This window comes from Gordionus sp. m RMFG-2023, chromosome 1, assembly GCF_954871325.1.
Source record: "Gordionus sp. m RMFG-2023 chromosome 1, tfGorSpeb1-WG-v2, whole genome shotgun sequence".
Taxonomy (NCBI): Eukaryota; Metazoa; Nematomorpha; class Gordioida; order Chordodea; family Parachordodidae; genus Gordionus; species Gordionus sp. m RMFG-2023.
In genome coordinates this window covers 88,731,802-88,803,890 of record NC_088775.1, presented here as the reverse complement: position 1 = coordinate 88,803,890, position 72,089 = coordinate 88,731,802, and the positions used below count along the sequence as shown (strand labels likewise).

The window sequence follows — 72,089 nt, the reverse complement described above, 5'->3', positions numbered from 1 at the left end:
TTAATTTAAAATTTTTTGTTTAATGATTTACCCAAACATATAGGTATACGAGGCACCTCCAATGCTAGGCACTATCTTGAGACTTGGATTTTGACTTTTAAAGTCCTTCAACTTCTGAAAATCGGCTAATTTATAAATACGCATAAACATTTTATATAATTTTAAATAAAAAAATATTCATCAATAGGTCATAAATCTCTTCTTTTATTCCTATTTTAATTATCAAAATTTAAGTTGGAATTAGATGTTGCAGCAGTTACCAGTTATATATTTATAAAATTTTAACAGGTCTAAGTTATATAATTCAAAGTTTAATAGGTTTAAATACAATGACTTTTATGGATAAGATTTGAAAGGATTAAAACTTGAAAGAAAGAAAGAAAGAAAGAAAGAAAGAAAGAAAGAAAGAAAGAAAGAAAGAAAGAAAGAAAGAAAGATGAACAAAATTATATTAAAAAATATTTTTTACAGGCGCTATAACTCACGCTACCATCTTGATTGATACCGACAAAAGCGTAGAGTAAATGGGTGATTGAATTCGCATCTACCGTTGACAAATCTAGAGGCCAGTTTGGCACGTATCCTATTATCACACCACCTAAAAAAATAATTTAATAAATATATAATTAATAATTATATTATTTCAACATTTCTAAAATTATTTTTACTTTCTATAAATGTCGGTATCGTTATTAAGCATACGAGAGCCGTCAATGAGAGAAAAGTTTTCAAAGGTTGAAAAAACATTATGTTTTAAATATTATAAGAAATGTAAAAAAATTACTATTTTTTTTAAGGAAAGTTTAGAGAAATAATATATAAAACCTTTACTCTTTTTTTTCTTGGGTTTTTATAGAAATTATTTAAACGAATATAAAATGTTAAAAATATCTCCACTTTTTTTTTTATTATAGTCATTAATAGAACACATTTGCAAATTATTTATTCAGTTGTATTCTTTTGATAAAAAATTTTTTTACCTTGATTTTGATAATAAATATTTTAAAAATAGATACCAAATTTATTTCTTCTCTCAATTTTTATGTTCAATAATATAAAAAAAAATTTACACTTTTTAGGTTATTAGAAGGTATATCGATAAAATTATTTTAAATTCCCCCCAAAAGAGTATTTTCCTATCTTTTATAGGAATAAATCCTTTTATTCTAATAGAAGTCCGTCATTTCCTCTTCCTATTTCCTGATGTAGGCCCAAATTCCTGGCTCCTCATTCGTTCTTTTCCTAACGAGCGCCAACCTCCCTCTCCCTTCACCCTCTTCCCTTCAATTTATTTGTTCAGGTTTTATCTACAAAATAAGTAAAATAACTAGTAATATAATATTAAAAATAACTTTATCAAATAAAATTGAACACTCTTTTAATTTTATTATAAAAATTGATAATATGATTTTTTATAAATTTATTTATAAATATATTTTTAAAAAGTTTTGACAATTTTTATTAAATTTTTTTGTTTTAAACATCCAAAAATAGAAAAATTGCATATTAAAAAAAAAGACATCTGGAATAAAAAAAAAATCGATTAAATATATACATGTCGCAGAATTGATAGACGGGTGCCATTTTTCAGAGTTGTCCACATACAATCAGGGTTGGGCAAATACCCCCCCCCCCAAAAAAAAAATAATAAAATAAAATAAAATAATGTAATTAGAATACAAATACAATTCCGGAAAAAAAGTATTTGAATATGTTAGCGTCAATGCGTTTTTTTCCGGTAATGTGTTGTATTTCCAACTTTGAATCATTTTTTTAAAGCGCATTTTAAATCATTTTTTTAAAGCGCATTTTTAGAAATTTATATAAATTTTACCGAAAATGTTTTCCGTCTTATTTGGAATACCTACCCTATGAATTTCAGACAAATTTTTTCCAAAAATTTTTAAACTTAATAAAATTTATATCGAATTTTTTTTTTATTTTTTTTTTAAATATAAATTATAACTCAAAGCTTATCCTTAGAATTATCTACAATTCCTAAGATACGTATTCTAAACATGCTGGATTACATTTTCGGTAAAATCAAAATTTAAAATATAAAAAATACGCGCTCAAAAAACGATATAAAGTTGAAAAAATCTAACACAACAATGCCGGAAAAAACAAATATAATAGAAATAATTTTTGAAAATTTGTAACTGGATTTTTATACAGTACCACTTATTAAAAAAACAAAATAATTTTTAAAATAACTTAAATTATATTTATGATTATTAACCATTTTTAAAAAAAATTCTAAAATTATTACCTAAATATCAATCATATCACAAATGTTCAGATCATATCTTATCTGCAAGTGATACAAACAATGTAAACAGTGACATGGGACTTTGAGTAAGTCTGTGGAGCGGAACCGAAGAGTGTATTCCGGGGTCCTGGAACGTTCCTAAAAATATAATTTTTTTAAATATTTATCTACACTAATAGTGGGCACAAATTGAACGTTCAAATAAAATAACTTAAACGTAGCTATGTTTAAATTGAAGCGTTAACTTTTATTTTTTTTTCCAATATGAAACGTCTAAATTCTAAGCAAAAAAAATAGGCTAACCCTATATTTATTTAGCAAATCTCTTTGTAATATCATAATTCCGTAAGCTAAAAATATTATGGTATCATTTTATATAATTATTTTACTTTTTGGATGATGTTGTATCCATGCTATAGCTCTAAAATTTTAAAACGTTTTTTTTAAAAAAAAACGCAAGATATTTTTATTTATTTTTTAATAAATAATTTAAAATGCAAAACGGAAATGTTTACAATTTAAAACGAATGCATTTGAAATTCATTTATTTGCGTTTTTTCACTGCGTTGTGCGCGCTATAACGCCGCAAAGAACCGATATGAAATGATAATCCTTTAGAAAATATATTATTTCCCTCGATAAAAATAATTGATCATTTTTTAAATGGTTAAATAAAGATTAATTTAAAGGAAACAGAACTTATTTTTTGACCGGGAAGGCAAAAATGTTTCAAATTCCTGATTACAAACAATATATTAATTGCAGCTGCATTTAGAGATCCGCAATGCCTAGCCCGGTTGGATCGGGTTGGGTAACGTCTAAGTTTTTGTTATTTGAACTGGGCGGGCAAGATAATTATTGGGCCCTGGCCGGGCAGAGAGAATAGATAGAAAAAAAATATGTTTTTCTTAAGCTTAATTTTTGTTAAAACATTATCTTTTATTTTATTTACAATATTAATGATAAAGTATGGCCTGGATACTATGATCATTCATCATAAATGCGTTTTTTCCTTTTCTTATCTTTCACTGTTTAATGCCATAATAAGAAAAATCATGAAACCCGAATCCTCACTCTTATTGGTTATTTTTCCATAGGATATATTTCCGTATTTTAAAAAATCCGCCACTCCTAGCAACTTTAGTAAAAAAAATAGAAAACGGGCCTGATTAGGTCGGACCTGGAGATAACCAAATCCCAACCAATCCAGGTCTGGAAATCTTGAGACTTCTAAGCAGCATATCATATAAATTATATTGTAATTGCTAATATCTATTGCACAGTTTTATAGAATATCATAAAACATCATACATAATAGTGGGCACAGATTGAACGTTTCAGCGAAGCCTTTCAAAACCATTCGTTTGAATTAGAAAATTTTCGTTTTGCATTTTAAATTATTTATTAAATAAAACAAAATATCTTGCGTTTTTTTGAAACGTTTTTAAATTTTGAAATGATACCATGAATAAATATATTAAAAGATACAATAATATTTTCAGCTTATGGAATTATGATAAATTCAAATAAAATCGTATATAAATATATATAAAAACCATTGGCATACGATAATACCTAGACTGACAATGCATTCATTAAAAATGTTCATCAATGAAAAACAGCTGGGGACGCCATTTTTGTTACCCATATCATTATTAAAAATTTTAAACGAGAGACCAATTTATTCCTATTTCCGACGCAAACTTTATTAAAGAATTGCCTTATCATCGAGATAATAAGGAAGGAAGCAAGTTATCAATTTAATAAACATGAGAATAATTACTGTATGGGTAACCAAAATGGAGGGTCCAGCTGATTTGTATTCAACGACGAATTCAAATGCATTATTATGAATGAAACGTCAGTCTAGATATTATTATATGTCATTGGTTCAAACATAATCATATAAAATATCATTCTATCCATAATTTGGCCTATTATTCAAATTTTTCCAAAGTAATGATATTTTTAACCGAAGAAGAATAGGCGAAATAGATTAATATATATTTTAAAAAAAAAAATTCAAGATAATTTTAAAATTATTTATCGAGCAGTGCTCATCTTTAAATAAATTATATTTCTAACTATAATTGTTGAAGCTTCTTTTTAAAAAAAAATTTAATAAATTAATATATACATATATAACCATATTCCAATAACTATTATATAATATTATATAAAAACTCGTTCAATATAAACGTAGGTGGGACTACATGTTCCCAAAAAGCATGAATAATTCTATTTTTTTAAATTGCAATTTGAGTATTTTTGTTTTAAAATATCATACCCTTTGGGTTCTGATGTAAGGGCTTTCTATATATTTTTTTAAAAATTTTAAAGTTCCGTTTGACATATGTTCCAAGGGAAGAGATTACAATTGGTAAAAATAGGATATAATTTGTTAATTTCGAATATTTAATTGTTTTTTTTTCTCGACTATATCAACCGGGTTAGAATTTACATTTTTTGGAAAGGAAGAGCGCCATGTGAAGTATGTGAAGTCCCAAATTGAGGATTTACCTAAAGACCTAGGTATAGAAGTTAATTTATCTCCTGGCCTTAATGGTAAATTATCAGCCTCCAGAATGTTTGGTATTCGCATAAGAGAACTATAATGAAATTAATTGCTGCTAGTCTTGCATGGACTGCCTTGACTATATATACAATTAAGACCATGTCATTTAATGCATGTATGTGATTAAACTATATTACATTCAATTCCATGTCCTAATGGCAACTTTATTCACGTGATAAGAGGTTACTTAGGTTACGACTTAGTAATGCTATGACTCCAACTATTCATAACCACTAGTACAGTCAGCATTTTATAATTTGAATATATTCCATAAAAGGATTTGATGTGAGTACTAAAAGTTAGATAAGTGATTGATGTATTAAAACTGGTGAACCTTATATTCATTTTCTTTAAGGATTTTAAAACCCCTGGACTTCAAGCGCATTTGAATTTAAAAAGTACATTTCAGATTTAGTTTCATTTAGAATAAGATCCATGTTTTCAGTTCTATATAAACTATCTCAGTTAAAATATTTTCAGATAAAACATTTTATAAAATTTTTTAAAAAAAACGACTTTTGCAACATGAGGGCTTCATTCCTAAGGCATGTGGTGAAAATATTTCACTATATCCTGTCCCTCTATTTTTCAAAAATATAAGGGCTCTTTTAAACCTTCCATCTAAAATTATTAAATAGCCATATAGAGGATGTGGACGTTATTGGGGTTACGGATTCTCTGGTAAGAATATCTTATATGGTATTTAAAAGTGGTGCTAGTTCTATATCATCCTTTTTCATAAAAAATTTATATCTCCCAGTTTCACTTTAGTTAAATTACTCATTTTAAAAATATAACGGGTTAAACAGATATGACTGTTAATTTTCGTTCGGGTCACAAATCGAATATTTAAATCAATAAAATTGTTTTGAAATTCAATTTAAAATATATAATATAAAATAAAAAAAATAAAATATTTGTATATTAGTCTGAAATTGTTATAAATACAAAATATCCTTTTTTTTTAATAAATTTTAGTGTTCGAAATAATAAATACTTAAAATATTTTCAAAAATATTCAAAATAAATACTAAAATATAAATTCCAAAAAGTATTTGCTTTATTGCAAATACATGTATTCGCGTTATTGCCCAAACCTTGCACATTATCATTTTAATATACTTTTGATATTACTCTCAATCTATGAGAGGGACCCGGAGTGAACTGTTAAACCATTATAAACCGTTATAAATATCTGAACCACAACCGTAACCGAACCGATATAATTATTTTTTGAAGGAGTAAAAAGAACCTTTATAAAAAACAGTTTTTATATTTTAGAAATGGAAATAATTTGAATATCCAGAATTATATAAACTTGCTCTTGGCGGTTCTCGCAATACAAGTTTCTTTAAAAAGGGCCTTTTCGGGCTATAATTTGCGTTATCGTCAAAACAAAAAAGAATCCATTTATATTAGAAAATATAATACTTATACGTTCAAATAATATATTTAAAAATCTGAATCTTATATATTTTTTTAATATATAATTCATAGATGCTTATAATAAAAATAAATTAGAAGGTGTTGCTTCAATAAAAACAAAAATTTCTAACCGTAATGAACCTTTATAATTAGCTGAACCGAACCGAACCTTTTAAAATTTTTTACATACTGAACCGTTATAAATATCGGTTCGGGTCCCTGGTGAGAAGGCAAGGACACCTTACATGTTTGTTATTATATTTTGCTTTTTTTTTGTTTCCTTTTAAAAAAAATGTGTGTAGTATCTTTTTATTAATTATAATCACTTGGAATTAAAACTAGAGTCGGTTAACTTTACTTTAGTCACGAGTTGGTGCGAATCTACATAAAAGTGGAAGATAAAAATTTTTACGTGCTACGCGATAAAAGTCTATATCCTCATCTAATGTTGGAGCTGCAAGTATTCTTCAGAATAATTTTAAAGAAAATGGGGAAAGTTTTTGTATTAAGTGTACACTTTGGAGGGGCGGGCAAGCTACGCATGTGTAAAATTTATAAAACTATTATTTGAACGTGTTTATAGGCTGATTTTTAATGGATAATTTGAAATTTAGAGGATAATAAAAAGGAATTTATATAAGTTATATAGGCTTAATTTTATTTTAATTTTGTTCCATTGCATCTTATAAGTTTATCTTTGTTACGTGTTTACAACCATCACATAACAGTATACAATGCTTTCCATATCAATATCTAAAAAAATTTATGTGGTATTTAGATATGATCCCCTCCACATACAGGAAATCCCTTAATTACAAAAAATACCATGTATTATATTTTTACAGCTTTAATGTACCACTTGGAAAGATAATCCTATCTGGTAATTTTATTTATTTTACAATTTAAGATGACGTTCGCTAATCTTATTTCGATATTATAGTAATATGTAATAAATTCCCAAAATAAAAGGGATAGAAATAAATGAGTTGTAATTTTAAGTTTGCTTCCTGAGGAGCTCTCAGATGCTAAAATATTCTATGGTAGTTGGTGATCGTGGTTAAACTTTTATTTTTTCTTTTGAAAATATATACATCATACTTGCAAGTTGCATGTATACTACGCATTAATAATATGTAATTTTTGAATGATGATAATAATACTAAGTTAACACGTTTTAATAATCTTTACAGAGCCTTTAATCTAAATGTTTCTATTTTGTTAAAATTAAAAACTTCTCGATGTTTATTATTAAGTGGATATTTTTAAACGTATATATAGATAAAAATTAATGAATATGGCTAGTATTAAAAGAGTTATTTATTTTATTTAAACAAAACGTATTTATTTATAAGAAATGTACACATAATAAAACTAAAAATAAAATATTATATAAATCTGTTATCAGATTTGATTTCTTCATTATAAATATAAAAATACAAAAGATGTAAAAATAAAGTTAAGAAGAACATTTCAAATATATATTTTCTATATGAAAATAAAGAAAAAATTAATATAAAAATAAAGAATTAAAAGTTAATATTCAAATAAATATTTCTGTTATCCAGCAATAATTTATGTACTATTTAAACTATTTTGCTCTTGTTGCCTAATCTTTATGTAAAAATTTGGCTTATTTATATGACTCAAATATATGTTTTTTAAAAATTAACATTAACAGAACATTGAATGATAATTATCAAATATATATTTCTATATGAAAATAAAGAAAAAATTAATATGAAAATAAAGAAAAATTAATATGAAAATAAAGAAAAAATTAATATGAAAATAAAGAAAAAATTAATATAAAAATAAAGGATAAGTTAATATTCAAATAAATATTTCAGTTATCCAACAATAACTTATATATTATTTAAACTCTCTTGCTCTTGGCCTTATCTTTATGTAAAAATTTGGCTATTTAGTATTTATATCACTCAAATATATGTTTATGGAAAAAATTAGCATTAACAGAACATTGAATGATAATTATTGCTTGTTTTCACTTTTAATATATTAATAGATTTACTCTGGTATTTATTTTTATTTTTATAAAAAATTAAATTTCTCAATATTTTATAAATTAAAATAAATATTGTATCATAAATAAAATTCTTTATTTTTTTTTACCAACGATTTAATCTGACCTTTCAAATATTAACATATTATAAATAAACATCCAATTTGATCAAATTTTTTTTATTGAAAAACATATATTAAATTTATATATATGTAATATTAGGGCTATCAAATTTTTATGTGGATCTGTTTAGAATCTTCTTTTTTTGCATTCACATAGGGAAGAACATAATTTTTGTCTAATCCTAGCTTTAAATTTTTATATTTATTTGATAATTGATCAGTCAAAAAGTTTTTTTATAAATCACTAAAAAAAATCATGTTATCAAAAGGAAATAGAAAATAATCAGTAGTTAGAACAATAAAACGACTTCCATTGGTATTATTTTTTTTTGAAATAAATGATACTAATATAATAATAAAAATCCCCTAGACCCGTTTTTTTTAATCTAAAAATACATATGAGTATTTTTGATAATTTATCTTATATATTAAAAATGTATATAAAATTAAATAATGCCTTGAAGTGATAATGTTGAGAGATTATTTAGTAAGGCGAAACTTGTACTTTCTAATCATCGCTTTATACTTAGGAGGGATGATAGTTGAAGAGAATCATGATAAACGTGCAAGTATGTAAAAATTTATTTTATTATTATTAACTTTATTATATCCCTTTCTTTTTCTTTTTAGGTATATATATATTTTCTAAAAATATAAATTAGAATATATATAAAAACAAAAAGTAAGGTTATTAAAAATATAAGTTGAATTACAAAAATAAAAAGTTAAATTGAAAAGATAAATTTGAATTCATATGAATTAAAAATAAAAGGTTAGATTTGAATTATAAAAAGTAATACAAGTTGAATTACAAAAATAAAAAGTTAAATTTGAATTCACAATTTGAATTCACAACAATAGTATATAAATTATTTTATTTTTCATAAATTTTTTTATAATCAAAAAATAACTATATTTAAATATTTAATAAATGATGATTTTTTGTATTATAATCCCTTATATGCAAAAAATAAAGTTTTTATAAAAAGTAGCTTAAGCAGTAACTAAAGCTACTTTTAAAAAATAGTAGCTAAATAGCTCGCTACTTTTTTTTTGATGGGTAGCAATATCGGTAGCGCTACTTTTTTTTAAAAAAATTAGGGTTTAACTACCCAAATATTTTTTTCGGAAAAATTAATATTGTAAAAAATAAGTATAATTTTTACGTATAGCATAATAAAAGTAAACAAGTGAAATAAAATGAGATATTATTTATTCAATATTGTCAAGTTTTTAATTTTATTGACGTTTGCCATTTAGTGCTAGCATGTTACCCGATCTTCCCTACTATATTCATTGTAATTGTAATTTTTCCTCCAATTTTAAAACTTTAATCTTCATTGTAATCTTTACCTTTATAAGGTAATTATATATTTGATTAGAGATCTGTAAAAGTAGGCCCGACCCGTACCCGGTTTAGCCCGAACGGGTATCGGGTCGGGCCTATTTTAAAAAAACGGGATTGGGCTGGGTCGGGCCTCGAAATTATTTTTAAATATATCTAAATTTATCAATTATAATGTTGAATTTTTAATGTAAAATAAAAATATTCGATTTTATTTTTAGAAACTAGATGCCATATAAGATATATCTTTTATTTTATATAATTATAAAAAAATAATTTCTATATTTAAAAAACATTTTTTAAAAAAAATTGTTTTCGGGCCGGGCTTGAAAAATTAAGCCGATGTTGATCGCTAAATCATACATAATCCTAATTCGCCTCGTTTGGATTTCATTATTTTACCTGGTTTAAATGGAACATATTGTTAAAAAACATATCTTCCATTAAAATTTTGGTTTTTTTTCAAAATGAAATAAAGTAGAATATAATATTTGATTAAATTTTTTTAAAATTATTATATTTTATATGTTTAGTTTAAATTTCTAAAATATCATTTTAATAGTATATAGATGTCAAAAGAATAAAATGCAAGCAGGGTCTTTAAAGATCCTTTTGATAAATTGAGATTAAATTTCCTGTAATTTTCAGAAGGTAATATTTTAGATCTGTTTAGTATAAAATTCGAAGCTTAAGCTAATATATATTAATAAAAAATAAAATATTAAAATGAAGATTAGCCAGTCATACAAAAAAAGAAATTTACAATTTTTAAGTAATTTGTTATTAAATATATAATTTCCACAAAATTTTTGGATATTTGATAGCCTTTTTAAAATTTAAAAAAAATTGATGTCCTTTTAAGAATAAATTAAAACCAAATCAAGGTCTCTATACTTATAGTTATTGTTAATCATTTAAGTAGTTTATTTTATTTTAAAATTATTTATCAAAAAATTAATATTTTGCTTATTAAATTTTACAAAATATATATATAACAACATACAACACAAAAACAAGTTAATATTTTGAAGTTTTTTATCTCACATTATAATATGCTTTAAATGTTGTACTTACATGTAAGTAATTATAAATTATATTCTAATTTTTATATAATCAATAATATATAAGGTTTAATTAAAATTTATAATTTATATTATTAAATGAGTTGGAGATATTTTCTCTAATCAAATAAAAGCATAATTAACAAGCTTATATTAAACATAAATATAGGTATTGATCGCATGTGTAATTATCCTTCAGTTTTCTGTCACAAATTACAGTAATTATTTTTTTTTAAAATTAGCAATATATTTGATATCTAAACACTATTCATTTAGCCAAAGGTGAAGAAATAGAGACAATAAGCACAACATACTTAGAAACCCCAAACAATGGTACAAATGTTTCATTTACCTAATACAAAGCTATTATTGATATAGAAAATTCACCAAAAATTAAATTTGGTCAACCATAATTTTTGAAATCTAAGAGAGAGAATTGAACATTTAGACATTATTTAGCATAATAAATTCTTATAATTTAGAATTTAAAAAAAATTATAAAATAATATACCATTATCATGATTAAAACGTGAAAAGTCTTATATTTGAAACTTATTTCTATTTAGCATAGAAACAGATTATGAACCAACACCTTATTTTTGTTTGTTTTATAAATATACATTAAATAAAAGAAAGAAAGAAAAATAAAAAGAAATAAAGAAAGAAAGAAAGGAAATGAAAGAACAAAAGAATTATTTAATATTTTTTTCCATAAGGTTGCTTATACCCTTTGTAAGTAATTTTTAATAACCTCTTACAATTTTAGATTGTTAGAGGAAGCTATACAGACAGCTAAGCAGACTATTTTTTTTAAAATACATTATTAGTGCTCATACTTTAAAAATGAAGACATGAGATTTAAAGTACACGCTAATAATATATGTACAAAAATTATATATTTTTTAAAAAATTTGTAAATATAGTTGTCATTGGACCAACCACTACGCCCAGAATCACATCAATATGCAATAGTAGGTGTCACCGCTTCAAAGGAATATAAACTATCCTATTCTTTTTTAAAAAAATCTATTTTCCATAATTTTTATTACATCCATTTCATAAGTCTATTAGGTTTATCAAATTTCAAGCATCTTCGTTTTTTTTTCCATTCTATCTTCTCTCTATAAAACTAAAATTCATTATAATGACTTGAATAAATTAAAATAAAATGTTGTATTAGCAGATATTTCAAATTTTTATCTTTGTATGCATTGTAATATGTATAATTTTTTTTTTATATTTCGGGAAAATTTTTCCATTTTAATAACTATAGTTTGAAATATATTAAAATATTTATGGCATTCAGCCATGAATTAACAGGAATTTGAAGTATTTGGGTTCAGATAAAAACAAAAGCTAGTCTCGTATATTAAAATTGACGTATTTAATCCTTCAGAATTAAAACTGAAATACTAATACTATCATAAAAAAAATCCCCAAACGTTGAGAAATCAGTTCTCAACTCTCAAAAAAGAAAAATATCAAATGTTCTGAATTATTTCTTATTTGGTTCGATTGGAGTAGAATTGTGTTCGATTAGACCAGAATAGACTATGTTGGTAGGTAATTAGATAATGATTTTATTGGTAGTAAAATTTTAAAGTAAAATAATATTTCTTTTAAATATAAAAGTCCAAAATGTAAATATTATTAATATTTATTATTGAAGTATATATAATTTTGTTTCCTTTTGTTAATATCAAAGTAAATTATTGTATGTAAATTGAAATTAAACCTCTCTCGTTTAAATAAAAATTTAATCATCCAATTAACAAAATAAAAAATAATATTAAATAAACAATTTAAATGTAACATTATAAAATAACTATCTTGCAACAATTAATCAAAAATTTTATGGAAGATTAAAGAAAAATGAAAATATTTATAAATAAGGTTTCAAATTTTTGACCAATCCATTTAAACATTTTTTAATATTTTTAGGAATAATAGGAGACCCCCTGACAAAAACTCTGCAAACGCCACCCTCCCCCATCTACTTATTTTCACTGAAATCGTAATATACCACAGTGATGTATACTTATTTTCTTCAAAATAAAGTCCCAAAATATTAAATTTTTTTCTATATTTCTTCTTCAGTATAATCATAAAAATCGATACTTAAATCGGGGATTAATCATTTTAAAAAAAAATGTTTTCGTTTTTTGGCGGTGGGGTTATTATTTGATACTTAAAATAAGTTACTAAGGGAGTTTTCCGGGAATTATTTCCCACTTTATATTTTTAATATAAGTTTATTCCAACTTACAATCCGGAGGGTAAGCAGTAAATGTTTTACCATTTATTTTGCAAAGTGTATTAGTATTATTTTCACAATTCTTGGGAATAGTGTGGATAGAACAAGAATCAGGTATATCATTTTGTATTAGTGGTAAACATGGTCGTAGAATACTGGTTAGAATAAGAATCAGGAATGTCAGTTGTAGCAGTTTTATTAGAGGTAGGGATGGATGTGGAAGCCTGGGTAGAATAGTATTCGAGTGTATCAATTGCATTAGTAATAAGCATGGATGTCAAATAGTTCAGATGAATCAGTTGTATTAGTAGTAAGCATGAGTTTGGATTGGGTAGAATAAGATTCAGATGTATTAATGGTAAGCATGGTGGAAAATGGGGTAAAGTTCTATCAGTTCCATTTGTATCAGTTAGGTGTGTCATTTCCATTTATATTAGGTTGAAGTTAGTTGCATGTATTCAAGTTTCTTCTACTAGTTATTCATTCCTCGTATTTCCATTACTTGTGCTTCCATAATTTCTACTTGTGTAAATTTAAGGTATTTAAGATGATTATGTATTATTAGTAAATATATTAGAACGTAGATATATTTTCTTTAGGTACATGAGTTGTACATTCACAGAGAGGTGGTGGTGAGGTGAGTATGCTAGAGATGTAGTTTAGGCATAGTTGTATTACGATACTTATAATCATGAGAATCATATTGTCAACACTATTATTTTCTTCTAATTCAATCATAATATGGTGTATACCATGAATCAAAATATTGCCTTCATCTTGTAATCGCCTTAATATTATTTCCTCAATTTCATTTTCTCCATTAACCATTGTATCTATAATCGAAGTAAATAATATATCAAAAATTTGAAATTACATTACATTATGTTCTGTAATATTATCAAATTTTTTTTTCCCCAAATTTCCAAGACATTATTAGAACAGAATAGTCTTTAGACATCATATCAAATTAGTATTTGTTAAATGGCCCTATTTTGGTCGATTTTTAAAAACGGCTTGATTTAAATTTTAGCCAAAATAATATTATGTAAGCCTAGAGAGATACCTACAAATGCTATAAGTAAATGAGTTGTCTACTATACAAAACAACTCCATTTTATAATATACCCAAATATTATACCACCTAATAATTTATGATAACCAGGGATCCAGAGTGAACCCGAATGATAGGCTAAACCGTTATAAACCTTCATAAATATCTGATCCGTAACTGTAACACCGATATAATAATTTTTTGAAGGAGTAAAAAAAAAAACCTTTATAAAAAAAATGAGTTAAACTGGTTGAAAATAAAATAAATCACATTTTTTTTTACATCCTTTTCCTTGGGGTGTATCAGATATTTTACTATGCGTCGTTAATGATCAAAATATTTGTATAATATCCATAAAAAGTATGTATTATTTTTTTTTTACTATACCTTATGGTCCACAATCTTTTAACTCTTTATATTAGGCCTATTCAAAAACGTATGCGAATCGAATAGTGCATTATTCAACGAATCGAATAATTTACTATTTGAATTCGTACGAATAATAAAATCTACTATTTGTATTCGATTCGAATTATTCGAATAATTGAAATGAATTTTCTTAATAAAATAAATCATACTCAAATACATTGACAAATTTTTTTATTGCAAATTTGATTTCAAACAGAAAAAATTATAATAATCCGATGACAAATAAATATAATCAAGTTATAAACAAAATTAAAATATTATATTATTCATTTAATTTATAATTTTAAGCCAATTTTTAAGGCAAAGGGTTTATCTTATATTTTCTTCTTTATACGACATGCGGTTTTTTGACAACAAATTAGTGCCAACTGAGAAAAGTCTTTCACACGCAGTTGATGTTCCTTGTATAGATAAATAATCTCTTGCCATTTTTGAGAGTATGGGGATCCTATGTGCATTTGTCTTCCACCACATTAATGGATCAGTATCACTCTTTGATCTTGGCTCAGGTAAAAATCGATTTCACATAGTTGAACATAATTTTGTTTAAAAACAATGTCAAGCCTGTTTTGTTGACTTTCATTCTTATTTTGGCAGTTGTAATTATCAGCAGCTTATAAAATAAAATGATATGTATTTAAATGGGGGTAAATTAAATACCTGTATATCTGCTGTAAATCTCTTTAAATTTGTTTGTTAACCTGGATATATCAATATCATAATCAAGAGATAATAATTTAAAATATTTTGAGCCTGGGATCCAATATTGTAGCTATTATTGCATCATCTGCAGTTAAATTGTAATAGCCCAACAATTTATCACATGCCACTTTGAAATCATTGTTAGAGGTTTTATGGAAACAAGGTTTCTCATTTTTTAAGTGTTCAAGAATAAGAACATAATAGGGTATAACCAAATTATAAGTAGGCCCACAAACCATATTTGTAGTCTCATACAAAGGCAATAAGATAGATTTAATTTTTACAAGATCGTCCCATTCCTCCTATATGTTATGTTAATAAAGTATTATTTACCTATTTATAAATTTTAGTTTACCTCTGATAATTGTTTTTCTTGAAGAATTATAATATTAGTTATAACTTCATTAACTAATTTTTTTATAGCAGGCTTTAACAATAAGCTCCTTTCAATCATTTGGCAGGTGCTATTCAACCTTATTTCACAATCCAATTTGGGTTTTAAAAAATTTATAGGAGGATGTAGTGAAATACATATATTTTTTAATAAATTTAATTTCTTAGGAGAATTACGCATCATCCTAATAATGTTTCGTAGTAAAATTGATGGATTTAAAATTTTTAAAATTTCTTTGGATATTAAATTAATAACATGAGCAAAGCATCGAATGTGCCCTATTTTTATTGATGGATATTTTAAAGAAAATGTATCAATAAATGTTTTATTATTAGTAGCATTATCTAGAGTTATATAAAAAATTTTATTCTCCAAATTATAATTTTTAATTATTTTAATAAAGGCTTTAAATATGTTTTCACCTGAATGTTGTTCATTTATTGGAGCAACATCCAAAATTATGTTATTTATTTTAAAATTATCATCAATAAAATGGGCTGTTAACCCTAAAAAGGGAACCTGAGTTGGGCTAGTCCAAATATCAGATGAAAAATTAATCTGACTTTTATTTTTGGATATTATATCCTTTACCAACTGTTCTTTTTCTGCAAATGTATTATACATATGCAATTTAAGAGTATTGGAGCATATTGATTTTATAGAAGAATCAAGATCATTTATAAAATTTTTAAAATCAGGTGAATTAACAATTTTAAAAGATAAATTATTATTAATAAATAATTTTAGTAAGTTATCTTTATAATTAATTTTTTTAGATAAAGAAAAAGGTGATATAGGCTTTAAAAAAGTGTCAATTTTATTACTGTTTTTACAGAGATGTGAATGAAACCTATTATAATGATTAATAAGAGGCGTTGTTGTTTTGCCTTTGCATTTAATAATGCTCTTGCAATGATTGCAAGCAGCCTTTTCACCATTGAGTTGATATTGATCCCATATAATCGCTCTTTTTTGTGAAGAAATTTTGTCAACATCAACCATAACTATTTCATTAGAATCATTCTCCTCTAACATATTTAGGCTAGCTAACAATATTTTATTATAAAGATATAATATATTTTTATATACCTTTGGTTTGTTTGTATATATGTTTATATACTTTTTGTTTGTGTAATTTTTAATATAATTAATTTTGAAAAAATACGGGAAATTAAAATTAAAATTTTTGCTAGTCTATTTAGAAACACATCACCTGTCAGATTGGCAGGTTATCAAATAGAAATGACAAATGTTAGATTTATTTTTTAAAAAGCAATTTATTAAATATTACGAATAATTCGTTTTATTCGAATAATTCGTTTTATTCGAATCGAATAAATGATTATTCGTATTCGGATAAAACAATTCGAATTATTCGAATCGAATCGAATATTCGAATTTTTTTTGAATAGGCCTACTTCATATAGAGCAATCCTATTTGCTGTATTCAATATGCAAAATATTTAAATGACCAATTTTTGATATAATTGTATTTATTTAATTAAATCTAAAAAATTCATTAGCTTTATTATATAGAGAATCAAAAAAAATTGAATATCCAGAATTATATATACCTATCTCTTCTTATAGTACTTGCGATTCCCACAACACAAGCTTATGTTGAAAGGTTCTTTTCGGGGCGATAATCTGTGTTATTCGCAACAAACAAATGAATCAACTTATATTAGAAAATGTAATACTTATACGTTCAAATAAATATATTTTAAAATATTCTTATATATTATTCAAGATATCTATAATAAAAATAAATTTTCATCTATTTTATAAATAAACATTATATTAACTTAAAGTAGTACTGTAAACATTTCTCAAAAATCGAACGCGTTCGCGTTCAACGTTCATGTTCAAAAAAAAGGAACGCGTTCACGTTCATAAAACCGTTCAAAATTTTATGATAATTTTTTTTTTAAATTTAATTTAATATAAATAAACTTATATTTTTTAATACAATATATTTTAGCCATGTTAAAAAATAATATAGTTTCATTTTGATAATATAATTATAAATAAAATATAATAATATAATATAATATAGCGAATAAAAAAATATTTTTATTTATAAAAAAATTTTTATTATTAAATTTTAATAACAATTGTTTTCAAAATATTTATCTGATAGACAGGAACACTTGGCAGTTAATACGACATTAGCCTAAAAACACGCTCTAGGGCAGATGAGGGGATTGCGGTATTATACCTAATAAACAGGTCTTTTAACGTGTAGAATTAATTAAAAACATATTGTTTTGTTATTTGCAAAAAATTGAGATAAGTTATCCTCTTCCAATCCATTCTACTCTCGACAAAAAAAAGGATATCTCGAAATTAACAGTTCTCTAGGGTTTTCAAAGCATTTTTTTTAATAACGCTATAAGTTTATTTTTAATATGTTCGTTCTGTGGAAGTTTTATCCATGGCCATTGAAGTTTGAATGCTATATGTATAATTGCAGAAAGAACATATTGATCCCTATATATTTGTTCAAATCTTTAAAAAAATAAAATATATGTAATAATTGAGAGTGATATGTTTAATACCTTTTATTAATCCCATTTAATACGGCGTCTATCAATGATTGACCATATTTGAGGCCACTAATTTTTTTAATTTTAAAATAGCTATCACTATTGTTGGGGTCAAATATCCCAAATGCATTATTTCTTCAAATTTAATGATTTAACATAGTTATATCATATAAAATCAAATAATTAATATTAAAATCATATGTCGTTTTAAATTGTAACCTGAAGATGTTGATAATATAATACTTTTTGGCAACATTTTACACTTGGTAAGCATTGGATTAGTTCCTTCAATATAGGATGTTAATGTAAAACATTTATCATATTTGGCCATAGTAAGGATGATTCATCTGATTTTGGATTTTCAGAATCAGATGATGAGGATTAAATAATAATATTCATGCTTATGCTAATCTATTAAATTAAAATATAAACAATAATAATATTCAAATTAATAAACTATGTGTTAAAAAAATTGAAATGTGAGAAGGAAATACACAGCCGATTAAAAAATATAAATAATACATTTTTAAAAAAAATTCGGAAATATTAAATTTTTCAAATAAATAAAAATAAAAATAAAAATATTTTTAAAATTGAACGAACGTTAAATTCGAACGCGTTCGTCGTAAAAAAGGGAACGCGTTCACGTTCAAAGTTCGTCAAAAATAAAAGGAACGCCGTTCATCATTTTTTTCAAAAAAACGAACTTCGTTCACGAACGCGTTCGTTTACAACACTAACTTAAAGTGATGGCAAAATTTTTTAATAAATAATATTCATAATTAAAATCATTATATACGAACTGTTGCTTCAATAAAAATAATTTTTTAAAAAATATTTCTACACAAGTAATGAAGCTTTATAAACCTTTATTTTCATAGGAGGGCCTAAGGGTGTCTCTCCTACTAGCCTACCCTCACCCTGAAGACTTCATACATGGTGATTATTAAAGTATACATTTGATATTTTTAATTTTATTTTAAAATGCATTTTCCTGAAAAATTTCCATTATTTTAATAAATTTTAAAACTTTTACTTTTTTTTTATTTTCAAATTATTGTTTTAATAATGACAACAATATATTTATTATTGGAGGGAGAGAGGGGGGAGATGGCTGTGTTATGTGTGGTCTCCTCGATGAATCGATTGTTTACTTATATGATGGTGTTTCAATGTGGTAATACTTTATGTTAACTAAACCTCTACAACCCAATACAATTTCTATGATTTCTAGATACCATACTAACACACTCTGACCTCTTTTTGATTGATAGAGCTGGGATTAAAAATCGTAAGCGCAGAGTTGCCATAGACTAACTATTAAATAATTTTTCCACAACTTTATTAAACTAACTGTAACTTTCATATGTATCGTCATATGTTTATTTATTCAAATATAATCTAATAGAAAAATAAATTTATCAAAATATTATATCCATAATCTTTAAAAATTATTAACAAAAGAAATTCGAACTCGTAAGACTTGTTAAATATATATATGTTAGCGTCAATGTGTTTTTTTCCGGCAATGTGTTATTTTTATAACTTTGAATCATTTTTTGAGCGCGTTTTATTTAAATTTAAAAACATGATTTTACCGGAATTGTATGCAGTCAGGTTTAGAATTCCTACCCTAGACAATTTTTCTATGAACTTTTAAACTTAATATAATTTATATTAGATTTTTCATACATTTTATTTATATAAATTACAAATGGCTCAATGGTTAAAAACAAAATTGTCTACAAATCATAAGATAGGTATTCCAAACATGATGGCATACATTTCCGGTAAAATCAACTCGCTCTAAAATAATCTAAAGCTAAAAAAAATAACATATTGCCGGAAAAAAATACATTGACTCTAACATATATAAATTTAATAATAGAAGAAGATAATGTTTAAAACTAACCGGGTAACCATTAACCTTATTTATACATATTAAAATATAATGATATTTTGTTTGGGATAATATTAGATCTTTAAAAAAAAGCTCTTGCCGGATAAAGCACATGGATGCTAACATATATATATATTAAAAAATGGGTTTTATTGAATCTCAAAACAAATTTGATAGTTGTTTGGCAAATATGTTGACTTGGCAGGGTTGAACATTAATCGATAATTTGGATCAATAATATTAATAATCTGAGATGTCAAAATAAAATCACGTTAAAATATAAATTATTTGGCGTTTGCCAATTATTATTATTATTATATAAAATACTGATGAATGTTTTATAGATTTTAACACTACTAACCAACTTATTGAATTTGTTTAAGGCGTAGAAAGAGGTAGCTTTAAGAGTTCATACTAGTATTCTTTTCTTCCTAATAAATCAATGCAGAATTAGTTTTAAATTGATTAGTCTTTGTCAGCTTGGTTGTGTTATATAGAAGAAACCAATTTTATAGTTAATTTACAATTCCAATAAAAAGGGAGACATTTGACAGAAAGGGATATAAAAAAATTATTTTAAATAAGATTGAGAAAGCTTGAGTAATAATTATCTGGATAAAAAATTGAGTTTGACGTTTTTTTGAAAATCGACCCAAATCGATAACAACACTACTATTAACAAAATAATAAAAAAATAATTTAAGTTTAAACATTTGAAGAGATATATGATTCACTATTTATTTTCAAATGAAGTCAACTAGATTTTAAAAGTCAAAAATTGGTTCAGTAACAACGAGGTCTTAATTATTTCAGATAATTATTTTATTAAATCTATAAAAAAAATCCACATCTTTTATTATTTGATTAGATAAGCATGAGTTTTTCTAACTTGTTTACTTGGAGATATGACACAATCCTGGCCTGTTTTGGTAACAATTATGTAGTATATTTTTGTCATCTCCTCAATGCTGGCAAATTTTACTCACTCTTTTTACTATGAAACCGTTATCGGAAACTTGATGGAGATGTAAATTCCATAAAAGTGTTCGAATATAATATTTATGACATTGGCTTTTCAGAAACAACAAATAGGTTTAGCACAGATGCAGTCTCCTTGTCCAAAGAAATCTAAAAATATACTGGTATACGTACTTCTAAATAAAATATTGATTGATCGTTATATCAAAAAGTTCAAACCAGCTTACATATCTTTTAGAGTTCGGTCCAAATTTGAGTGACAAAAATCTTTCTCTAAGTAATGCTAGTTAATATGGATCCCTGAGGTTCCTATGAAAGAAAAAAAATGAACCTCTGATTCCGAGAAAAAAAATTATATATAATTTATCAACGTGTAAAATTAAATGTGATAATATCATTATCCCAACTCTTCAAAGCCCAACAACTGAAAAGAGTGCTGATTTGAAGTCCCAATTAAAAGGCTTCAGTGAGCATATATTGTTTAAAATGTATATGCGATCTATGGTTGATCAAATTAGCTAATGGATTGACAAGAATTTTCTTTTAAAGCTTCTTCACTGCCCGACAAAGTGGACTTTCGATAAATTTTTTAGATAATTTGGAAAGATTAAAAAATATTTTTATTTGATTTTAATTTTCCTCGTCTATTAAAGGTATAACTGTTTGAAAAAAAATTATAACTTACGATGAATAGCGGTCCCTATCCTCTATATCATATAATCAGATGAAAAATTTTAAGAAGAGGAAATCATATTTATAACCAATTAGTTACATACGAATAATTTTGAATATATAAGATTACGAAAAAAATTTTTTTGAATAGAAATACCTTGTTTATCCTTATTAAATTTTTTTTGAATAATAATGTATAATTAATAATTAAGAAAAATGTCAGTTTTGAAATATAGGGAGAATCTGACATTAAATATACTCGCACCTTATAAATAAATATAAGAAATAAAAGGAATAATACTTATAAAACACAATTAGTTGAGCTTGATTTGAGCCGAATTTTATAAAACAGCTAACTCAATATTTTAGCCAGAAAAATATTGCCTAAGCCATGAAATTTCGCTTATGTTCAAACCTTTGTGCCAACTATGAACAAGATCTTCAGGCTTGCTTAATATTTTTCTGGATATAACAAATCGAGCCGTTTAACAACAATAAACACAATTAAAATTTCTAGGTTAAAAAATACACTGTATGACTGATTAGTAGTTATATGTAATAAAAGGGTTAAAACCTTTTAGTTATAAAAAAAAAATATTTAACCGAAACGCCGAATTTCTAAATTTATAATTTGGGAATTCATAGAAATACGAGATCCCCTTCTTCATAAACTCCCGTCATAAAGTCAAATTCATCAATGATATAATATCGGTTAACCGTTTTCGATGATAAATTTACAGGTAGATAATATATAAACTAAATTATAGTTCATATTAATATTTAGCTTGTTATCGTTTCAAAAATTGAATATTTTGAAAACTCCATTGAGCCAATTTTTAGGACGAGTTTACCAATGACGGATCACATTTATCAAAAATATCTACAAATAACTCTACGATACTATTTAAGCTTATTGATACTATTTAAGTATATATACATTATTAAAATCTGTTAATTCTTATATGTTTATGATCGATAAAGACACAAATCATATATTTTGGTATTATGAGGACAAAAAAAAATAACGTTTTGCGTTATAAAACGCATCGTCAAATAAGTGAACCAAGGTAATGAATAAAAAAAATACTTAAAGCATTCCAATTCTACCATCGTAAAACCTCTGAGTTCCCCTTAGGTTATTTGGTCAATTTTACCCCATGTATACCGACATAGCTCACTCGAAGTATTCCTTGGTACAAAATATATTTTATGATAACGTTTCAATTAAACTTAAAAAAACCTTCAAAAATGTTTTTGAGCAAAAATATTTAGAAATTTTTTTTGAATCTTACCTAAAAATGCCAAAATCTTTTAAAATATATTTTTTTTTAAATAATTTTTGTTTAAATTTTTTTTTTGATACTCTGCTTTTTATCTTGTATAGTATTGCCTTCGCAGTGGCTATTCAATTTTACCTGAAGAATGCTATAAAGGCAACTGTACGTCCCGTTATTTTACAAGCCATATTAATGGGTAAGCGGCTTAAATTTCATATCTTAGTCCGGGGTATGGTATTTCATAAAAATTCATATTAATCGTCGCGATTGGAACGCTCCTGGTTGGCTTTTGTTCAAGCGGAGATAAATTGAACCTTTAAAGTCCCAAATTATTATTCATGCTTCAGACATCCTCGGAATGAAAATAAAACCAAATAGTTGTCATGATTTCTCCGGATGTCATTTTTATCGCAAAATGAACTTTATTGTTCAATAAAATAGGATTTTCTATAAGTAATTTCTAATTTCAGCATATTTTAAATTTGAATGATACAAAATAGTTAATGCGGTCATAAAATCCGAATTTTAATAATGAGCATGGTCAGTGGCTTGATACATTTTTGAGCAATATGGTATTTAAATATTATTGTTATTAAATTCACCTCTTATTGTCTGTTTCTTTTCACAATTGTTGGGTAATTAGATTTTTTTTAGCTCTTTAAGTCAATTATTAGCCAGCTAAAAAAAACACGATTAAACAAAGTTTTTAGCCGAAAATAATCACTTTGACCTCGGGGTTTTCCTTAAAACTATAGCAGCTCAAATTTGAAAGAAACTAATATGAATTAAAACGCCTTAATGTTAGCGGATTTTATCCGACACGCGCCTGTAGGTTGAGCCAAATTAACCGACATTAAGCTATTACCCACTATTTTTTTTTGTTAAAAATACCAATCAATAAATTTTAAGAAATCGGATGTTTGTCACGTTCAAACTATAAAATATGAGCCAAAAAAAAATGAATCTAATATAGTTTTATTTCCTTAATATAATTTACATCGATTGAAAAATATTTTTTTAAAAAAATGTATATATAATATCACAATTTGATTGTAAAAAAATTACACGATTATTTATATATTACATTCGGCTTATTGCCAATAATTAGGAAAATAGACATTACTTATCATAATTACATAATTAATTAAATCTCAAGACATGATTGTTCTGGATTTTATAAATGCCATCCCATGTATTCGTCCGTGTTTAAGTAACGTAATCGTATCGGAAAAACTTTGACTACAAATAGCGCAAATGTTAGAATCGTCGTTGGAATAATAGAGGGTGTCTAAATTGCTGGCGCCAGATTCCGATTTTGGGTAATGCGTGATTTTGTGAGCCACGAGTAAATGAGTTCTAAGAGAACTTAAAGATGTAAACCCTACGTTGGGACAAATTTCGCAGGTCCAACCAACTTCCTCGACGAAATCCTCGCTTTCGGGTCCCGCAACTGCCTCAATTTTTTCGGCGTTTATGCTTTGCAGGTGAACGATGTAAGGTAGTAGGGAGTTAAAATGAACGGAACAATGGCAGCAGCTATTATTTTTTATTGACATTACATAATTAATATCGTGAATTGATATAACTTGTTTAACTATTAAAAAAAAATTAGTGGCCAAATTCTATGTTTTAGGAGTGGCCAGCTGTTAAAAATAGCATTTTCTTGTTCAGAATAAAAAAAATAGGGATATTCGATAGCGTGCATCAAAAAAGTGTCCCTAACCATTTTACCATGAAGAGGATGTTATTAAAAACTATTTAGGTTTAAAATAACAGCTAAGCTACGGCTTTAAAGATTGTCTTTCATTAACCTAATTGACATGTCTTTAGGAATATAGATTTAAAAATAAGCCTTCAGTTATGAATGTCACGAAAATATAATGTTATATTTTTGGAAAAATGTTACAATTTTCAAAAAATATATAAGTTAAAAGGTATAAAATAAAATATTCATATAGATTTTCAATAAAAGTTCATGATTTCGTTATTAGGCGACTTTCAGTCAAAACCTTTTTTTCAAAGCAGTTTCCGAGGCAAGTTTTTTTTTCTTAAATGGTGTCGGAGATTACGGAACCATCATTTTTTTAAAAAAAATAACTAGTTAAATCATTATCCTGCCTGGAGATTAAAAAAATTTGCTGTAAACATGCCTAGGAAAACGCTTTGAAAAAATGTTGCCTGAAAAAGGCCGCAGCTAATATTACTCGATTCGTCCTTGATGCGATTTAATTAAGTGCTCGTCGAAATCTTTTTGGGAGCCCATGCGTGTGTTAGGGCAAACCGGACAAAAATGTGGCATTATATCGACATGTTTTAGTGCGTGGAGCACTGATTCTAGTTTTGTAACCGCGCGATTTCCACAGATATCGCAATCGTAAGTTGTTTCTAAGCTATCTAAAGGTGATTGAGAACAGGGTGTTTCAGGAATCGGTAAAGCTTTAAGAACTACGCGAATATCGGAGAGGCTTAGGGTTTTGAGATCGAAATTGTGAGAAATTTGCCTATTAAAAACGTCAGTATTATTTATAACATTGAGCACATCATTATTCTTATTATTATCGTGGCATCGACCTGCGAATATGTGGCAATCCAACAAGCCTATATCGTCAAAGCGGGCCCGGCAGGATTTACATTCTAACCCCAAAATTGGGAAGCTCTTTAAAGGGTGAGGTTTAGAATTGACTACGCCCTTCTCTTCAAAGTATAGTCCATGCATCAGTTTGGCATGGAGAGCTAATTCAAAAGGCGATTTGAATAGGGTTGAGCGTCCCAGGACAGCTATATTTTGTATGAGTTCTTTTTTGGATAGATTCCGTGATAGTTGGGACATTTTTTCAGAGGTAAAACGGCGATTGGCTTTGGTACAGAAAGGGCACCGATACACGATTCGTTTGAAAGGCCTAGAAGCCTCGCATTCGTTAAGTGTATGGTACAACCAAAAATCGTTGGATGATATCGAAACGGTATGATGACAATACCAACAAGATGACTCCTTCGATTTTTTCTTGCCTTTCGCTCGGCCCGATAAAAACCCGTGAAATTTGACCAAGTGCTCATGAAGGGATTTGATGTGGCCTCTGGAAGAATCTTCATCTAATAAGTCATTATTATCCCCCTGACAAAATGGGCATGAATAGTGTAGACGCCTGCAAAACCCGACCCAACATACAATAGTGCCAGACGATCGTGAAACCTTACCATCTTTTAGACTGGCGATCAAATGGTCGTGCAAATCCTGAAGTTTGGTAAAACCTGTACTACATTCGGGGCAGCTTATAGGAGATTTGTAATAATGCAAACGAGAATGCGAATCAAGAGAAGAAGCGCTCTTGAAAGGGGCCGTGCAGTATATACATAAAAACGGATGTTTATCGACTTCCGACAAAGGCGGGCTTATGATAGGTGATATAGAAGCTGTTGATGACGAATCAGGTTCTATATCTGTAACGATTTTAAGAGGTGATATAGATATAGGGTTAAGACTGCTAGGGGTATCAATCGTAACTATTTTATGTGGTAATAAGATGGAAGAGCCGATATTGCTAGAGATGTCATTGGTATTAATGTTATGTGGTGATATGGCGGAGGGATTGAGACTGTTAGAGATATCAATTGTATTGATTTTACGCGACAGATTAGATGAAAGGATGAGATTACTAGAGGTGTCATTCGTAATGATTTTATGAGGCGATATGAATGAAGGGTTGAGATTACTAGAGATATCTTTGACAGTAATTGACGGCAATATGGCTGAAGAATTGAGACTGATAGAAATGTCACTAACAGTGATTTCGTGCGGCAATATGGCTGAAAGTTTGAGATTACTAAGATCAGAAATATCAGATTCTTCATTAAGATTTTCTCCAGTATTAACGCATGTGTCTTCTTCAACTAAAAAGTCTTTTAGAATACTGAAGGTATGCGGGCTAAGCTTGAATAAATCCGACCGCATTTCGTTGTTTTTAATCATCGATTCAGTATGCTCTTTACTACTTTGCCAGAGTGAATCCCAAGTTTGCTCCTTTGTAGAATCCGTATTGTATCCGACAGTATCCCAATTTCGCCAATGATTGGATTTGCGAATGCGAACATGGTTAATCAAAGTAAACCAAATCTCTCCTTTTTCGATACAACAATGACTCTTTAGAAAGAGAATAAGACTACAGTGATTTTCGAACATAAATTCAGTAGCTTTGTTGGTATTTTTAATGGGAGTCTTATCACTCTTCAAGGTGAGATATATGCAATCCGTTTTGGCTTGCAAATGATTGGCGAGATTTTCCGGAAATGAAAAATTTATCCCACAAGAAGGGCATTTATTGGCAGCGAAACTTGTATTGATCTTGACCGAACTATCATTATGGACCAAGGCTAAAACTAACTTACGATGGTATAAAGCGTAGGAGGGGGCGTCTAATATCAAGAATTCATGATTATTTGTAGTTATCGGAACATCGTTGAGTATTTTTATCTTGGGATTTTTGTGATTAATCAATGATACCAGAACGTTGCTACTTTTAGGAATATTACATGAATTTCCCGAATCAATTGCTTTGGAAGTTTGTGATGAATTCATATTGAGCGTAGTGGTATCGTTGATGATATTGGACGCGGTATTTTTGTATTCATTAGCCAGATTAGTTATAGATAAGATCGGGGATAATTGAACCATGCTGGACAATGAAATAATACTAGGTAACGGGGTAGATGGGATGGAGGTACAAATGAGGTTTCCATTTAATGCAATATTTGAATTTTTGATTGGTGAATTAGCCGTAAAAAAAGAAAAAATATTATTATTTGTGACATATGTCGAAGACTGGTTAATTGGGAAAATGTTGTTGTCCTTATATATATATCGTTTATAATTGGATAAAGATAACGAGTTTGCAATTTGAGGAGGCTTATTTGATATAGGTATAATTGGGGGATAATGAATTTTGTTTATAAATTGTGAGGGACTTATGTTAGAATTAATATTTTCAAAATGTTCAAATATATTGGCATGTTGATGCTTCGAATTGGGCTGATCGAGAATGATATTTAATGGGGGGTTATTTAATGAAGTATTCACCCCAGTCAAATTTGGCATATATTGCAGTATATTTGTCATTTCATCAAATTCGTTTACAAGGGTATCCCTAAAATTTGCGAGATCATAAGCTGCCAACAATTCATCTATATTGGAATTCATTGGCCAGTTTAAAATAGGTATTCTCAGTGCTACATTTTATTTGCACGGATAGATTTTTCATTGAAACATTGATTTTTAAACATCAAATTTGGAATAAAAATTGAATTTCTAATCTGTAAATTTGATGCCTGACTGTCTAGAATAAATTTCATTAAATATTATGTTTATATTTAATAATTAAATGACATAAATTATTTTTATAAAGCTGTTAGAAAGGGGGAAAAAAAAGATAAAAATTCTTACATAAATTTAATAAAAATTAAGATGCATTTTACAATTTTATGTAAAATACTTTTTTTAGCTTAATAGTAATTAAATACATAAAGTTAAAATGAATTTATATTATCTTATGAATTCTACTAATAAGTAATATAAATTAAAATGGACTTTCAATTTATATTGTAGAAATCTTATGAAAACTTAATAAGTCATATAAAGTTAAAATTTATGTTAGTTATTTATATCAAAATATTATAAGATATCCTCATCAATATTAAATTACAATATAACATTTAAATTATTCAAATCCTCTAAATTCTTAATAAGATAGAAATATCTCAGTATAATGTTTAAATTGAATATTATATTTATCATATATAATAGAAATCTTGTCAATTCTTATCATTCTCAATATAAAGTTAAAACAAATAAAAGCTAAACTTAAATGGTGTATTTTTCAATAAATACATTAAATAAAGTTATGTTATAAATAATCATTAAACATGATGAAGAATATACTGCTTCCTATTTCAAGATAATTAGAGGCTTTATAATTACTAATTTTAGTAAAAGCTTTAAATATTTCTGGGGTGATTGAATGCTATATTATGAAATAGTATAGATCATATTAGCTAGAATAAATATAACTAAATAAAAATTATGATATATACATTGTGAATGAATAACAAGATATAGCCAAACATAACACTTAATAAGAACAAGATATTATAAATTCTGCGATTTGGATCATAATATAAGTTTTTATTATTTTAAAATAATGATAAAATTAAAAATATACACATTTGATTTTAAAATCGTATTTTATTATATAATTTCAATTTTAATAATTAAATAAACGTGAAACCTGATCGTTAAACGAATTATATATTGTTTGATTTTGAATAGTTATATTAAAAAAATATTAATTACCATGGAATGATAAACAGATTTTGATTTAAGTTAAAAAGGTAAATTTATTCAACTTGGTTTATGATTATAAGATTTTGGAGTAATCGTGAAAGCCTTAAAAAAAATCTCATAAAATATCACCTTAATAATACATTTAAAATATATTATTCATTTTTAATAGACTGATATTAAACGAATGCAATTTATTTTAGTTTGCATAGAAAATAGAAATAATTTTCATCTAATAGTTAAATATTCTAATTTTAAAATTGTATCACCCCCTCCCCCCTTCCCTCCAAAAAATAATAATTTTTGATTTATCTGTGGAGCAATTCGTCGCCATATTCTTTTTGGGTAAAGATGAAGACCTTAAACCTAGTTAGGAGTTTAATATAATTTTGGGATAATAATGTAAATCTCTGCTTTAAATTTCTCCCACGAAGAAAACTGCTGCTTGTTAATAAAGATGGGTATTATTACCTTATGGAGTCCTTTCATACCAAAGTATTTATCATCCATTGCTAGAAGTTATGAGACTTCATTAAACGTTACCCTCCCCCTCTCCCCTCAAAATATATTTACAGCCTCAAACTTGGACCAAATATATTTATACTATATTAAAAAAAAGCTAAAAAAATCATTGGCTTCAAATTAAACTCCCCTCCCCCCCATCTCATATGAAGATTTCAAATGGGTCTGTGAAACATTTACCTGTCAGGTGTTTATATATTATATATATTAAATTATTATTATATATATATATATTAAATCGGGCATGTTTAAAACATTGGTTAATGTTAAATATATAATAATTTGCTAAACAACGACCAATTCTTAAAATGCAGTAAGAGCTATTTTTAATATAGAATCATGTAATCGCTTCCGATTTACTATAATATTATACCCCATAATACACAGCCATTTAAATCGCTTCTTTCTTAAAAAAAATTAATCCTTGGATTCTTTAACAGAATCTTACTGAGATCTTATTTGTATATATTATAACTATGAAAAAATTTAATGAAATAGTTAATAAGTGCATACATATATACAAAGTAAACTACGGGGAATTGTTAAAATGCAATCAGGTCGATATATACTGCTGTCATTATTTAGCAATTTGCTAAACAATCGCCATCTTTTATTAAAGTTACTATTGCCTATTTAAGTATATATCCATTAATGGAATCTTGCGATCGCTTCCCAGCTGCTACATATCATACCCCCAAAGAAACCAATCCATTCAAAATAGAAATAGTGTTGTTAAAAACCCAATTTAGGTTCAATTTAAACATTTGCCCGATTAAGACTCTAGCCAAAATAATATTCTGTGAGCCTCGAGATTTGGAAAATAGAGGTCCAACATATATGAGAAAAATCTCCAGCCTACATAATATTATTTTAGCTAACATCTTAATGATGTTTAAAAATCTCCTAAAAATCAGGATCAATACCAAAGCAACTGAGCCATTGAGGCTATAAATATTTATGTACATTAATATAATGATCAATAAGATAATTAATCTACGTGCAAACCATAAAATGGCAATTCAGCTATCACCGATGTATTTACACTTCAAATTAATGAATCCCCAATCAAGTAGTATAATATATATATATATATAATACTTCATTGAATGTTAAATAATATTTTAACAAAACATAATGAAACACTATAACATTCGACGCTATACGCCATTACCTTATTGAATCAATTATGTAATGTAACATGATTGAATAATATGATAATATTGTTGATAGTATTTGAGTGAGAGGTATTAAAAATTCAAATTTTAAGTCTTGTAATATTTTATAGAGTAATGAAATATTTTTTTTAAATGCGACAACACCAATCTTTGATATATAATCATTTCTAACTCACATCACTGTTTCCTTCAATCCTATCCTAGCTTTACTTTTGTATGAGAATAATGAACCTTATTATTTTTATGTGTAGTAAATTTCCTTACTATTAAGGCGTATGACAACAAATAAGACCAAAGGATTCAATGCCGTAGACAGAGGACGGGAGGGGGGGGGGGTATGACTGAATCCCTCTATGATATTAAATAGTGCGGGCAAATTTTTCTTAAAAAAAACTACGAATAAAATCAAATTCTTGCATAATTATAATTTGTTATAAAATATTTTCGAAAAAAAAACAAGACTCCTCCCAAAGTTGTTATAATTCATATGGGATATGCTAAACCTTTTCTATTTATAAGTGTAAAAAAATGAGTATATTGCTTTACTTAACTTCTTATTATGTTATATAACATTTCTCTGAAAATGCCGCAAGTCTATTATAGGATAAAAGTTGATTTTTGATAACAGTTATAATATAAAAAAATTTTTTGTGTATTTTGTTTATTTAATTTTTATTATATTATAATTGTTATAGCGCTTGTTCAATCTTGCATCTTTGAAATCAATTTTAGATTTTTTTTTTGTATTTTGTTAATTAACATTTTATTTATACTATTAAAATGGATTAAAGTATTAACCAGAAATGTATACATGTAAAGCATTACATATTGTCTTTAGAACTGAGGCTTTCAAAAGTTTTGTAAATCTTCATGCCTAGGATGCGTCTTAATATTAAAGACAGATTCATATCAAAATATTGAAAAATATAAATCTATTCAAAATATAATAAGATTATAGCTATTTTTCTTTTATATCTATTATAAAACGAAAAAAACAAATAATGTCTATAAAGATCATAATCATAAGATTCAAAAATGTTTTGAATCGGGGGAAAAACCTTATAATGTTAGAAATGCAATTTAAAATTTAAAAGACTTCTCTACAGCGGTTATAAATCTAGTTTCCCTAAAATTGGCCTTTTTGATTAATAAAACTGATTGATGAATTAGTAAATATTAATTAGGCATTAGATATTGGCGTACCCAGATTTTCAGTGTTTATGTGATTTTAGTTCTGGCATGATGCTCGGCAATTTTTCCTTATTTTTATAACTAATGAGTTTTTTCTTTAAACTATCTACCAAACGGATTGAAGCTCTAAAATGCTAGAAGTTACGCTAACTTTACGCGAAGGCATAATTTCATAGTTTTTATTTGGCATATAATTCGGTTACTCTTTTATGGTTGGCGTATTTAATTGAAGAATTAATAAGTAAAGTATTAAATGTTAATGCAAACTAAATATTTCTATATTCCCTATTTTTAGCATAATGGGATGTCACTTTAAAAAATTTTTTTTCTTATTTTACCAATATGATGCCAATTTTGTATAATTTTTCTTATTTTAATGCTAATAAACTTTTTACTTCATGCTGTCTACCAAACGCCAAACTAATTAAAATAATATATATTTAAGTCGAATTATTGATTTAAAATAAGCACCTTGAATGAGTGCTTCTAATAGTTTAGCCAACTTTAAGTTTAAAGGAGATAATCAAAAAAAATATTCAATATGTTACATAATAATAAATCTTTATAAGCGGGACCTGGCTGAAGGCCGGTGTAGCGTTATAGAATGACTACTTTGGTAAATTGACCGCGATTCGCATATTAATTTTTGCGAATTCGCAGATTCTACGTATATCAGATTTTTGTAATATTTACACCAAACGTATTTATCTTAAAATCAACTATATAGATTTGTGTTTTTAAGATCTATGCTAATTTATTATGTACAATTATTCAAACAAGACAAGAAAGCTCTGCAAGCAGCTGTATTCGAAAGGAATCAATAATATATATGCAGAAATATTTTCGACTAAAAATTTAACATTTTTAACTATTCTTTAACATCCAATCCTACTGTTTTAAAAGCGCAAAGATAGTTTATACCACGTAAAAAACGAGATGCCTAATTTGGAAGACAAATAAATCATGCCATTATTTTTATCATTTTTCTACCTAAAGAAGAAAAAAAATTGAAGTTACATTTGGGAAAAAGCAATCCAAAATACATGTGCTCACACAGCTGATTATTTATTGGATCCTCAAAATAAGGTAAAAGTAGTAGTGGGTTTGATTAAGCCTGTGATATAATATACAAATTAGACATTTTACTAGGTGATGATAATCAAAATATTTTAAGTGATATCATAAATTTTAGGAAGGCGGAAGGATATTTAATAACTAAAATATGTCGAAAGCAGTGAATTTCATACAAAAAAAACAATCATATTTCGACTTCAAGTTGTTGGAATGTTTGCCCTCATTGAACATGTGTTTAATATCTTACCAACAATTTCTAGTTATACTTCTTTTTAGAAAGAAAATGGTCGGTTTGGGGGTAATAATTCATACGAATAAAATAAAACGATCAAAGATTTCGACAACCAGAAAAATTGATAAGAGTATATCATAATCTCAGATTGTTTAAGAATAATTTTTAATAAATGTTAATATTGAATATAAATCGAAACAAGATTCTACCATGGAGAGCGAAAAATTAATTACAGAATTTTAAAAAAATATTCCATATTTTTATTATTATATATATGTTAACGTCAATGTGTTTTTTTTCCAGCAATGTGCTATTATTTCAACTTTAAATTTGAGCGCGTTTTTAGAAAAATTCAAAAATCTGATTTTGCCAGAATCGTACGCCGTCATGTTACCTATCCTCTGAATTTCAGATAATATTTCCAAGAACTCTAATATAATTTATATTAAATTTTTTTCATATATTTTTTTTTTGATATAAATTTATTAATGACTCAAAGATTAACAGCAAAATTGTGTACAATTCATATGATAGGTATTCCAAACATGTAGAATATATTTCAGGTTAAAATCTGATTTTTGATTAAAAGTTGAAAAAAACATAACACATTGCCGGAAAAAAACCCATTCACGCTAACATATATATATATATATAATAAAGTTAATATTATCTTAAAAAACAATTTAAATTTTACCCCCCTATTAGACCGTATTTGTTTATATTTGACAGATCAAATATCGGCTGACCGAATCATATTTGACAGATCAAGTACATAAACCCCTGATAATAACATAAAAATATAACTAAAACGATAAGAAAGATGATTATATTTAATATAATAGATTAATATTGATTATTTCACAAATAAACATAACTCATTAATTGCGGGAAAAAGATATTTTAAATATGTTACTGGTAACGGATATCAGAGATTTGATATATATTATGATTGAAATGAGTAATGTATCGCTTTAAGTGAGGTGTACCACAAATTATTATAAATATGTCTGAAATTCACAAGGTAGGTATCTTCTATCTGCATCAGAGAATTTCGCGGGCTCATGCCCTGTCCTGAGCCTAATATCATTTCCTGGGTTTTTTGAAATTTTTTTTGAAATTAGCTTGGCCCTAAAATTACTAAATTTAAACTTAGCTTATTTAAAACACAGTTGCTCACATTTAAAGAAATATTGACATTTTTTCTTCTAATAATAATTAAATTTTAATTATAGGTAAAACAAAATGATTGCCTAAATACACTTAAATAAGTTTATATTTATTTTTTATTAAATACAATCAAATTAAATTTTTGGATATGGGCTTGGGCCGGGCTTAGGAATGTTTTTTTAATATAAGATATAGACTAGTCCTGGACCTAAAAAAAAGTTTTTTACTGCGGACCTGGGCGGGGCTTAGTCAAAATATTATAACCATGAATTTGGAAAAATTTTAAAATTTGCAAAACCCAGGTCATTGATGTATGAATTCGATTAATAAACGAAAATTGGAGAATTTACGAGGCTCTAAGGCCTTGCTTATAGAGGGGGGGGGAGGTGAATTGATAAAATAATAATGTGGAAATGTGGGTTAGGGGGGAGGGGGGGGTTTGCTTAATGTCCCCTATCTTCGCGCCTATATATGATACGATCTTTTTAAAATATATATAGTTTAATTATATATGTTATTACTATATATATTATACCTTTAAAAAACATTTAAAATATTTGAAATCTCTTTTAAACATATATAATTTTACAGATTTCGTAAAGATAGTTTAGTTATATCTGAAATATACCTAACTAATTAGAAGAAGAAAAAAAATAAATAGTAATAATCAAAAGGTATAATAAAAAATTCAAGATAATTATTATCCTATTTTAAAGATTAGATCTAATAATTTAAAATATATTATACTCATTTACGTATTTCTTATCTACCAATTTACAATTTACACTATAATTAAAATAAAAAAATATTACCTTTTTTAAAAAAAATATATAATTGAAGAGGTATATATTGTCAGATTCAGGGAAATTCGACACCTTTGGATAAGTCGGATAATTAAAAATAAAATATTTTTTTTAAAATTAATATCATCAAATTTCATCTAACGAATTCAATCTGTTCAATATCATTCTTTTCAGGATAATTTATTAAATTCTAAACGGAAGAACATCCTTTATACATTGTATTTTTTTTATATATATAAATCAAAGGTATTGAGTGGGAAAAAAATTTTTTTTTTATAGTAATTTGTAGTAAAGAAGAAAAGGATATTTAACTTTATATAAAATATATATATATATCTTTAAACTTATAAAAAATAAAATTACCAAAAATATATTAAGAAAGCGCATTATAGATTCGCTTATAAGTTTTTGGCCGCACAATTCCAAAAAGCTGGAGCCGGTTACTCTTCTTAGCGGGCCTTCAGTCCGAACCAACCTATGGTGCCATTTAAAAACCATTTTTATTTTTTATTTTGCATGGTTGATTTTTTTGAAACATCATAAAACCAAACTTACTGGTTTAAAAGTAATTCATTCCTTATTGGTTAAACCGAAGAGGGAAATAATGCAAATTAGACACTTTTTTTATTTTATAGATTTTATTTTATAATTTAAAAAATTTATTTTTGAATAAATATGGGAGATTTAGTGGTTGATTTATGGAAATTTTTAAAACTGCAGTTGTGGAAGTTTTAGTAATGTCGTATTTCCAATCTAATTTTTAAAATTGTAGTAGACTCATATTCAAATGTGAGACCTGACAACTATATTTATTCTTTTCGCATACATTTTTAAGATAATTTGCAAATATACTAGTCAAGAAATCAATTTGTTTTAAAAAAAATTCTGACTTATCTTGAAAACAGAAATCAAGATCCAAGAGGGCTAAAAAATTTTTTTGACTTATCACAAGCTTCTAAGATCTTTAAAGATGATTTATTTCCTTTTCTTGGAATCATATTTTCAATTCCTTATTTTAGTTTTTTCAATAATTTTAAAAGTTTTTTAAAGCAAAAATTTAATCTTTCAAAAAAAATATATATATATAAAATTATAATAAGTTATTTTATACCCATAAAAACTTATTGTTTGAAAAGTAAGAAAGGAAAAAAATAAATGTGTAATTGACTTTTATATATAAATAATAAAATTAATACCTGTCGCCTCACTTCTAGTCCCTATAAACATATATTAAAAAAAATATAAATATAAAAGAGAATTATGATTTTATTTTTTAATGATAATTAGTTTAAATCAGATATGATAAAATATTACTTGTATTTATTTTACGTTTTTAACTTTTTAATACCTTATAAAAATTATAATTATTGTAATATGTATATACTCAGTGTAAATAAAACCTCAGTGTCGATTGATTTTAATATAAGTCAATATTGTCTCTTGGCCGGCTATTTGGTATACTAAACAATTATAGTAATATAACTCCTATTTTTTTTTGGTAAGGATTAAAATAAAATATATATATTAATAAAAGCCTGACTTCAAAATAAAATGCTTATTTTATATTTTTTATTATACCATGTTTTCGAGTTTATGCTATTAAAAATTTTTTATTAAATTGAATAATATTATACATACACCTGATGCTTAAGAAACATTTTAATTTTTAAAAGAAAAAATAACCCACCACTCTCCCCATTTAACTCATTGCAAATAAAATTTTTTTAAAAATGATCTAAGAATAGAATTTAATAGAGACGAGTTTTCCACCTGATCTACCTACCGAACCTTAAATTCAAACTTTTTGATCGGGTTCGGTCCAATTCGCACTCCGCAGTTAGCGTGAATTCGCCGCGAAGTCTTATTCTTTCCCACTAATTTGCGCTAAGTGTGATTGATAGTTTAAGCGGGATCCAAAGGATTCGAAATCTTATCTCAACTCGGATCAAGCTTATTCCTGATACAATATTTCGGAACGAATTTGGATCTTTGAAATAGGTCGCTTATAAAGAATTAATACACTTTTTGAAGGAAAATATAATAATTATTAATAAGTTGAGAATATTTTTTTTTTAATTTTTATGGTATAATTAATTTTTATTTTTCAAATAATATCATAAATTTTTTTAAAATAAAAATATTATATTTGAAAATTATTGTATTAAAAATAATATAATTTAAAAAAAAGAATATTTTAATATAAATATCAGAGACCTGCAGAGGTACCATTTGAACGGCCGGTAATTGATTAAAAAAATATTCGGCCCGGCCCGGATATTTTTTTAAAAATATTTTATATTTATTTTTTGATTTATATAGCTAATAATGGCGATTTCAATTGAAAAGGAATAACTTGACAATATAAAATTAAAATTAAACAAATCAAGATAAAAAGTATTATTATAATAATTATGTGTAAAAAAAAAACTAAAATTATGTAAGTATAAGAGAAGAAAGAATATTTTTTAAAAAGAAAAAAAGGATTGATTTTATTAAATAAAATTGGAGAGTTCTGAGAAAAATTTAATACGATATTTATTATTGCGGGGAAAAAAAAAATATGGTTACGTTATGTAAGAATTCCTTTTTTTTTTGCCTTTTCATTCATTTTATTAATATTTTTTTTTGCAAACTTTTTATGTCTCCACTGTCTCCCCCTTTTATTTATCATTTTTAAATCTTATATTATATATATTTTATTTTTTAAAAAAAATTAAATATTATAAATATTACTTTTAATTTATAGACGTCAACCTAAGAAAAATGATATTCTCCCTTTAACGACAAAATTTATAATATATTTATATATATATATATAATCAAATAATTTTTTTATCTAAGATTAAAAAAATCGTTAAAAAAATTTTTAATAAGAACTGATAATCATTTTTATTTTTTTTAAAAAAATATATAAAAATATTTAATTTAGTTAATTTAAAAAAAAAATTTTTTTAAAGTATCGAAAAGATATTTTATATACAATTATTTTTATTTTTTAAATTTGAAAGTAAATTATAATTTAAATGACGATTTTCGCCGAAAAATATCAGGGCCATTATAACTGTTCGTTAGGAGATGACGGAAACGATTTAATAGCGCTGAACGATAATGGCTCAACTTCTAATTATCAAAATGTTCATCCCGATGCTTACGTATTACAAGATTCTCAGATAAATTTTGACCACTCTTGGAGATCTCGGGAATATATGGCTTATACGGAAGGTTGGCTTAACACTGATAATCCCTTTACACCAAACACGTCGTTGAGTTCTTCGGGTTCTCAAGTAAATCTAAATACCGATAATCGAGTCCAAACAAATTACGAAAATACTTTACGAAACCAATCATTCCAACCATACCAACAAATATCAAATAATCAATATATGAATAGCTCGAGCGATGTAGCAAACCATAGTAATGATAATAACGCTACAATCAGTTTCGACAAGACAAATTTCGACATTCGTCATTATAAATACGTTGTTACTACAAAAAATAATGATACCGGTGAGTATAATACCCAAAATATACACTATGCCAAACTTTTCAATCCATCGCAAATCGAATGTTTGGCATCAGTCATGAATTCCAGAAAAAAGTTCAACATGTTGGAAAAATTTCTCACAAACATTTTCAACCAAGATGACTCGGAAAAGATGTTAAACCAAATTGTGCCTCAGAATCAGAGTTATAGGGATAATCAAATACTCCTTAAATGCTTTGCCAACCTTTTATTGAACAAACACAAATTCGAGGCCCTCTTTAAGTTACTCGAGAATCGTAGCTTCGATAAAGAACATCACTTAGAACTACAGAGTCTGTGGTACAAAGGCCGTTATCTCGAAGTCCAAAATGCTAAGTGCAATCTAGTTGGAACCACGACACACGTACCAGATGACGATTGTGACAAGGCTACTATTATAGCTAATAAACTCAAACCGCTAGGAGCCGTGGATAAATATAGAATACGTCGAAAATACCCCCTTCCAAAAACTATATGGGACGGGGAAGAGACCATTTATTGCTTCAAGGAAACCTCTAGGAGGGTTCTAAAAAATTGTTACGAAAAAAATCGATACCCAACATCCGAAGAAAAAAGAAAATTAGCCCAAAGGACTGGTCTAAGTTTGACCCAGGTGTCCAACTGGTTCAAAAATAGACGGCAGAGAGATAGATAATTACAGCTGTTTTTTTAAATTTATTATAGACTAATTTTTTTTATTATTATTTCCCTACCCATGTATAGATAATTTTTTAAAAAAATTAAAAATATGTAATTTTTAAATGTTGAAAAAGAAATGATAAATAAAGGATACTGTGTATATATATTATTCAAATTTCCAATTATACGTTCCTTTCTTAGGTTACATTAGACCTAATCGCCTATTGGTTATATTATAAATGAATACTTTTAAAATAAATGGAGATTAGATTTATTCCATTTTAGTATTTATTGACCATCCCGCCATATAGTTGGTATTTGGCCTAGATAAATATTGTAAGGTTAATTTTTTATCTTACAAAAATCTTTCTTAAAAAATTTTTTTCAATCATTTTTATGTTTCTTATTACAAATTGTAATTGATAGATAAAAGTATTGATAAATGATAGTATATTAATTTTATAATTGGCTTCAAAAAACATATGTAAATGTAACTGTGTTATAAAGTGTCGAAATAATAGTAATTTGTATCGGTAAATTAAATCCTTTAAAAGCCATGGTTCTATACGTCTCAGACCGGGTACGATCGATTTGATTGACGAATCGTTCTTTTTTGAGGACCACAGTCCGGGCCGATCTTTTTATTTTTTAAGTTGGCATTACTATTCAATTAATATAATTTTTTTTAAACTAATTTTCTTCATATATTTTATTTTTATGTTATTTTATTTAGAGTTCTCATTTTATTTTATATTATTTTTTCTAGAGGAGTTATTTAAGTTTTTTTTTGTGATTTTTTAGTTCATTTTTATTTTGCAATATGAAAACCATAAGTTTGTTTTAAGAAGCATTTTACTTCTCAATTAACAAAAATTAAATAACAAATTAAAAAACAGGTCTTGGACTGGTCTTTTTATTTAGGGCCGTGGTCTGGATCAATCTTTTATAAAAACCGTAGTCTGGTCTGAGTACATTAGCCCGGTGAAGAAAAGATCGGAGCATGACATTCACTACCCCATAACAAAAAATATTTATAAAGGTAGAGATGATACCCTCAAAATTTCGATATTAATGTAGAAAATAGAAGTAGGCTGAACCTATAATTAATCCGCTATTATAAAAAAAGCGGTCATAGAACTGTATACCAACTCGTAAAATTACGCAACCATTCGGTACCAAAGAGATAGATTTAGTTTTAGAGTATTTCGAAAACAAGTTATCCAACATTTTCACAGCTAGTTCTAACCTATATCATATTGCTGTGTAATTTTGAAAATAAAATAACTTTTGGTAAAGGGTGACCAAAATTACATGTAATTCATAAACTATACTAGTTAAAGCAAGATTGATCCAGGTAGTTATGACGTCTGGATTCACAATCCAAAAGTCGGCAGTTCCACTTCCAAAAATTTGGAAAGATGTTATTAATCATGTCTCTTTTTTTTGCCATTTGTGTTTAAAAACTTTTACCAAAGTTTAAAGGCCAGGCCAGCATAGCTATCTAAATTAGCATCTAATTTTATTAGCTACACGTTAAAATATTTTTATGCAAGACCCGGTCAGTTATTTTATTTATTTTTTTTTATAAAGGAAAAAAGATATAAATTTATCCCTAAATTATCTTTCGAAATTTGTATTCAAAATTTCAGACGGCCTGTAAAAAAATATTTTGGTAATGAATTATCTTAAATATTTAGCAAATGGTTAAATTGAAATTTTGCGTAAGAAAATAGAGTTTTTTTGAGTTTCACAAAAACAAGACATAAAGTAGCTATCTGTAAATAAATGTATCTACCATTATATTAGATTAATTTTTAATAAGTATCGCAATTGTTTAAGAAAAAAAAAAGACCCACATAAAAGTGTTTCTATTTATCTCTTAGTGTTGTTAAACGGTTCGTAATGAGGCGATTTTTAAAACGGTAAACTCGATTTTCATCCGGAATAGTGTTGTTAAACGGCTCGATTTGAGCCGATTTTTAAAAACGGCTAACTCAATATTCTATTCAGAAAATTATTGTCTAAGCCTCAAGATTTCGTTAATAGATGTTACCGTTATGCCACATATGAACTAAATCTTAAAGCTTGCATAATATTTTTCCTAATAAAATATTAAGTTAGCCGATTTTAAAAATCGGCTTCAAAATAAGCCGTTTAACAACACTAATCCAGAATAGTAACAAGCAAACTTGAAGATTTTGTTTGTAGAAGGAACAAAGGTTTGGACATCTATTAACGAAATCTCGAGGCTTAGGCAATATTTTTCTGGCTAAAATATTGAGTTAGCTGTTTTTAAAAATCAAAACGAGCCTTTAACAACGCTACTTAAAATGCGCGATTGAAATAACAAAGATAATATCAAATTTTGCCAATTCTCTAATTTCTTCAATAAAATCAAGGGAAATAACGCTAAAAATTACATTTTCGGTGCGTGTCTCTATTTGATCCTTGATATTAACTTTTATTAACATATGAAGAAAATAACAGGATTAGAAAACATTTACAAACTTGGCTTGTATAATTGATGTACTTGGTGATAGTATAATGATATATAATTCCTTTCTAACATGAGTTTCTAGTCCAAATAATTATCCGACCCCAAAGATGATCTTAAATCCTTATTGTAAATGAAAGAAGATAATAAAGGCTAAAATATGCCAATACAAAAAAAGGGAGATAAATATATATTATTATAAATTCTTTAAAACATCTGACAGGAAGAAAGTAAAATTAAGAGAAAACCCAAGTTTATCTATTAGTGATAGCCATGCGTTCCAGCCATCCAGGTTTTGGTCCAAAGAACGTCTATAGTATTGAAAATACATTTCAACACTACAGAAAACTGGAGTGGAGTGGATAAGGTTATATTAGAATGATATTTTTAATTATATGTTGTATAATCATAATATTCAAACAAAAATTTGACAATAATATTTTTTGATTAACTTTAAAAACTGTGTTTTATTCTTCTATATTTATTCTAAAATAATGTTAAAATTCTTTATTGAGTTATGCATAGATATTCAATGTAAAAAAAATTATATCTGAACATTTATTTAAATATTTACCGGAACCCTTAAATCTAAAATTATAATTTTCCTGGAACCTGAGCAGGGTTGCCATGCTCCCCCTCAGCGGGAGACTCCTGTAATTTTTTAGTTTACACGCAGAGATCTCTTTCCCGCAAAACTACCGCAATTGGAAATATCCCGCAAAAATCTGCCGCAATATTTTAATTTCTCCCGCAATTTTTAAAAAAAGTATTTTAACGTTTTTAATATATAAATAATGATTTTGAGAGACATTAATTGATTATTTTTATATATTTAAAAGAAATTTTAAATATTTAAAAAACATGTTTAGTCTGTAAATTTCTTTCTATCCTATTTTATTTTTATCCAATAATAAATCAAAATCATTTCATTCATATAAGTCAGTACAGGGGAGTATATCAACATTGATTGCAATACAAAAATATTCTCAAAAATAATAAATAATACAGATGCAACTACATTTGCGGAAATCGTGTGCATCTATCATGTAGTTTAACATTCACAGAGCTATATCATCACAATGTGGGTCAAATCTTTCTCATGATATTTAACGACTCCAATACAAGTGCAAACCTTACTTGTGGCAGAGTAAAAATGAGCAAGGTTATCACAAGTGTTTTAGTATCTGAATCCTAGAGGTTAATTTTAGACGATTTGAAAGATGGGCATCCATATTCAATTCTAACAGATGCATCTAATAAGGGATATATTAAAACATTTCCCTCGATCCTTCGCTATTTCAACAAGAATGAGAATTTTTCAATAAAACTGTTATAATTTTTTCCTCGGATAGTAAAAAATCCAACGATGTAGCTAGCCACATTATGGTAAATATAGCTGATTCAGGGTTATCAATGATTTGCATGTCAGCTTTCTGCGCTGATAATGCCTCTGTAAATTTTAGCAAAAACCAAAGTTTCTGAATTGAGGCAGCACAATAATGAATTAATACTAATTGGCTGTATATGCCATATACTACATAATTCTTACAAGAAGGCAATGAATGTACTATCAGTGGATGTCGAAATAATTATGATGAAATGTTTTAACAATTTAGTTCATCAACTAAAAGAGTTAATAAATTAAAAGAGTTGGTAAAGTGGTCTGACTTGGAATAGTGTGAGTTGTTGCGATATATACCTATCATGTGTTTGTCATTAATACCTGCCATCAATAGAATTTTAAAATTTTACAAGCCCTTAAAAAATACTAAATAAAGATTTTAAAAGCTCTCCTAAAATTTTTAAAAAAATTTTCGAGTATGAAATAGCAGAAGCATATTTGAGATTCATTTCACATGTAGGAAATCTACTTCATGCAGTTAATATTTAGTTGCAACAAAATCATGCTAAAGCACTGTTCATCTCTACAGTTAAAAAATGATAATAAATTTTATGGCGCTATTGCTAAAAATATTATATTAAATGTTCAAATAATAATCTAATTAATACATTTTTAAATGAATCAGATATTTTTATTAAGACAATTTTAGAATATTTACAATCAAAATTTGATTTTAATAACTCTATTTACAAGTGTGTAAATATTATGACCTTGGAACAGAAACCATAAATTGATGATTTTTATAATTTAAATATATTAAAAATACCGAACGACATTGATGTCTTGTTTGAGGAGATTGTAATTCTCTCTATATTTTATGATTCGCCAAAATACTCAAAGTTAGATGGTCTAAAAGCAGAGGAGAAATGGGTAGAATTTTTTCGTAATAACGATAAATCCCATGCTTGGAAAATATATGCGAGTATGTCTTTTCCTTACCTTATTATAATGCCTCATACGACAGCATTTTTAGCCTGATGAGGACTGCCTGGAAAAAAGGAGAGAAATCGGATTGCTTTAACAACATTAGAGGCAGAGCTAATGGTTAAACAAATATATAATATGTCATGCCAGGAATTTAATAAATATCTCAATAACGACGGTAAACATAGTTCTATTATTTAAATCTCAAATAAAATATAATTAAGTTTTTGGCGCCATATTGTCAATTTTTAACTGTAAAGATGAACACTCTGCAGCATAATTTTGTGAATCTTTGTTAAGATTCTTCTGATTGCAACCACATTCATGTTGTAGATTTTCTACATGTAAAATCATTCCTAAATATACCACTGCCATTCATTATTAAAAAAAATTTTCATAATGTTAGGACAGCTTTTATAATCTTTATTTAAGAAATATATTTTTAAAGGTTTATAAAATTTTAAAATTTTATCGATGGCGGGTATTAGGAACATATTGCAACCAACATTGTGCTGACTCAATTTTGTAAATACACTCTGTTTTCAAAATGCAATTTATTGATAATATCTAATCTGCTATATTTACCATTATATGGTTAGCTATGTTTTTAGATTTTTCACTAGGGGAAAAAATTTAATAGTTTTATTGAAACGACCTTAATTTTGTTGAAATAGCGATGCATCTGTTAGAATTGCATATGTATGCCCATCTTTCAAATCGTCAAGAACCTCCTGGATTTAAGTCCTAAAACATTGATGATAGCCTTGCTCATTTTTGTTCTACAAGTATAGTTATCATTTATATTAGAGTCGTTAAATATTATGAGAAAAAGATTCTGCCAACATTGTGATAATAAGTATCTCTGTGAATGTTGCACTACAAGATAAGTGATTAAAATTGCCGCAACTGTAGTTTCATCTGTATTATTTCTTATTTTTGAAGTATCTTATTATGTATTTAAACGTGATACGTGATAATTAAGCATCTATCCCTATAATATTATACATACAAACACACGGTAGATTTCCAATTGCGGTTTTGCGGGACATTCACATAAAAAATATTTTTAATTGTATTATTAAAATCGTTTTTTTTAATAAAATTTTATCTTGTTTACATTCTTTTATATTTAGAAAAGATCGTTGGTTTTTTTATAAATTAATATATTCTAATAAATTAAGATGAATTTTATTTTTTAAAATAGTTACCGACTTTGTATTTATATAAACTAATTTTAAAAATAATAGGCGGATAATTAATTGACCCGCTAAAAAATTTTTTAAGCAATTTTTATATTTCTACCCCAATTTTCATATTTCTCCCGCATAATACCAAATTTCTCCAGCAATTTAAAAATTTTGACCTGACAACCCTGAACCTGAGCCAAAATCGAAAGGTTCGACACTCAAATAGATGACTGTCAGCCAGGGACATCCCTATCCTTTACACCTTCAAACTTTCAGAGTGCGCTAATTTTTAGGCTCTTAGAATTTTTCTAGAGGCTCAAGCCCCTGTGAATACCATCCTAGTGACTCTACTGCTGTCAGTTATACATGCAGAGTTGGAATTATTTTGTATTTGAATATAATTACAAATACCATTCAATAAAAAGTATTTTATAATACAAATATTTTAGGAGAAATGTATTTTAAATACAAATACTCGAGACCTGCAGGCATGGAAGAAATTCTTTAGAAGAAACCCAAGTCAGTCTCAAAAAATTATTTTTTTTAACAACCCAGACCAAATAAATTTTTTCTCTATAAACCTGGGTTGAGCTTGATATTTTAAAACTCCACTATTATATTTAATAAAAAATATAACAGAATAAATTTAATTGTATCAATTCTTATATTTGCATTTTAATGCCATTTTAGAAAAAAAAACTTATGATTAAAATTATTACCGTTATTATAACTATTATTCCTAAAATACGTGTTTTTAGAACCTTATATGTTTAATGATTATGTTAACTTCTACTTGGGTTTCCTTTTACAAGGTATACAACGCGATCGCTAAACACCAAACTCTTTATGATCAAAAAGGCGATTTAAAATTACATAGTGAGCAAATAGTTTTTAATTTGATATAAACATCTATCATATTTTTTGACCTCTTTTTAAGGTAAAAAATTATTTTGATCTAGGGAAAATATTAGAGATATCCTTAAATATTTTCTCCAAACAATAGTTAAATAATTAATGCTCTCTAAATTAATAGGGTAATGGAAATTTTTTATTTTAATTAAGCTATCAGTACCTATTTATGATAGTAACAAATCTTTTTTATTATTATATGGACAATATCTTTTTGAAAATGAGTTCTAAATTAAATACAAGGTCCTAACTATTCACCTACGATTTTAAAAAATCTAAAATTAACTAAATGTTCAGAGCTATTTTTAAGTATTCATTAGGAATAGTATTATATTCTTCGTCTCTTTAACCCTTTATATTTAATGTCATTTTAATTGATCGGCGCCAATGTGATGTTTAAGATATTAAGGGTTTTATAAGAATCAAAAATAATATTATTTTAACAAAATGAAAAGTATAAAAGGTAATTTAACTTTTAGAATAATATGTTTATATATTGATTGAAGATATATTTATTATAGTCTATCAATTACCATAAATTGTATCCTTAAACAAAATACAACAATTTATTTAAAGTTAATACAATAAAATTGCATTTACTTTATATTTTATCGAGATCAGAGTTTATTTCTTTTTTATATATAAATTATTATTATATATCTATTTTTATTTTCCATGATTGTGATGTTGCGATACAGCTTTCTTCAATAGAGATTTGCTCCACATTTTTATCTCAGATTAGTTATGTGTAGGAGTAATTATTTATAATCGAAATATTATTAACACTTTGAGACAAAGCGTCATCTCTAAAATTAAGACTTAAAAAGAATCTAAAGGATTTTAAATTTTGATTAAATCAAATTTTTTTAGCATAAATCTTTATTCACCCATCCTATTTCCATCTGTAAAAATGTCAATTTGGAGATCTTATGGCATTTCGTAAGTTCTTATGATTAATTTTTTAATAGTTAAAAATGTATAGCTATCTAAGCTACTCTAGAATAGCTGCCAAGGCTGTGCGACAAATTTTAAAGCCTCAATATAAAATAGACCCCACTAAAAATGTAGGGGTATCAATAAAAGTTACAAAATGGTTGAATGGAAAGCCAATATTAAGTTTAATCGCTTCACTTTTTGTGTTTATATATATTTATAATTAGGACCAGAAGATGTTTAAGATGTAATAATTGCAGATGATTAATATTTTGGATTTGTATTAAATAAATTGATTGATTATCATATATAGCAAAACAATGATGGCACATAAATTATGGACTTTGCTTTATAAATTGAGTCATGGTCTTTTATTAATATATTATTTTTATATTTCTTTTTAATAATAAATTCGTAAGAGAAATTTGTATACATGCTCTCAAATAATGATATTCGTTACTAAAAATGAATAGGTCACATATTATGTTTGTCATAATTTCTTATTATATAATAACATTTAAGATTATTTTGCTCTTTAATAAGAATGTAAAATATTGAGTATTTTGTCTATCATTTTTTATGGCAATTAATCTAAATTAATTCCATTATTAGGTCTATGAAATGAATAATTTATTATTTGATTATTTTAATTCTAAAAATTTACTTATATTAGAATTTTATAATTTATTTTTCATCTGAGTAATAAAATAATTTGATTTAACCATTGTTTATTTTTTAAATGATGATTCCAAAAAAATAGTTGAATTTAGTGATCTGCATTGGGCCTAATTTTTCAAGCCCGACCCAGTCCAAATTTTTTTTTAAAAAAAGTTTTGCTGGCCAGCCCCGAACTTGAAATTTTTTTAAAAAAAATTTACCGAATTTATTTAAATATAGAAATTAATATATTTAATTACTCAAGACATGTTATATATCGTTTAGTTTCAATAAATAAAATCAAATTTTTTTATTTTACATAAAAAATTCAATATAAAATTGTTAAATTTAGATATATCTTAAAAAATTAAAGGTTCGACTTGATCCGGCCCGAATTTTTTTTAAAATATTAGGCCCGGCCCAAACCCATATATTTTAAATAGAATTAGGCCCGAGCCCGGCCTGAAGGATCTCTAGTTAAATTCATTTAGAGTTTTATTTGAATGAAAATGATAAGTATATTGAATTGAAAAAATTTTCATAAAGAAATATTATTGAAAATTTTAATATTAAACAAAGGTTCATTTTTATAAAAACAATATCCTTAAAATATACTGTTTTAGTTGAAGACTTTTTTGTCACTATCTTAAAATAATTTAAATTAGGATCATACCAATATTGGACCAAATCAGAACTAATCTAAATATTTTTATTGTTATAGGTTATATTATGATTATCTATAATAATATCTATTTTTAACAGATTTTAATCATATAATAATTTATTCATAAAAGAAATTAAAATTCAATTTATTACTAATTTTTAAAAAAAGTCAAAGGCTATATTATGCCTATTTTTTTAAAACAACTAACTTGAGATTTTAGACAAATCTAAATTGTCTAAGATTGGATACTTTTCTCACAGTTAACAGAAAGATTTGGACACATCGGTGAAATTTCTAGGCTTAGGTAATAATATTTTGCTTAAAATCATTATAGCCATTTTTAAATTGGCTAAATTGAGCTGCATTTCATACAGCCAACATTGCCCATATTTTAAATTAACTTATTGAGGAATAAAAAAAATACACTTATAATTCATGAAAGTTTGTTATATTTTTTTTAGTTGGCATTTTTTATGATATTGATTCAAAGATCAGTTGATAAATAATTTCAATTTAAATAACTGTTATCTATATTAATATTAGAGATTGGTGGAAAATTTGTATCAGCAAAGCCTTAATAAGTTTAGGTTGCTGTATACGTATTTTACTATATTACTATATAATTCTAAAAAATAATATAAAAAATTTTTTTTTTAAAACTACTGTTTACAATATTTGTTATATTTGATAGCAAAAATCTTATAGGTAGAGATAATATATTTTAAAAAAATTATCCTAATATTTTAAAACATTTAACTGGCGAAATCAATAAATTTGCCGATTTTTTGAGCCAAGTTTAGGGAAATTACATAATTTTGAAGTAAAATAACCTTAAGAGAAGATTCAAAAGATTGGTTTTCCAAGCCACGTCTCATACCATTAAAAGAAAAACAAAATATACCATATCTTAAATATAATTGGAAATGTAAAATTTTCTTGCTTAGCCTTGTCCATTGTTTTTCGATATTAAAAAGATGAGTCGATTAAGATATGCGGGGATTTTGGCATATATCAACGATTAATCGATAACCGATCAATCTAACAACTATTGGAGGAGGATCGCACATTACAACTCGATTTATCATGCCCACCAGCGAATCAAATTGAAGAAAACATTTTTAAAAAATACCCGTTATTAACCGCCAGAATAACTATTATTTGGAATGACTTCGGCCCCCACGATATTTTAACACGCCAATGATTCACTATAATAAGGTCGTCTACCAAGATCAGCATTTTATTTGGGTGACGTGATAGTAAGTAGGTTAATTTTAATAGAAAATGAAGCCAATTTGGTTGCAGAATTAACATTAAGGGACTAATGAAAAATTTTCAGAAGAGATAAAGTAGCCCGATGTGGCATGAGATTAAACATAAATTTTTATTAAAAGGTTTAAAATTATTATGGAAGAATGATGAGTCTGGGGATAATCATTGATCATTCCAAAGGTATTACAAGCATCGATATTATAATTTATACACCAAGGAAATTAGTCAACCTGAACCACACCTATGGAAAATCTTGCTCTAGAACATCTGTTGGTGATAGTCAATAAGGATATTGGAAATTTTGTAGACATATAATATATGTCAAAGTTGCACAAATCTCCCAGACTGTTTAGACCAATTTGGCTTAAGGTAGAAAGACCTGAATTTTTAGGGATTGGCAGTTCCATTAAATGACCAGAAATAAATTAAGTCGGTTATACAAATAGTATGGAAACTTTAGAGTGATTGGAAAATTTATTTAGTGCATTCGGAACCGCTCGTTCACAGCCTATGCCAATATTATTGGCAAACGACCATTATTGAGTTGAAGAACGAATTATCTAAATTTTTTAGATTTTCGTTAATAAGAAGAGAAGAATGGGGCGGGACGGGCAACGCTGGCATTCCCTTCCTTTAGGATCTATTGTGGCAGATATCATTCTCAAAAGTTAAGATTTTGATAAACCTATTTTGGTCTTTAGATTTGGTCCTTTCCTAATTTGTGCTGACCGTTAACCATTTGAAGGAAGTAAAGAACCAAGGATTTAATCGCTTTGTAATAACTGATTCTGTGATAGAAAAGACAGGACGAAAAAATATTTTGTATAATTTGCACCTGGTCTTTTTCACTGCTATGGGCCGATTTCGGGTCAGGGAAAATACATTATACAAATTTTATTTTTTATTATTACCCTTTAAAGAAATTATTTTTGAACAAAACCAACAATAGAAAAGGTATAATTAGATCAAAATTTGATAATTTCATTTAAATTTCAACAATAAGTATTACTTTAATAAATAAAAAATATCTATAAAAAATCATTATCATCACATTTTCTTAGGAGTGAAATAAATAAAGAATTTATATTATAATTATAATTTATTATAACAGATTAAAAGTTTTATACTAACTTCTAAGACCTCGCATAGGTTAAATAACCCATTTATAATTAATAACTTCTTCTTTTCTATATTGGTGACATGAATATCATGTATAATTTCAAATATTGGCGCATAAGACAAATCGTTTTAAGTTCAATTTGGTCGTTTGGGCATCAAGTAAAATTTTATCCGAAAAACCCTGTAATATTTTTTATACGTATCTAGCTATACGAGAAATCATTATTTAAGTCACGCTCTTAAACTTTATATTTTCGAATTGAGGAATCAACATTTTGCTATATTATTTTCTTTCGACATGAGATCGAAAAAAATTATTATATGTTTGATGCCTTGTTCATGTCTTGTGGTATTTTATATAATAATGATATCCCCCATCTTAGAACGTACATTTAAGCGTAGCATATCGATTGGAAAAAATAAGTCAAAACAATCTTCAAATCAAATAATGTTGACAGTTGGCCGGAATCATTCTAAACTTACATTGCAAGATCAAGAATGTTTAAAGATGCTGAAATCGAATTACAATGTATTAAACGGATTTTTCTTAGAAAAAAATGTATCACGGAAAGACTTACCCCAGGATTTCAAATATTTGATTAACCCGAAACACATGTGTATGCAAGATGTGACGAATAAAAGCGACCCACTCGCGCCAATAAAAGTTAATGTACCTAAAGACATATTTATCATTATAATGATTCACAGTGCTCCAAGCAACGTCAATTTAAGAGAATCAATACGGGAAACATGGGGTTCTGTTAAGGAATACCAGAATTATAGTATTCGTCTCATATTTATGTTAGGCATCGCTGCAAATGAAACGATTCAGGCCAAACTAACTAACGAGAGTAAAATGTACGAGGATATTGTTCAAGCTTCATTCATAGATGCCTACGTTAATATGACTTACAAGATCTCGATGGGTTTTAAATGGATATCATATTATTGTCCTCAGGCTAAATTCGTTCTCAAAATGGACGACGATATTTTTGCAGATATTTTACAGGTCATCACTACGTTACGATACTTTGATGAAATATACAGCTCGTATTTGATTCGCGATATAGATAAAATTAGACCGAAAGAAAGATTGCTGCCATACCTCTATAATCGAACTCGCGCTTTACCTATTGAAAGCTTTGGTTATATAATTAAGGGTTTTAAGCTTCGGGAAAACTTGATCGATCGAGTAACCACGTCACTCACCATTACAAATGCCACTCAGAATAGTACTACTCAGGGTTACACGAGTTGTGATGAAAGGCCTTACACTATGTTTGATACGGATCAGTACATTTCCACAGAATATAGAAAATTATTTGGGAGTAAAGGACGCATAAGGGACATTATATTATGCCGCGTTCAGATTAACGAGAGAGTTTTACGAGATGGAGGCAAATGGCATACCACTCCAAATGAATACCCGGGGATTTTTTATGAACCTTATTGTTCTGGGTGGATTATGATATTGACTCCGCCTACCGCCTACAAAATACACAAGGCCTATTTTGCCCGCCCATATTACAAAGTGGATGATGCTCACGTAACAGGTAGATTGGCAAGAATGGCCGGTACTCTTATGATAGACGTAGGCGATGGGTTTAACCTTGAAAGTAAATTTGACGAATTTTATACGGCTAAACCATTTAGTTTTGGGCGTGATCAATACTTAACCCACAAAATGAAATATATTTTTTTTTCCGAAAATGACGGTAATAGAGAAAAAATAAAATCATATTGGACTAAAGCATTAATGGCACACAATCGCTACGGACATTTTTTGATAAAAAAATAAATATATCATTAGTAATGCAAACATCCTTAAGTGAAAACATAATGTTACATGATAAAAATATTCCTCACTTAATTATCAATTTCATGAAATAATAATTATTTAATTAAATATAATGATGATGCATAAAATTATTAAGCTTATATTTTATGAAATAAAATAAACAATGGGGAAATAATTATTCCTATAAATTAATTCGTAACATGGGTGTTTGAAAAAACAGGCAGTCTTTTTTTTCAGAGTTAATATTTTTTTTCAAGATATATTTAAGATTTTATTTTTTGTTATAATAATGTAAGGTGTGCATCAAATTTGGGAATTTATTGTTAAAATTTTAAACTGAACCAAACTTTTTGATATTTTATATAAATCCATCTTGAGACACATTAAAAAAAAAATAATTCAAAGATTTGATGAGGATCAAAATTTGTATCCTTATCTTACTCATCCTCCTAAGCGGTGTTAAAAAAATCCACATAAATTCTTAAGATTTATATTGTTTATTATTTCTGGTGAGAAAATTTGTCTTGTTTTTTTTAATTGTAAAGAAATAAACTGGGATAGATATTAAATTTTATATTTTTTAAAAACAATTTTAAATGTAATATGGATAGTTAATATCATATAAAAGTTAGCTAATAACTTGAGTCAGTTACTTTTATTAAACAATGTATGTAGCTAGATAGGATAAAGAATGGGTCAAGATATATTATATTATCTAGATAGGAGCGTTGAGCATTTTTGGGATATTTTATTTCATTTATGGGTCATATAGGACACCGTCCTACGCTTTACTATGTGGACATCTGTTCTCGCTTTTCGGATAATTGTAAATTGTTTTGAAATTTCTCTAAAATCTAAGTAACCCCTAAAAATATAGAATATATTTAGAATTTATGATGATTACCGGTAGCGTCAATGTGAACCTATGCCACAAAATCTCCCTTTAAAACTAGCTACTTGCTGCCATATGCGTTTAGAGGGATATTTGAATGGGGTAGGCTTCCCAAATTTTTATATGTAACACTGCTAAATATAATTAATCGAGTCATTTAATTTTATCTTTCTTTCTATAATGTTCAAAACTTATGTTTGGAATTATATTTCACTATTGCTAAAATCTCTAAAAATTTTATTTCTCATATTATAATGATCGGTACCCCGATCGCTATTCAATTATTTTAAAATCATATCCCTATGAATATTGACTTTATTAGAATTATTATCTTTGCAGCTTTATATTCCAATTTATTCATAAATCGAAAGTCACCTTTAAATGAGAAATAATCATATGAAATCACTCTTGCTATAAAAAATTTAAAATATTATTATTTTTAAAGTATCTGAGGATGTCCTTTTCTGGCTCTCAAACCCCAGTTAGATAATTTGATGCTAGGCGTTTCTAAGACATCCACTAGACTTATTTATAAATAATTTACCTTATCACCAATATAGAATATCGGGACATCTTGATATTTATTCTACAACAATAAGAGAAAATTTATTTTAAAATGATAATAATTTACATCAATTGTATATATATATATATATCTCAAAAAAAGTAATTAAAGCTGTTTAGCAAATTAATATCTTTATTGGGCAAAAATCAAAAATATTTAGCAACTCTACGCTAAAGATAATTAAATTGAACTCTACAAATCAATAAACAATAACTTATCGGAATAAAATAATATTCTATATTGAGAAAATATAATTATTAATATATATAATAGATCCATTTTTGATATTTTTAAGTTATAAAAATATAATAGATTTACGTTAAAAAAAGTCAAAATTTTCTTAAGCTGCGTAATAAATAATGGTTGTTGTTTAAAGTCCCGATTTTTAAAAACGGCTAACACACTATTTTAGCAAAATAATATTATGCAAACCCTAGAGATATAGATGAGTAATATCTCCAGGCTTATATTAAAACTGGGCCGGTCGAAAAATCTCAACATAGCCTGAAAATTCTGCCATTTGTAGACCTGTAATAACTTTAGAAATTCAAACCGAATATAGCTAATCGTGATTCATGTTATACTAGAGGCCAAAAAAAAATTGAAAATCGTGAGCATTATAATTTTTACTTAGAAAAATGCGTTTTGATCAATCCAAACATTTCCCTCCATAGAAATAAACTTTAAAATCTCGATAAAGAAATCTAGGAAACTTTAACCCTATTTTATAATTCTAACAACATTTCATTAGCATTTATAGTTATAAGGCGAAGTTAATGTTGGTCCTACGAAAGCAATCAAACTATTATATTTGGTGTTGTTTTTCTTTATTTGGTTGCATGTTTTAGGTATTTATTAATTTTTTTAATTTGGCTGTGTAACAACGGCGAAAGCATTGATTATGAATTGTATAATTTGTAGGATAGATATTTATTAAATTGTAGAATATAGAAACCCGATTTTGAGGCAATATATGATCATTATTTACTTCATTTTATTTTAAAATTATTCTCGGACAAGCAATAGTTTGATAAAAAAAATAATTCTCAGCGGACAACCATTACAAACAAATTTAATTGAGTAAAGAAACATATATTGTGTAATGCAGCATTTTGAGCCGAAATAAATATATATATATATATATATCAAAATATTTTCAACCGAGAAATATGTAAATAACAAAAAATATACATATTTTTTTATTGGTGTCTTTAGAGCGCACTCCTGTCTTTCTTTAAAAATAACCTTCCCCAGAGTAAAAAAACGTTCTACACAAGCGTTTGTCAAATTTTAGAAATTATAATTATAAAAATATTAAATGAAAGATAATGTAAATATTTAACGTATCTTAAAAAAGCAACTTGTTACTTTTATCGCTACATTTTAGATATTCTTCCAGAAAATGTTTTCGAAACATGGAACGGAAAATTGGCAGGAATAGTAAAGGAAAGTAAAAATTGATCCTCGTTCCCCTTTATTTTTTTTACCGAATATCGTTCGGTTAATCTAAATATCAGGGACGAGAACCCGAACCCTCGATATTTCGCCGAAACCAAACCCTTTTTTAAAATTTAGGGTTCAGGTTTCAAACTTCTTTTTTTTTAATTTTAAAAAATTTTATTTTTATTATTTTAAACTTTCATTTTAAATTATGTGTTAAAAAAATATAATATAAAAAAACATGTAATTTACTATTTTTATTGATTTCATATTTAAAACAATTGCTTTTTTTAATCAAAAAAATATTAATATGCAGTCACAAATAATGAAAATCTTAAAACAAAAACAAATAAAAATAAATCTAAGAGGAAAAGTGTAGCGTTGGATATTTTTTATCAATTTTCAAAAATAATATTTAAAATATAATAAATGTGTTTTTAAATTAATGTGTTATATAATTTTTAAAAATAAACTGTTAAAAACACACTGATAATTAAATACATTATATTTGAAGAATAAGGACTAAGCTTCTATCTACTCCTGCAAAACCCCCTTTAAAATATTAACTCAATAATCCAAGCTATGTAGTAAATTAATATGAATTCAAATAAATACATGTAAGACTTGAAAATTAAATAGTTAAATAGTGATTAAAAAATTTAAAATCTATGTCTTCTTAAATTAGAGGACTTTTTTATAAATGTGTCTTTAAAAAATAATGATAAATTAAAAGTTTGATTTTTTGAGACTGCTAGAAATATATCAGTATTGATTTTTATTAAAATATTAAGTTAGCTATCAATCATTTCACCATATATATAATTTCAACTTAAAAAATTTAAAATACATCTTATATCTGCAGAATATAATTTAAATTTCAAAATTACAATATCATGTTAAAATTAAAGTATCATGTAAAACTTAAAAAAATATTAAATTTGAAATCATTATAAATCAGTATAATATTATTAATATTATTTAAACTTTAAATTATAATATCATTTTAAATTATTATTTAGCAGTTTTTAAATACAGAAGCAAAATAAAATTATAAGAAATTTTCTATAAATTCATATTTCAATAATGATATTTAAGATTTGATTACAAACAAAACAAATATTTTAACACATGGTGGTACTGGTGACAATTAAACAAATAGATTAATAAGGATAATGTGTTAATTTATTTTAAAAAATTAAAATGCTTTTTGGGGATAAATATTTTAAAAATTACTATCAGATTAATGAGGGGAAATTAAAGATGTGATTAATGAGGGGAAAATAAAGATGTTTACCAAATGAAGTTTGAATGTTTTTGTTGTAGAGAACATTAAATTTATCTATTTATAATAATTCTAAATTATCTTTTTTAATAGTTTGGGCCACTCCTAGATATACTGCAATACTAGGTTGACCCTTAGGAGAGGGATAGGCAAGCCCAGAGCACCTCCCCAAAATATCGAAAAATGAGTTTAATATACTGGTCCCCATTAGGGGACGTACCAGAGATTAAGCTGATAAGAACAGATTATTTATTTTAAAAAAAAGATATGTTAAAAAAAAATATTCCAAATAGCATTTTCAATGATATGATATATGATAATAAACATATGTAATACATGCGATGTAATATGATAAGCGATATATATATATATATGTTCTATATAAAAAAAGAATACCAGCGAAAATGGAATAGCAAAGTAAGCGATATTATAAAGACGAATATAATTAAACGCGATATAAAAGTAGAGAAGTCAATAAGACGCGCGATATTAAAAATAAATATAAATAAAAACGCGATGTCGTCTGAATCACTGCCTCCTACCATTCATCCTCCCCGAAATAAACTGATGATAGAGATTGCAAGATCCTTTAATGACGTCAGCGACGATTAGTTTCCGAAGCATCTTCCCGTAGGTCTTGGCACAGATACGCCTTATTAAGAAATCATTTTTTGCGTACCAGGAACCCAGGGACCCAACCACTATCGGCACGACATCTACCGATGAGTAAGTTTGCTTCAGAAACTGCACTATCCCTTGATACTTAGCTATCTTCTCGTTGTAAGCTGCGTCCAAAGAAGCTAAGCGATTATCAAAGGGAATAGTGACGTCGATTATAAAGGCTTGATTGCCTTTCGCTATCACCAGGTCCGGTCTCAGGAGTGTATCGTCGACGACTTGATTCTCCGCAAGAATTGAGAATTCTGCAGCTACGGTCGTTTTAAGTCGTTCGACGACGGCGTCGTGGCGTTCTACCATCCAACGCGAGTACCTCATGCAATGATTCAAGACGTGCGGGAGGGTTTCGTTTGATTGTCCACACCTCCTACAACGCGGGTCTCTTGAACAGCCTGGTCTCGCGTTTAATGGTAGTTCGTTGAGTCTAGCCCGGTGTATAAATCTCCATTCACGAAATGAGGTGTATTGTCCACTCGTGAGGAAGAAATGACTCGCCGGGTGTTGACCAACACACTCCATGACTTTGCCCTGGTTCCTCAGCTCCCGAAGTTCCCGGTCCCTCTGTGACCTCATCGCCTCTCTCAATCGCTTTACCACCAACCTACGACAATGTGGATCCAGCACAAAATCGTCCTTTGTCAACGTAAAAACTCCATCAACCAACCTCCACCTCACTATGAGCCTCAACGAAGCCTGACGGGCCCTTGTCCATGCATTCCTATAGGGGTTTGCTGAGTTTTTGAAGCGCTCATCATTTACCCCAGATAGGTAGTCTGCGATGTCAGCCGATGATACATCCATCAGGTGCTTTCCAGTCCGACTGGCGACGGTGTCTCCAAGCTCTGCAAGGGCCAACTCTTTGACGAGGGGATCCTTTGAGGTCAAAAGCTTGAAGGCGTTGTCGATCCGATAAATATCACTATCCTCAGCCATCAGCGGGATTCCGATAGCACCTAACTTCCGCGACCCGTACAGGTAGTTGTTAGCCGCAGATAGGGGAAGAGCTAATAAGGACTTTAGTATTATACGAATCTCCTTGTCCACCTTGTCGCAGGCCGTCTTCGCGAGGAGGTCACATCGCATTGGAAAGCTTAGCGTGGGAAAGACAAACGTTTTGATGGCGTCTATCTTCTGCCACGGGGCTAACTTAGATCCGCTGATTTTCTGGGTAATCTCCAAGGTTCTGTTATTATTATCATATTTATCACAAAGGAACCCTGTTGGTTTACCCAGAAAGGCTTCTGACTCACCTTCTTTCAGGCACCTGAGCCGACCGCTATTGATTTTAAAGGTGCTTTCGCGGACCCCGACTGGAGCTTGCCCACTAAAATGCATAACGGCGCACTTTCCAGGATTTAGCGATAGTCCAATTCTTTCGCAGTCAGAAGCCACGATATCGAGTCTCCGCTGCAGATCTCCGGCGCAGCCCGTCAATAACACAATATCGTCTGCGTATGCAAGAGTGGTAGAGTCAATCGGATCAGTCTCTTGCCTTCGCAGTAGCGGATCTATGGCGATGTTGAATAAGATGCCGGAGAGCGGACATCCTTGCTTAACGCCCGAGTGGAAGGTTATCTCCTCCGTAAGCCCGTTGTTGAGGATGAAGCGAGTTCTTGACCCATTGTATAGATCCTTCACCATGTCAACCACACGCTCATTAGCCCCAACACTCCTGAGACCAGATAGCATCGCCAGATGGGGTATGGAATTGAATGCGCTTGCTAAATCGAGCCAAGCCACGCACAACTCCTTCTTCGATCTTCTCGCCTCCAATATATTGTTTTGGAGCACGAAGTTATGCTCGAAGACCCCATCATAGGGCATGAACCCTTTCTGCCCTCTGGAGATAAGGCCGTTATCATCCACGTGAGTAGATATCCGCTTGGCTAGAAGACCAGTATACGTTTTGTATATACAGTTGTTTAACGATATCGGTCTCCAATTGAGGATATCTGCTTGATCACCTTTCTTGTGGATGAGCACGGACACAGACTGCTTCCAAGAGTCAGGAACCCTACCATGCTTGAGGCATACATTGAAGATGTGGGTTAACAATGTAGCCTGCGGGTCAAGTCTCCTCCAATTGTTGAAGGTCAGTTGATCAGGACCCGGAGCAGAGTTGTTGCCACGCTGTAACTGGAGGGATACTTCCTCCGCTGTAAAGCTGGTTATCTCCAGTGATGCCATCTCCGGGATGCCGTAGATTGACGTATCACAGCTCGCTGCTATCCCGATTGTTGATTCGAAGTGGGCTTGCACGGTCTCGCGGATTATATTACAGCGAGGGGAGGAACCTTCAACAATATGGCGGACTGCCCTTTTCCGGTTAATGTTGTAAAGCTTTTGGACTGCTTTCGCGTCACAAGCGATATTGTTGCGGTCCACCGGATTACCTGAATTCTCCGTGTTATCATTATCATTTCCAGGTGTCCGGACTCTGCAACCTCGAGGCCGTATCCGTAGTATTTCGTGGGCCGTCGAGATCAAGTCGTCCATGACCGCAGTAAACGAGGTCCAGTCTTCCTCTACTGCAGGTGTATTCAGGAACCGCTCTATTCTCTCAACAAATGGCAGCATCGGAGTGGTGTCCCGCGGTGTTAGCATGGAACTCCTTGTTGATGGAGCTCCCCTCCTTGTTGATGGAGCTGCCCTCCTTGTTGATGTAGACTCCTGGGATACAACCACGTCAACGTCATCATCGGTACTCAACGCCTCATATTGGTTCGTAGCTAATGGTATCCCAATGACCGAGTTGAGACGATTGGACGAACGGGTCGGGAAGAAGACACGACCAATGGGAGGCCTAGTGCTGCGATTCGGAGCAGGCGAAGAGGGACCATGGATTTGTGGACGAGTTCTGGCTCCTGGAATGATACCATCCGAGTTGGGTCGATTGGACGGATAGTTCGGGAAGACGACACGACCAGTGGGAAGCCTAGTGCTGCGATTCTGGGCAAGCGAAGGGGGACCATGGATTTGTGGACGAGATCTGAACGATACCTTCCGAGTTGGGTCGATTGGACGGATGATACGGGAAGAAGACACGACCAATGGGAGGCCTAGTGCTGCGGTTCTGGACAGGCGCAGGGGGACCATGGATTTGTGGACGAGGTCTGGCTCCTGGAATGATACCATCCAAGTTGAGTTGAATGGACGGCTGATTTGGGAAGAAAATCCGCCGAATTAGGGACCTAGTGATGGGATTTGAGGTGGGCGGAGGGGGACCATGAATATGTGAACGAGGTCTGGGCACTGGAATGGCACCACCCGAGTTAGTTCGATAGGACTGATGGTTCGGGAAGAAAGTACGACGAATTGGGGGTCTAAATATACGATTTGGAACGGGAGATGAGACGACATGGGTTTGTGGATGGGATCTGGGTGCTGGTCGTCTAACGTGGGCATTTGGTTGAAAGAGGTGGACAGGCTGGTCGGGCCTGGGGCGCATGCGGGCATCAGGTTGAACTCTTGTACGGGCTGAATTGAGCGGATTAGGTTGAAGTTGAGCGGAAATAGAACTATTAGGCTGGATCGTCTCCTGAGGATGTTGAGCAGGTTGGTGGTGATGTGCGATGATGCGAGGCTGAATTGGATATGGAGGAAACTGGAATTCGTGGATTGGCGAGCGAGAAGCCACAAAGGAATGATGCTGAGTACGGTTCTGACGTATAATATCGGTATGAATTGGCCTCAGGATTTGAGTTTGTGTATGAGATGGCCAGGAAGTGGGGGAAGATCTTGAGGGTGGTTCCTCGTCGATGACTAGCCTTGGTGGGGAAGGCGAGATACTTGGCGAGTAGGCGAGGGCTCCAAATGTATTGCTTTGTGCTGGGGAGCTTAGGGTACGGTAACCCATTCTTGGGCCGGTGTACGATAAAGGAGTTTGAAACTCTGATGAGGGGGTTATGGCCACCGAGAGAAGCGGACTTGGAGGTGGTGACAATGCTGGAAAGTCGGACTCGTAATTAGCTCTAATCGGTGTAGACTGGGGAGTAAGATGAGCTATGGCCCGAGTTACGATTACGGGAGTCGTTTGATCGGAGTCTCCGCGCAGTACCAATTGTTCTCGTGTATCGGAGTTCTGTGATGTAACCCGTGGTTGAAGATACCATGAGGACACCAATGGGGTTGGGAGAGTGCAGGAAGATTGGGCGGCACGTCTCGTTGACCATATATTGGGAGAGCCAATGTTAGCCATCGGACTCCGGTATCCAATAATACGGGGAGCTGAATGGCATTGCACGGAACGAGTTGGTATCGATTGCTGGATAACTACATCATGTTGGTTAGTATTATGAGAGGCACTGTTAGTAATCCAGGCCAAATGTGGATTCTCATTGGGGTGATGTATAGAAATATCCAGCGGGCTGGCGGGAGTTAGGATAGGATGGATCATTCCCTCCGGACTTGCTACTGAAGCTAAAATCGGGTCAGGCCTGTGGGCAAGATTGCATGCACGAACGTGGTTTCTAAGTCCTCTCGTAGAAGGAAAAGAACAGCTACATCTTCCACACGCATAAAGGAAGGTTGTTGGTGGTCTCGCCACTTCGGGGGGTCCTGAGCACCGGTGTTTAGATGGATATGCCCCTATACCTGCGTTACACCTTGAACATATGTTGGACGTTTCGATTTCAAGATGGTGATCACGACGCAGATGTTTAAGCAACGAGTGTCGCTGGGCTGTCGACTCAAGGCATCTAAATACCTTGCCACATCCAATCACCGGGCAATTATAATGGTCGGGCGCGGGGAAATAATATATTAAAATGTTTTCAATTAAAATTGGTTGCATACTTACGTTGAATATTCAATAAAATAAGAAATGGCGTCAATAAGGCCATATAATTATAGAGAAAATGGCCGCGATCTTGCGCAGTGGATAATATTGTCACGATCGGCGCAGACTACCATAAGAAATGGCCTCTAGTCTGTAGGATATTAATCGCGTTTTAAAATTGAAAAGAAGAAAATGTTTTATAAGTTTAATAAAATAATTTTAATTTTAATATATTAATCTAAAGTAAATTTAATTATAAGAACAGATACTACACTTTGATCTTAGCCAAGAGGCCGAGAAGCGATACTTTTTTATAGATGCTCTCTCAGATATAATACCATATTATTTCACCTTGAATCAAGTTTCTTTTAGATTTTTATGATAGAAGAAAGAATATATTGAAAATTTTAGTTGATAATCCTGTTTTTGATATATGAGGTATATTTTTATAAATAAAGGTAAATTCATATTTAATTTTACCTATGATAAAAATAATATTTATATACAGGTGTAAAATTTATAAAATTTAACTGCCATCATTTTATTTTTAAAATGTTATATGTTTACCAAGTATAGCCACTAGAAAACTATGTTGAACATAGGAATATTTTTGATATTATACATTATTATATCAATTTAATATCATCATCATTTTATTAAATATTTTATATAAAAAACATAATCGTCGCAGATTTGGAACATTTAAATTAAAAAATTATTTATTATAAAGTAATGTCAATTTTGCATTTAATTATTAATAGTTGAATTTTATAAACATATATGAGCAAAAAATTAATTCAAAGATTTTATAGATCTTAAATATAAATAAATATTAAACTTAAATTAATAAAATATTTCTACGATTATCGGTAACCCAATTCTTTTATATTATGTAAATTTCTTAGTCTTCATATCTTATCTGGAATTCATTTTATAATATTTGCATTTTTAGATCAATCAAACGACAAATTTTGGAGATGTATTCTAATGGATAATTTTTGACAACTATCCCTGAAAAATTTAATTATCTTTGGAGCACCTTTAAGTGGTACAGAATATGTTTACAAATTTTATACAATCATTATTCCTCAAACTACCAATAAGCTTATTTCATTTTCAAAAATGCCATTTTAATTCCGCAAATTTGAAACTTTTTTAAAAATAATACGAACAAAAAATTTTAAGAATGATTCAAGAGTTACTAAATATTAAATTTGTTCTCACTCCTGACTTCAGTCAACCGAGACTTGTGACTGAGATGTTATAACTATTGCCCTTGTTTCTTTCATATGTTCTACTATGCATAAAATTTTATAAATTTTTTTAAAATGATGTCTCTTGGTATTTTAACTAATTTTTATAAGTCATTATTTTTCTAGTCTCCGAAACCACGTGAACCCGAAACAGGTTCAGAGATTTTTCACTGAACCCAAACCTGAACTCTTTTTTAGAAGGAGGGTTCTCGTCCCTGCTAAATGTCTCGGAAAATTAATTTTCTTATTTAAAAAATATAAGTGACAACTAATAAACTATATTAGATCCATCTCTTCCGTCAAAATAAATTTCATCCAAGGGAAGGCTATATCTAAGTTCTTTATTTCGAAAGAAAGAACATTGTTTAAACCAGGGATGCGAACCCGACAAAATTTTTGCCCGGGTTCGGTTCGGGTTAGGTTAAAGGTATAAAAAAAAAGGTGGGTTCGGTTCGGGTTCGGTTCAGGGAAATATTTTTGAACCCGGGTTTGGTTCGGGTTCGGTTCGGGTTCAAGAATTTTTGAGTTGATAAAAAAAATTCTATATTTAAATCATAATAAAAAACTAGACATAAATTTGATATAAAAAATAAATTTTTTTTTTTATTTATAGGCAAATATAGTTAAAAATACAAAGCATATAGTCATGTATCAATTTTAAAAATTTTATTAAGACGTATTAGCATAATATCTTCCAAGAGTTGTTCACTCATCCTCGATCTATGTGGTGAAAGAATGAATTTCAAATGTGAAAATTGATCTTTCAACGCTAACCTATGTTAAATGTATTTATATGTGAAAATATGATAAATTAACTTGGGTTGCAGGAACAGCAAATAAGATTTTAGATAAAATATATAATTCAGGGTGTTCCAGCTTAGCAGACTCCCAAAATGCAAAATATTTTCCTTCTTATCTAATCTTTTATAATCGCTAAATCCAGTAATTATTGTTCAATACTTTTCTCAGCAATCGTTGGCCCTCTTTTAAGTATTTTCTCCTGCCTTTCTTTAAGTTGTATCAATTTCTCTAAATCATCTTCTTGTTCAATAACTTCATCGGAACTTATATCATCAGATAAAATCGGCGTTGTTAAGCTTTTAATTCGTCTCCATAAATTGACAAGATGCCTTTTCGCACAAATCTTATCATCATCACTTAGTAATACCTGTAATATTTAAGGATTTATATTGTTTATATTTAAATATTCCATAAAATAACAATTTTAATATAAATCTAAAATAATTAATTTACTAAGCTTTTAATTAACCTTGTATCTTGGGTCCAGCTATATGGCAGCTAAGAGAATTTCGTTCTTTATAAACCTTTCTTCTCTGTTCTTAAGACAAGAATATAGTAATTGAGCAAAATGGTTTGGATTTTTTTCCAGTTCGATGAAGCATCTTAACCATGCTGCATAAAAATCTGTCAGTGTTAACTGTTCAGATTGGAATTGTTTGGTTGCGATTTTTAGCGGTTTTAAAATTTCAACAATCGTTATTAACTCTTTCCAATCTTCAGTCAATAAATAATCAGATTGCTCTGAAAAAAATCTTCGATATTGGGTTTTAGTAAAATCAGCCTTTCTAACATATCATGGGTTGAATGCCATCTGTGGCAATCTAACACAGGCTTAGGGAGTTTCATATTTTTTAATAACTTTTGGTAAGTGGGATGTCTTAATTTTAAATTTAGGCTCCTAGCTTTTGCAATGGTTTCCACAATAGGTAATAATTTTATAGCATCTTGAAGTGCCAGCTGAAGTGTGTGAGCTGCACACCGTACACTATAAATCGGATAGGATATAATAGTTGATAAAAAAGTATTTTGTATATCATCAATATCATATTTATATACATTTACATCCATATTTTCCTCATCTGCTGATTCACTCCTTATATCATAATCAGTTTCAGGTTGCAGGAGCTTTATAGCTCTTAAAAAATTACAACCATTATCAGAAGTAATTGTGTATATTTGTTCAATATTAATTTTAAATTTTAGTAAAATTTTTAATATATTCTCTTTTATATATTCTCCTGTACATCTCTCTTTCAGCTCTACAATTCCAAGAGTCCTCAAATTTATAATGGACTTTGATATAAATTGAATATTTACACCAAGAATTGACCTATCTAGTCGTTGAACTGCATCAACTTTTAAACTTATTAATTTTCCTTCTACCTCTCTCGATATTTTGTCTCTAATTGATTGGGCTGTTTTATTAATAGTTCTGGATAAATTTTCTTTGTTTATAACTAAATTGAGCCCAGCAAGGAGTGGATTTATAATTCTTTGAAATCCCGAATCTTCAATAATTGATAAAGGCCCGCCATTTACAGTAACAAGTTCTAGTATAGAACTCATCAAATCATTAGATGATATATTTATACTTATAAGCTTTTTTGGAAAAAAGGTTTCTATATTAATTTTAGGTTTTTTTGCCAAAAACAATTCCTGATATTTGGTTTTTTCATTTAAATATTCATTGTTGTGATTTCTTTCCAGGTGTCTTTCTAAATTTGACAAGTGATTACCAGACATTTTTACTTTGCAATATGAACATATTGATTTTTTTTCTATTGTATTAAGGGTAAAATGCTTATCAAATATGACTATATCTTTAATCTTAAATCTATAAAAAGAGAACAATTTTTATAAATAGCAATGATTTCAGAATTAAAAAAGAGATATTTATAAATTTAATTTCATTTATAATAAGCACTTCATTAATATCTTGTAAAAATTAATCTGAACCAAAAATAAATGATATATAAATTTTAAAATCATTTTAATAAGTTCACAAAAACTGCCCTACATTTAACAATTTTTAAGTTAGATGTTTAGAATTTTTTAAATTAACAATATAATAATTTTTACTTTGATTTGTTAACCATTTTCTAATTAATAATCTTTAAGAATAATAAGATAAAAATTTAAAAATAAATGGCGTAAATTAATTCAATTGTTTAAAATTTTTTAACACTCCAATAGGAATCGAGAATAAATTTAAAAATAGCATAAATGAATTAAGTTGTTTATAATTTATTAACACTTCATTTAATTGGAAATTTGAAAATATAATATTTGTATTTACATATATTAATATATGATTTTAAATAATTCACTGAACCCGGTTGAACCCGGGTTCAAATAAAATTCTTGGGTTCGGTTCGGGGTTTTGAAAATTTTATAAATGGGGTTCAGGTTCGGTTCGGGTTCAGAGTTTTTTTCTAAAAACCCGGGTTCACTTCTCCGGGTTCGGGTTCGAATCCCTGGTTTAAACAAAGATTCGTATTATTCTCATTTTTTTCTAAATTATAACATCAAGTTTTGATTTACATATTCCACAATTATAATAAATTAAATATTACTATAAAATAAATATATTATTATAATGTAAAAAAAATATACATTTTAAAACATGTAAAAATAGCTAATTTGTCTATTTTCATATAATAATAGTTATATTTTTTTAAAAAAATCTTATAATTAAAATGGGATGTTTGAAATCTAACGCGAGACCACAGGAGGTAGAAAAAGCAATCTTGGCTGTAAAGTATCTCCTTGATTTCCTTATAAAAAAATGAATAATTTTCGTTAATTGGCAATGAAAATATTTAAATGTTTGGTTTGGCCTTAGCAATAAAATTCAAATTTTATAATATATTAGATTTGGTGGTATGCTAATAGAATGAGATATTATTAATATTAAGTAAACTAAAAGTCCGCTGACGTTAAAATACATGAATAACAATTCTATCAACATTTTTTTATAATTTTTAAGTATAAATATAAAAATGAAATTATTATATAATTTTTTATTTATTTATTCGATGAATAATTCCTGGCTGTCGATTTTTTCTAATTCAGAATTTTTAAGATGGCACCATCGTTCGATCTCTTCTTCCTATGTTGTTTAGGAGATAAAATGAAATTATATAAAAACAAATAAAAAATAGGAAATTATAATTGGGTTTTCATAAATTGTTCAATTAAATTACTAAATAACATTATTCAAACATTTTATTTCCCCTAGTGATCTTTAACATCCCAATATAGTTTCTAAAAAAATCTTATGAGATTTTAATTATGTTCCAATGTTATAGTATTCCCTTAAATTATGATTTTTACGTTTGGTTGCTTCCGTCTTTTCTTGACCAAATTTTTTCCGGGATTTTTTGGGAGTAAATCGTGATTATGAGGTGGATATTTCGTAGTATCCAAGATAATCGATTCGCTTTTCTCTAAAGGAGAACGAGTTTTGGATATGCGCGATACGTTTAACGAATTATTGGATCGGGAAAGCCTACTATAATCCCGTAATATGGGGGTTTGCGATTCGCAGGATGCCTCCGGGGTGCTGATATAATTTAAATGGCCGGCGAGTGGTTTGAGATTTAGATTGGACGCCTTACGTTGCTCGTTAAGAACTGGTGTAGAGTGCTTGGCATTTTGAGCCCTTGTCGATATTTCTTTGTGGTGGTGGGAATAGGAAGAGGAACTAACGAGGACCCGGTTCGTGATATCTGACAGAGGTGTCGGTTTCTTTGAATGCGATAATGTATGTTTATGACGATTATCTTGTTTCAATCGGAGAGTTCTTCGGGAGGGATTATTGGATATCGAACTTTCGCTTAAAGTCTTTATTATAATATTTAAAATATTGAATACATCAGTGTTGTTAAACGGCTATCCCAATATTTTAGCCAAAAAATGTCATGCAAGGTCTCGAGATTTCGTTATTAGATGTCCAAGCGTTCTTGCCTGCCATCTATGAGCAAAATCTTCAGGCTTGCGTGACATTTTTGGTTAAAATATTGAGTTATTTAACCAGTAAAATGTTTTTTAAATAAATAAAGGAAATCATTTTTTTTCACCTCTAGATAAATGATTATAACTTTTACAGTAATTTGAAAAGGATTCGATTAATTATAAAATGCTCTTTTACAAAAAATATTATGTTGATAAGAATTTGTAAACCCCGCATGGGATCCGGAAATGGGACCCATTGGTCCAGACCCCAAAGTTCAGTCTTGCGGGTCGAGTCGCTCATGTTAAGACGGATCAAGCTAATAAAACTCAATTAACAACTCATTATATTTTAATCTTTACTTTGAAACGTTTCACGAAATAAATAATTCAAGAATAGTTCAAATTAGCAAAACTTTTGGGCTAAACAACCATTCTTACCAAATAGAACCTCGGCATGGTTTCCAATGTATTTAAAAAAAAGTATCTAAATTACAGATATATATCGTCGATACCAAAAAAAATAATATTTTGCCTTCACAGTAAGCGCACATTCGCGGCAAAATTTTAGTGTATATTTCGCCGCGAGATTTGTACTTACTGTGAATGCAAATTATTTCGGCAAATTAATCTGGAATTCTCCTGTGATGTCGGAATCTATCAATCTTAAATTAATCTTTTTTTTTTAAAAAAAAATTCCGATCTTGCCGAATGGAATTTCAGCATGCCTGGAATACTTAACCCCCTAAATTTCATTAAATAAAAAAAAAATTTAGAGAAAAATGTATGGTAAAATCAGATTTTACAGATTTCAAAATATATCAGTAGGTTAAAGGCCTCTACGGGGAGGAATAAGTATTTATTCCAGATTAACTCATTAAATTAATGGAAATGAAAAACAGAAAAGCTAATATATTTCATTTCATCAATAACAGGAGAAAAAAAGATTAATAGCACTAACCATCCTTTTTCTTTAATAGGGTTAGAAATTTATAATAAAATTCGTTGAGGCAATGTTGAATATATAAAAAAAATAATTTATTAAACTCTCTAAAGCATTTTTAATTATCGGAAACTGGTATAGGCTAAAATTTTAAGTATCGGTGGATTTCATTACTAGCCGCTACATTTAAAAATACTTAACTAGTAACTTTTTAATGAAAATGAGTAGTTACAGTTATAATTACCGGTTCATAGACCTTTTTTTTAGAGGTTTTCGGGTGACTCAGCCTAGAAGACTGCTGCATAGGCGGGTTTTTCCCCCGCTCGTCCATACTTTAAATGAGCAGAACAGACTTCAATTTTTAAAAATAATAGTTTTATTTCATAATATTGCATACATATTATATATGTTTAATTAAAAAAAATACATTTAAATAAAAAAAGAGCCAAACCAGAATAATTTTTAAACATTAGGAGGGTGGGCTGGTTAAACAAAATTTATGGATAAATAGGCGGGCGGACGGGTAAAGCGGGTTCAAAAAATTTCAAAACAACGTGTGAGCGGTCTTTTTGGCTAAAAAACCTGCCCATTGCAGACCTCTAACTCAGCTCTCTTGTTTTGTTTTGAATAAGAACAAATTGAATACTTACGAATATCTGCGAGTAAATTTGAAGATTTCGATAGAATAGGAATCCGAAGAAAATTACATTACATCCATAAAACTAGAGGCCTTTTAAAGGAAAATATAACCAAAAAAACAAATTATAAAATTTTCAAAAATCACCAATGTCATTCTTCTTTTTTTTTTGGAAAACACCAAAGAAAGCGAGATTTTTAGTAAATGATATCAATTTTTTTTTTGTAAATTTATTTATTTTTAAAAAATTTTGTTTAAAAATTCGTTAGTATTTTTGACTAATAAAAAAATAGGAATATTTTTTTTTTGTGAAGGCCAATTCTCATTTTTTTAAATATCAGCCACGTATGCATTAGTTTACAAAAAAAATATATCAGCTGATCGAAATCGTCCTAAAAAAGAACTCATCAAAAAAGTAAGCTGAATTTTGTACTGTTACTCAAAAAATTTAAGCTGTCCATACTTATAGGATTTTAAGTATCACCTGTTTTTTTTCAAAAAAAAACAAAACTCTTAGGATCTTTACGAACCCTACGAAAGTTCTAGGGAAGAACAAAAAAAACAAAGATGAAGGTTAAACATTTTGAGGATGAATAATTTAATTTTTTTTAAATTAGGTCCGATGTGGTCTAAATAATTTTTCTTAAATTAGATGTGCAAGTTCAGCAATGTTCCGCTCTAGATAGCTCTTGCCATGACTATAATATATTTGTATAAATTTATCGTGTTAGTAAAGAAGGATGAGTGATACCTGGATTTGGTAACCAATCCACTAACATATAAACACCCTAGAAAAGAAAAACGAAGTTTATATTAAGTTATAGGAGGAAAAGCGTTAAAAAAACAGTCAAGTAATTAATAGTTTGAGTAATAGTCAATTTTTATATATTTTGGGATAGGAAAGTTTTAAAATGTCGAATATGACAATTGTAACCCTTCTGAATTACCCTATTATTTAATATCCACCATTTTTTTTAACCTAATTTCATTAAAAATAACATTTGGGAAATTTTCAAATAGGATTGTGCCGATATCAAATAGCGGATTGGATAGGCACCGATATTTAGCATTTTCCAAAAAGTATGGGATCCGGTTTGATGTTACTTAATTTTTTAATTGGCGCATAATATGCCCATTTATAAATGGTGTGGATAATTATTGTCTGAAGCGTAGTTGCCATTTGCCATTGCGACTATCTTCACCTCTGTTCCATAAGTTGCATTTTGGGGCATGCCTATTCTCTCCAAATAGAGGTCAACCCTTTCTCCCCAAAAACCCCTCCATCTGCTCACGCACATCTTTGCTCCTCATAAAGAGAATGTAGTACCAGCTGTAATTGACAAAAATGGGCTTGTGTAATGAAAAAGGTGTAATGGTATTATCACTTAATTATGCATATTTTTTTTAAGATAATGAATTGACAGCAGAAACTGTAATTTACAAGAAAGATGATGCAAATCTTTTTCTTCCCACCAACAGAAATTGGAAAATTTATCATTCTGAACGCTTTCATTTTGCGATCAAGATATCCAAAATATGACAGTTGTGATGGAGGATAATATTTCTACCAGTGGATTATTGGTGATGGAAATTGTTTCTTCTGGTATATATATTATAAATTAAATTGTTAATCATTATTATAGATGTATAAGCAAAGATGTTTGTGATGACGAATGCTACTATGATTTTCTGAGACAGCAATGCATTCTCGTCATGAAATAATCCACTGGTAGAAAAATTATCTCCCTTCACAACATTGTCATATTTTGATTGCAAAATGAAAGCGTTCAGAATGATAAATTTTCCAATTACTGTTAGTGGAAAGAAAAAAAGATTT

The 72,089-nt window shown here is 28.3% G+C and overlaps 3 protein-coding genes, 2 long non-coding RNA genes and 2 pseudogenes across 5 annotated transcripts in view; 2 read left to right on the top strand and 5 right to left on the bottom strand.

Annotated features, from left to right (window-relative positions):
- The window catches only part of LOC135930900 (uncharacterized), a 3,569-nt gene extending 2,822 nt beyond the window's left edge, over positions 1-747 (bottom strand). Inside the window, exons 1-3 of the mRNA XM_065467699.1 lie at positions 669-747; positions 470-598; positions 32-125 (exon numbers count right to left, since the gene is read on the bottom strand). Of these exons, the coding sequence (XP_065323771.1) occupies positions 32-125; positions 470-598; positions 669-747 (302 nt within the window). The remainder of the gene's footprint in view (positions 1-31; positions 126-469; positions 599-668) is intronic.
- A 10,001-nt stretch (positions 748-10,748) lies between these two features.
- On the top strand, positions 10,749-11,899 carry LOC135922783 (uncharacterized). Its single transcript, XR_010571030.1, has 4 exons — positions 10,749-10,832; positions 10,987-11,035; positions 11,094-11,150; positions 11,741-11,899. It is a non-coding gene; the product is annotated as an uncharacterized LOC135922783 (long non-coding RNA).
- A 12,123-nt stretch (positions 11,900-24,022) lies between these two features.
- On the bottom strand, positions 24,023-27,855 carry LOC135931471 (uncharacterized). The gene is made up of 2 exons (XM_065468602.1): positions 25,225-27,855; positions 24,023-24,556 (listed from the first exon to the last, which is right to left on the bottom strand). The coding sequence occupies exons 1-2, from the start codon at positions 27,690-27,692 to the stop codon at positions 24,172-24,174; spliced, it is 2,853 nt and encodes a 950-aa protein (XP_065324674.1). The 5' UTR covers positions 27,693-27,855; the 3' UTR covers positions 24,023-24,171.
- A 10,683-nt stretch (positions 27,856-38,538) lies between these two features.
- On the top strand, positions 38,539-39,744 carry LOC135930899 (homeobox protein 4-like). The gene has a single exon (XM_065467698.1). The coding sequence runs from the start codon at positions 38,539-38,541 to the stop codon at positions 39,691-39,693; it is 1,155 nt and encodes a 384-aa protein (XP_065323770.1). The 3' UTR covers positions 39,694-39,744.
- A 17,557-nt stretch (positions 39,745-57,301) lies between these two features.
- Positions 57,302-57,481, bottom strand: LOC135923051 (U2 spliceosomal RNA; annotated as a pseudogene).
- Positions 57,482-62,866: 5,385 nt separating this feature from the next.
- Positions 62,867-62,972, bottom strand: LOC135923058 (U2 spliceosomal RNA; annotated as a pseudogene).
- A 4,405-nt stretch (positions 62,973-67,377) lies between these two features.
- Positions 67,378-70,402, bottom strand: LOC135932064 (uncharacterized). The gene is made up of 3 exons (XR_010573271.1): positions 70,266-70,402; positions 68,055-68,564; positions 67,378-67,830 (listed from the first exon to the last, which is right to left on the bottom strand). It is a non-coding gene; the product is annotated as an uncharacterized LOC135932064 (long non-coding RNA).
- Positions 70,403-72,089: the final 1,687 nt, after the last annotated feature.

Bases quoted from the DNA above. Each gene is read 5' to 3' on its own strand.
- LOC135931471 (XM_065468602.1), bottom strand. From the start codon at position 27,692: ATGGTTCAATTATCCCCGATCTTATCTATAACTAATCTGGCTAATGAA. The intron at 24,557-25,224 runs GTAATATTAGCT...AAAAAATAATAG, and splicing joins TCGCATCAAGGACGAATCGA to CTGCTGCCATTGTTCCGTTC.
- LOC135930899 (XM_065467698.1), top strand. From the start codon at position 38,539: ATGACGATTTTCGCCGAAAAATATCAGGGCCATTATAACTGTTCGTTA.